This window comes from Lathyrus oleraceus, chromosome 7, assembly GCF_024323335.1.
Source record: "Lathyrus oleraceus cultivar Zhongwan6 chromosome 7, CAAS_Psat_ZW6_1.0, whole genome shotgun sequence".
Taxonomy (NCBI): domain Eukaryota; kingdom Viridiplantae; phylum Streptophyta; class Magnoliopsida; order Fabales; family Fabaceae; genus Lathyrus; species Lathyrus oleraceus.
The window spans coordinates 261816310-261888398 of NC_066585.1; the positions used below are offsets into that span (position 1 = coordinate 261816310).

At 34.2% G+C, this 72089-nt stretch overlaps 4 protein-coding genes across 6 annotated transcripts; 3 read left to right on the forward strand and 1 right to left on the reverse strand.

The window, feature by feature from the left end:
• The first annotated feature begins 8334 nt into the window (after positions 1-8334).
• On the forward strand, positions 8335-10110 carry LOC127103329 (zinc finger BED domain-containing protein RICESLEEPER 2-like). The gene is made up of 3 exons (XM_051040593.1): positions 8335-8401; positions 8651-9373; positions 9473-10110. The coding sequence occupies exons 1-3, from the start codon at positions 8335-8337 to the stop codon at positions 10108-10110; spliced, it is 1428 nt and encodes a 475-aa protein (XP_050896550.1).
• Positions 10111-12092: 1982 nt separating this feature from the next.
• Positions 12093-19771, forward strand: LOC127103330 (chaperonin CPN60-like 2, mitochondrial). The gene is made up of 13 exons (XM_051040594.1): positions 12093-12158; positions 12377-12463; positions 12556-12645; positions 12735-12746; positions 12983-13063; positions 13232-13300; positions 13387-13464; positions 13641-13736; positions 13816-13915; positions 14153-14256; positions 14372-14477; positions 14591-14669; positions 19666-19771. The coding sequence occupies exons 1-13, from the start codon at positions 12093-12095 to the stop codon at positions 19769-19771; spliced, it is 1074 nt and encodes a 357-aa protein (XP_050896551.1).
• An 8350-nt stretch (positions 19772-28121) lies between these two features.
• LOC127100740 (altered inheritance rate of mitochondria protein 25) lies at positions 28122-33775 on the forward strand. Its single transcript, XM_051038009.1, has 11 exons — positions 28122-28637; positions 29125-29211; positions 29430-29471; positions 29592-29636; positions 31397-31462; positions 31601-31657; positions 31753-31814; positions 32133-32253; positions 33026-33103; positions 33179-33285; positions 33479-33775. Exons 1-11 carry the CDS (start codon positions 28293-28295, stop codon positions 33507-33509), a joined length of 1041 nt encoding a protein of 346 aa, XP_050893966.1. The 5' UTR covers positions 28122-28292; the 3' UTR covers positions 33510-33775.
• Positions 33776-47362: 13587 nt separating this feature from the next.
• LOC127100741 (uncharacterized) lies at positions 47363-57724 on the reverse strand. Of its 3 annotated transcripts, XM_051038011.1 has the most exons (11): positions 57560-57697; positions 56849-56943; positions 56076-56517; positions 55740-55984; positions 54840-54924; positions 54547-54732; positions 54286-54453; positions 53987-54184; positions 48336-48507; positions 48069-48240; positions 47363-47798 (listed from the first exon to the last, which is right to left on the reverse strand). In XM_051038011.1, exons 3-11 carry the CDS (start codon positions 56439-56441, stop codon positions 47705-47707), a joined length of 1686 nt encoding a protein of 561 aa, XP_050893968.1. In that variant the 5' UTR covers positions 56442-56517; positions 56849-56943; positions 57560-57697; the 3' UTR covers positions 47363-47704. The 3 variants fall into 3 exon arrangements, with proteins under 3 accessions (XP_050893968.1, XP_050893967.1, XP_050893969.1); XM_051038010.1 differs by lacking the exon at positions 56849-56943 and having other exon boundaries at positions 57560-57724; XM_051038012.1 differs by lacking the exons at positions 56076-56517; positions 56849-56943; positions 57560-57697 and adding an exon at positions 55277-55415 and having other exon boundaries at positions 55740-55886.
• Positions 57725-72089: the final 14365 nt, after the last annotated feature.

Below are 72089 nucleotides of genomic sequence, written 5' to 3' on the forward strand. Positions count from 1 at the left end.
TATGAGTAGCTAAACTTCTCTATGTTAGGTTTTGTATGATGAACTTATTTAGAACCTGCTGGAACATATGTTTAATTTGTTAGTGCATGAATAATTGAAGTTATATTTCTATTTAATTGCCTCTTATGCTTAATACTTTTTTATGTGAGATACTCTTTTAATATGATTATGGATGCATATGGAGTATTGACCATTAGTCTATGCATTGGAACTGCGAAAATTATTATACTTACGTTGGTTGAATAGGGATATGAGACCTCTAGTAGTGGAATTTTAGTTAACATATTGTTGCATTGCCTAATTTCACTTACGCTGGTTGAATAGGGATAAGAGACCTCTAGTAGGAATTAGTGAGCTATACGACAAGGGATTGGATATAGTAGTTTTATTAATTCGTCGTGGAAATATAACGACTTTATCATTCATGTAATGCATTAAACATCAAAATGGGATAAATAAGGGATTCTATACAAAACCTGACTGCTATCGCATTTTCTCATAACAACTTTTATTTTTCGCATTAAAAATTGAAATCCCCCATTATTACTTTCTAAACTTGCACAAATATTGTTTGGTTAAATATTAGTCCCTGTGGATTCAATATCTTTTTATTACTATGACACTATCGGTACATTTACCGAGAAGTCATCAGAAATATAGGCATTTTCAGATTTAAATGATACTTTACCTTTGTGTTCACAATAGTATGAATGTGGGTGTCGTTTTCTACTTTCATGACTTTTATTAGTAAAACATAACATAGCAATATGACCATGTTTATTGCAAATATATCATGATAGGAGAATTGAGAGGTTACCTCATCATATTAATTATTTTCCATTATAAAATATTAGCTTTTTCTTCTTCACCATCTGAGGATTCCAGATTATTGTCTTCCCATGCAACGTAAGCTTTCTTCTTTTTGTAAGTTTTTCTGAATCTTTTATTTGCTTTCTTGAATAGAGAACAAAATAGTTTTATATTCCCTTTACTCCCACATTTGTAGCATATTGGAATGAATGGTGTTTTTTTCCTTATATTTTTCTTTCTCTTAAAGTTTTTTACTATGAGAGTCGTGTCACCATCAGAGTTGGATTCTCCAGCTTTAAATTCTAGACTCTTGCTTTTCTTTTCTCCTTCTTCATTTATGGCAAGTCTTTTGAGTTCTATTTCATGTTCCTATAATTTACCAGAGAGAGAGAGAGAGAGAGAGAGAGAGAGAGATGGATAATGTGTGTGTGTGTGTGTCAATAATCACCAAATACTTAGATTCGCATATCACAGTGAATTTGGGTTGCCAACTACGATTTAGGAATCTAATTTTTTTATGACTAATTCCTCATTAGAGAATGTTTTCCCCAAAGTTCTCATATGACTCACAGTATGGGTGAATCGTATTTGCATTTGACTTATGTTATCTCTAGGTTTAATTCTGAAGAGTTCATACTCATCGGTTAATGTGCCCAACCTTACCCTCTTAACCCTAATAATACCTTCATGGGTAATTTGGAGGAGTTCCATATTTATTTAGCAGTTTCACAGTAAGAAACTCACAAGAATTCATCAAGATTGAGAGTGGTAGTAATTATATTCTTTGCTTTCAAAATATGTTGCACTTTCTCTTTGTCCTCTTTGGACCAATCCTTTTCAGGGTTGTCTACTACAACACCACCAACATCATGTGTATGGACAAACCGTTCTTCTTTCACAGCCTTCTGAATACCACGATTTGTCCCTTCTATGAAAATTTTCATTTTCTCTTCCAAAAAATATACCCTTCTCCATTAAATATTGGAGGTTTATTTAGTGAATAACTTAAAGATATTTTTCCTCTTGAGATGATTAGTCCTTAAAAAAATTTAGGTTCAGATGTCACTTGTTAAACAAGTGACTTAAAGAACAAAAGAGGGTGAATTACGGCATTTCAAATTCGTGATTAATTTTATATTTTTCTCAACTAATATCTTATTAGTAATTTTTGTTGAGTGAATTGCAACAAAAATAAAATAATAACGATACATTACAGAATTAAAAGGATATGGTTAGAGATATTGCCCCAGAGACTTATACATGTTTGACCGAACATTGACCTAGTCCTATCCCCAATAAGTCTTCTCGAGAGTTTGAATATAAACTTTTAACTTTTGAAGATTATGCCCACAAACCTTAATACAATATGATCTTGAGATTTTTTACATGCTTATCTCTAAGAAATGACAACTTTTACTCATGCTAAGCTAACAAGTCATTTAGAGATTTATGGCTTATCTCAATAACTAAAACAAATGTTTTTCAGACAAAGCTTAAGAAACCAACCACATATATTTTATGACATGTTTATCTCACAAACCAAATTCAATCTCTTAAGAGTATCATACTCTTAAGAATTTAAACAACCAACCCAACCACTTACAAAACTTTCTTCCTCACAAGCAAAACTTCACTTACAAGCACTAAGGGAATATCAAGTGAAAGAATTTTTTTCTAGAGAGAGAGAAATAAATTAGCTAGATAAATTTCATGGAAAATGTTAAACGTTGGAAAGTGGTGTGTTGTGAAAAGGAGGTGCGACTCCCTTGTATAATAGTTGGAAAAATAAAAAATGAAAATAATCCATGGACCGAATTAATGAGCTAATTGATTGGCATAAAGCTCAAATCGATTGGCCAACTCATTTATAATTGATTAGCAAGCCTAAATAGAAAATTTCGGATATAGAGCTATTACAAGTCATTAATGTGTTGTCCTTATCACTTGATTAATAGATTATAACCCTTTCAATCGATTGGCTTAATACTCCAATTGATGGCTAGCTCAAAAACGTTTTGCCAATCAATTGGCACAACTTACCAATTGATTAGTTAGCTCAAAAATATTTTGGAAAAGTTTTGGAAAAAATTGTAGTCACTTGGCTTGGCTTAGATAACAATTTTCATTTGAAAATATTTTTTATGGGTGTTTGTGTGTGAGTTGGCTTATTACTTCTAAGCCACTTTCTTACTTTCAGAATACTCAAGTCACTTAGATAGACAAAGAGATAGACAAACATGACATAACGAGCTTTCATACTTTACTTGAGGCTTTACGATTCTTTGCTAGATTGATTTTGAATATATAAGGACTTTGATCTCGAGTCTATTTTTGTTAATGAGGCATGAAAAGTTTCTTTGGTTTAGATCATCATCATCAAGGTTAAAAGTTATTGCCACCGACTTTGATCATCATTGTCGTCATTAAAACTTCAGTTAGTTCTTTTGCATGATTTTCGTATTTACACCTACAAGCATATAAATCCACACTAAATATTATTAAACAATGACAACATAATATGCAAAATCTCTCAAACATACAACACGAATAATTAATTGAGTTCTTATCCGAATCAAAGAACATTTGCCTCTATCCCAAATCCATTTCCATGGAAATAACATAATCAATCGAGGATGTTTGTATGTTGAAATTCTTTATAGAATATGCTTCAAACAACTCATACTCATTTTGGAGTAGATAAAAAATAGTGGGATTATAAAGCTCATACATTTTTCATAAACTATCAAAATATGAATTTCAGAGTCTTTGTATCTTTTGATGTGTTTCACTTTCACACTTTTTTGATTCATTACATTTTTTTCTTCTATAACATCCTCAAAACACTTTAAAACGTGATAATATCAAAATTCACATTTATAATACTTTTAATATTTGCATTCACACGTTCACTAAGTGGGGTGCTTCACATTCCTAATGTAAAAGTCTTCTTGATGTAATAAGATAACTATTTATCTTTCATAGTGTAAACTCTTGTCAAATAAGTGTTTTTTTCAACCTTGTAGTTTATAAAGAGAGTTCTCCAACCTTATTTGAATTTCTTTTAATCGTCATATCCATACATGAACTTTTTAAAGTCACTGAGAAAATGAGATCCACATTTCATTGAATTGGCTAAATGTTTGTTATTATTTTGCATCAAGTTCCACATACATAGATCGTGATGTGTTTCCGGGATAACTTCAACAAGTGCTTTTGCCATCGTATGATATTAATCACTAAAACCAGTTTGATGCTTCTTCTACTTGTGTGCCTCTATAAATGTTTCAAAAATCCACTTATATGATTCTTTTTTTTCATCATACAATAATGTAACCCCAAAGATCACAACTTATCAATGGTGAATAAATACTGAAAAATACTGCTAGTGGTCTATGTGAACTATTTGTACAATATGTTAAATCAAGAGAAATTACATTACTAAAATACCCATAATCAATTAACAATATTGCACATTCCTATAAGACATTACTAACTTGAACTTCCATATCCATTTGACATGCATGATAGAAAGATGAATTTTCAATTGGCATTTTATGAATGTATTGTAATAAATAGTCGGTTTACCCAAGTACCAAACTTCTTTGCCTTTTTATTTATGAGGTGATTCTTTTGATCAAGGTGTGTGTGTATTGGTATATTTTTAAAGGATCCACAAGAGGCGACTCAAAATGCTCAATGAAGGAGGGTGACATAATATTTCTTCTGCGCCAGCCTCTTAGCCGCCAATTTATTAGAACGGGCGCCAATTTCTCGGTTGTGTCGCCTGTTTCCTAATTTACACATCTGTCGTACCCCAAATTTTACCCACCTTTCATATGTTTTCTAGTGTCATTTTATTTCAAATAAACGAAATGAAAAATGTCTGAGCTTTATAATGAAAAATGTGTAAGGAGTACAATCATAAGGTCTTGGGTTCAAATCCCAACTCTCATTTTTTTAATACATTTTTCTCTTTTTCTGTTATTTCTACTTTTCACAAAAAAATAAAAATGATTTACATTCTTATTTTTGATTTTTGATTTAATATTTTTAGATAAATACAATCTTTCCATTTTTATGAACTTTTATTTAAAAAGAGTAAAAAATATCCAGAAAAATATTATTAATATTACTTGTTCCATTTTATGCACTTTTATTTAAAAAGAGTAAAAAATATCCAAAAAAATATCATTAAAATTACTTTTTCGATTTTATGCATTTTTATTTAAAAAGATTAAAAAATATATAAAAAAGGTTTATGGTCATATATATTTTTGCTCCATTTTATTTCAAATAATTATAATAGCTCAGTTGATGAGAGTTTAAGTATGAAGAGTGGCAAACCTAGGGTCCTAGGTTTGAATTATGTTGGGACATTTTATAAATTTTTATTTCTTCTCATTTTTCTTAGTTTAGTTCATTTGCTCTTCTTCTTTTTATTTATTTATTTATTATTGTAACTATTATTATTATTATATTTTGATATTATTAGTAACATTAGGTATTGTTGTTATTATTATTAAAAGAAAAAATCAAACAAATCTTGGTTAGTTAATTTTACTATTAATTTCATTAGGCATAGTATTATCATTGTCTTAAATATTATTATTATTAGTATTAGGGTAATGCTAACTTGTGCCCTAGGGGCACAAGTTAAGAACCAAATAAAAAAATGTTATTTTGGAAATTGTGTATTGATTTTAATAAAAATATAAAATTAATTTTTTAATTTTTTTTCAATACAAATTTTCTATAAGTGGTTTTCTTAACTTGTACCCCCTATGACACAAGTTAGCATTACCCTCTTAGTATTAAAAGAAAAAAAAGTAAGAAAAAAGAATTATGCTATCATTATTACTATTATTAAATTGAATAATTATTTTTGATATTATTATTATCAATTTAAATTATAGTTATTTATTATTATTATTATTATGCTATTTAACCAATAAATATCCCAAATATAAAAAATAAAAGTACAAGATCTTGCAATAAAAAATACATTTTTCCTTCCTCAATCCTACAAAAACATTTCAAAATCAACCCCAAATTAAAACCAGATCAAACCTTCATTTTTCTTCCCAAGTAAAAATAGAAAAAATCAAAATCTTAATCTCGCATATCATTTTTGTAATTTATTTCTCTCTTTGTTCTTAACTTTATCATTTTTATGTATTTCTCACTCTTTTTTATTTTCATTTCCCACATTTTTCATTATTAGTTTCATTATTAGCATTGTTTAATATTTTTCAGTATTATTAGTAAGTATTAGATTATTCTATTAAGGTATTTTTCTTTATTAGAATTATTATTACTATTATTATTCATTTAATTATTTCACTATTTTCATTATTAGTATTATTGTGTTTAGTATGTTTAGTCAAATTCATTGAGTCGATAAATCACAAAAATTTAAATAAGTTGTATTTACATTTTTTATTTTCCTTAAGATTTTTTTAAATGATTATTTTATTTTATGCACTATTAGTCAAAATGATTAAAAATCACAAAAAAAAATTATTAAGAAAAAGAAAAAGTCAAAAATAGGTTATTTTAATAAAATTTAAAATCATGATCGATTTTACTATGAAAAAAAATCTAAAAGGTCTTGCTCTGGTTATATAAGTTTTATTGTAAAAATTAACACATTAATGAGATTTTTAATTGCATTTAAAAGAAAAAATAAACAGTAATAATCAAATATTATCTGTCACTTTATGAGATTGATTTTATTTAATTTTTTAATTTTTTTAAGCACTATAAAAGAGGACTATGAGATTGTGAAAAAGGGGGACATGTACAGTAAAACTAGATTACTAAAAAAAACCCAAGAAAAAGTTCCACTTTGACTCTTCTCCCCCTTCACTTACAAGACCATCCCTCACACACACAACAAAAGCCATCCCATCAAAATATCATCCCTTCACATACAATCACCCTTTAAATCAACTTTTTTTCTTGAAATCTCATCAATCACAAAGCATCCAATCACTAAAAGAAATAAGACAATTATTGTAGCAAGTTAGAAAGGAGAAATAAATGGATGGTGAGAGAACATGATCTATCAATGTATCTCTACTTCAAATAACCCTTGTTGCTGAAAAGTTCTGTCTTCTATCGCGTTTAATTGATCTCTAACGTGAAGAGTAATATAGATGCTAAGAAACAAAAGGTAAGTCATAATGAATTCAATTGTACTTATAGAATTTGTTCAACTTCATATAGCTTTTTTTTTTAATTCTTGCTTTTTTATACTCTTAATCATATCGATTATCTTGTGAGTTTTGATAATTAGAATTGAATTTGATTATTGGATATATATTGATGCATATTGCATGCTTGTTGGTAAGATTCATGGTTAGTTCAATATTTATATGTTTTTGAACCAACATGTGGAATTAATAATTTCTTTTCATAACTAGTGTATGCATTTTCTTGTTGCAAGTATTTGGAAATGATATGGTAATATTATGTTTGGAATGATCATGAGCATTATAATGGTTATTTAGAATTGTCATGAATACTACAAGTTGTTAATATACATAATTGAATTTTTGTTCTTTGAATTTTGAAATAGAATATAATTCCATTATGCCTACTTTAGATAAGGGGTAGGTTCCATAGCATGAGAGAGGGAGAGAAACACTTATCAGGAAGAGATAATACTACAATGTTGTTTCCTCTTTTCATTTTTTAGTTATTTTGGTACATGCCATATGTCAATGTCTTATTGGCTAGGCATTTCATTTGAAAAACAAAGCAAGGCAAGGAGAGATGAGTGGGTCGGCGCCGACCTCCCTCATCATGCTAATATTAGGGGTGGACAAGAAAAAACCACCCGAGAATAACCAACCGAACCGGTTGCAGGATGCTGTTTCGGGTCGGGTTAATTCGGTTGGACGGGTTGGACGGGTGTTGCAAACGGGTTCAGAGGGGTGTGTGTGGTCGGGTTCGGTTTTGTTTTTTTGGCCCAACAAAATCTGAGCCCGACCGATATTATATTCAAACATAATCCATTACTATTTTATGACACCCAGTAGAATTTTGGCCCAACAAAATCAGAGTTCTCCTTCAAAGCTTGCGCCGTCCACCCTGAACCCTAAAGCTTGCGTCGTCCACCCCTCTGAAGCTTGCGTCGTCCACCTCTCCGAACCCTAAAGCTCCATCCACCCCTCTGAACCCTAAAGCTTTAGCGCCGTCACCTTGCTTCATCTCCAAAAGTAAAACAAAATCGCTATCTATGTCTCTCCTCCGCCGTCATCATTGTCCTTTCCTCCTTCATCATCACTAAGCAGAGAATCATTTGTATCCTTATCCCTCTTAATCACGTTCTTTTGTGTTCGTATTTGCTTTCTAAACACTAAGTCTTTCTTTGTTCTTGATTTCAGATTTTGTATTTTCAGGTTTTGTAATTTCAAGAGTTCTTTGAGTTAATGGAAGGTTAGATTATTATTTATGTTTTTAAGAGCTTTAATCTTTTATATACTGTTTTAATAACTCCATTTGTTTTATTTTTATCGAGATATGGAAGAGGCTGTAGAAATGCAAGGAGCTGGAGAAATACAAGGAGCTGGAAATTTGCATAATAACAGTAAGTTTAGTTTATTTTATGTATGTTTTGTATGCCTATGTCGATATATCATGTTGAATATTTTGCATAATAACAGTAACTCCATTTGTTTTGTATGCCTTATTAAAAGTTTAAGGTAATAGGTCCTTTAAGATTAAGACATATGACTACATAAAAATAAGATTAACAAACTTTGAAACTAAGCCTATAAACACTTAACGAGTTGATGATGTTGGTTGTGTGTTGATTATAATCTTCATTATTTTTCAGTAATGGAGAATGTTACTCAAAACCAACCTTCTTCATTAACATCTGGTGTTGGTGCAACTGATGTTGTTGCCAATGAAATTCATGTTGTTGGACTTCCTCCACTTGGAAAGAAGAGAAAACAAAATGCTAATGGTCCTAGGAAATCCTCTCCTGCTTGGGACCATTTTATTAAATTGCCTAATGAAATTGAAGCAGTAGCTGCTTGCAAACACTGTCATAAGAAATATTTGTGTGATCCAAAAACCCATGGGACATCTAACATGCTTGCTCATACAAAAGTATGCACCAAGATGCCACAAAATGATCCTACTCAAACTGCCCTCTCCTTTGCCGGTGGAGAGGGTGGTGGCTTGGTTGCCGCAAGCCAACGATTTAATTTGGCAGCTTGTAGGAAGGTTATTGCTCTCTTTGTGATCCTAGATGAACATGCTTTTAGGGTAGTTGAAGGGGAAGGCTTTAAGTTGTTATGCAAACAATTACAACCCCAATTAACTATTCCATCAAGGAGAACTGTGGCGAGGGATTGTTTTCAACTTTTTGTTGATGAAAAAGCAAGATTGAAAGGTTATTTCAAATCTGATTGCAATAGGGTAGCCTTAACCACTGGTTGTTGGACATCCATTCAGAATCTTAGTTATATGACCCTAACTGCACACTTCATTAACAATGATTGGAAGTATGAAAATAGGATTCTAAGTTTTTGTTTAGTTCTTAATCATAAGGGTGAGACAATTGGTAGAAAAGTTGAAGAGATTTTAAGGGAATGAGGAATAAGGAATGTGTCCATAATCACTGTGGACAACGCAACATCTAATGATGTAGCTGCTGCTTATTTGAAGAAGAGGATTGATAATATGGGTGGTTTAATGAGTGATGGATCTTTCTTTCATCTTCGTTGTTGTGCACACATTTTAAATCTGGTGGTTCGTGATGGTTTAAAACAGAATGATTTATCCATTTCTGCCATTAGAAATGCTGTTAGATTTGTTAGGTCATCACCCCAAAGATCTACAAAGTTCAAAGAATGTATTGAGTTTGCTAGAATTAATTGCAAGAAACTTCTCTGTCTAGATGTTCCGACAAGGTGGAACTCATGTTATTTGATGCTAGATGCTGCTGAAAAGTATCAAGCAGCATTTGAGAAAATGGAAGGTGAAGATTTTAGCTATTTGGAATTTTTTGGATTAGTTGGCCCCCCTACTCTTAATGATTGGGAGAATGTTAGGTGTCTAGTAAGTTTTTTCAAAATTTTCTATGATACTATTATAGAATTTTCTTCGTCAAAACAAGTATCCCTTCATAAGTCATTCCACCAACTAGCTTCAATACATTGTGAGCTTAAAAGATCATCCATGAACTTGAACACAATTTTAGCCTCAATGGGATATGAAATGAAGAAGAAGTATGACAAATATTGGGGGAAATTGAAAACATCAACAAATTTATTTATTTTGGTGTGATTCTTGACCCTATATACAAGTTAGGATATGTAGAGTGGTGTTTTAATGATATGTATAATGGCGAGTCGGTGCCTTTTACTAATATGATTAATGTGATAAAAAAGGAGTTGTTTAAACTATTCAATTGGTACAAGGGTATACATGAAAAGCAACATGGACCCTCTACTAGTCCTAATGAGGGTGGTTCATTTGGTGATGGTGTTCCTAATGTTGAAGTTCCATCTCATTTTGCAAGGGTTGAAGCTTTTAAAGAGCACCTTAAACAAAAAGATTCAATAGATAAAAAAAATGATCTTGAGAGGTATCTAGATGATAATTATGCCGATGATTTTAACTTTGACATCCTTATGTGGTGGAAACAAAACTCTTGTAGATACCCTATTTTATCAAAAATGGTGAAGGATGTTTTAGCTAGTCCAGTATCCACTGTCGCTTCTGAAAGCACGTTTAGTACCGGGGGCAGAGTTCTAGACACATATAGAAGTTCACTAACCCCTGAAATGGCAGAGGCTTTGATTTGTGCACAGGACTGGTTGAAACCTACACTTAGTCAATTCAAGGACTTGAATATAAATGAAGAATTTGAGTTGTCTGCCACCATTGTTTCAGGTATGTAAGTATTTGAGTATGAGTATTTAGTGTATTAATGTATTGGCTTTGGTTTTGATTTAATTATTTGGTTTCTGTTTAATTTTATGCAGAATTTGGTGGTCCCTCTACTAGTGGATCAACATCTGGTGATGGATTTGATGATGTTGGAAACGGAAATGAACCAGTTGCTGGTTCATCTCAATCACATACTTGATGATGGTTGTGGTTTTTGTACTTTTTCATTTGATTTACTTATATCTATGTTTTTTTACATGTATTAATATATTTTTGTGTTTCGTTTCAGTTTGTTTTTTGGAGTCATTTGTGAAAATGACCTTATTTTGGGCTACTGATTATTTTGATGATGGTTATGGTTTTTGTATTTTTTCATTTGATTTACTTATATCTATGTTTTTTACATGTATTAATATATTTTTGTGTTTCGTTTCAGTTTGTTTTTTGGAGTCATTTGTGAAAATGATCTTATTTTGGGCTACTGATTATTATGGATAATCAGCTTATCTATCAGCTAATATCCTCAACAATTATTTTTTTTTGTGATAATATATCAACCAATATCCTCACATGAAGGTATGATGCTTTGTTGTTGAATTGATTCCTTGACATTCTTCAGGATTTGCATGGCGAAGATATCAGACAAACTGTAATTTCTGTTAAATCTTTCTTTTTATGAACTTATGGCTAAGATTTTTTTTGTGATTTAAATGATTTGATGGTTAATAGGTTCAAGATTGTTATAAGTTATCGGCAGAGTATGAAGGGGAGCATAAGCCGGAGAAGCTGGAGGAGCTTGGGAATATGTTGACTGGTCTTGATGCTGGAGATTCGATTGTTATAGCGATATCGTTTTCTCACATGCTTAATTTGGCGAATTTGGCGGAGGAAGTTCAGATTGCGTATAGGAGGAGGATTAAGTTGTTGAAGAAAGGTGATTTTGGTGATGAAAATTCTACGATAACTGAGTCTGATATTGAAGAGACTTTTAAGAGGCTTGTGACTGAGCTTAACAAGAGTCCTGAAGAGGTTTTTGATGCTTTGAAGAATCAGACTGTGGATCTGGTTTTAACTGCTCATCCTACGCAGTCGGTTCGTCGATCTTTGCTGCAAAAGCATGGAAGATTTGTACTGTTTATGGAATTGTGGATTACTGCATATTATGCTGAAAATGATCACAATGAATTTGAAAACAGGTTATCACAGAAGAGCGCGACATAGCTCTCAACAAAGTCCGACCTGAAAATGAGTTGTCTAAGATTTTAAAGTTTTCAGGATGGCAACACTTTGGAAAATGAGTTGGAAGTGGTGGAAGGAATGAAGTTAACTAGAGGCTACATATCTTCTTATTTTATTACAGACCAGAAGACCCAGAAATGTGTAAGCACGGACTTATTCTTTTGATACTAACATATATTACAAAAATTCTCAAAAATGCACTAGTATGTTAGTTATTGTATGATTGATTTACTTGGATAAGAATTTGATTGTGGCTTCATGATAAGTGGTATGATCAATCAGTTATTGTATTAGCTTAGCTTATTCAATTGTATATGACATGCATCGCATACAAATGCAAGGCTTCATTCAACTTGTTTATTTTTGTGAGGGAGTTAATTTTTATTTGTGATGTTAACAAAGGTGATTTCCATTTTGTTAGGAATTGGAGAATCTGTTTATCCTCATCCATGACAAGAAAATTTCCGACATGAATTCACTGTTGAAAGTATTGGAGCTGCCAGTAACGGTAGATAAGCTAATCTTGATTCATTGTGCTTATTTTCATTTACAATTTGAATATTCTCATGATTTACTTTTCTATTTTATTTTTTTAATCAGAATAAAAGACCACTCCTAGTTGTTGCAGAAGATGTTGATAGTGATGCATTAACTATGCTCATACTCAACAAGCATCGTGCTGGGCTTAAGGTGATTAATGAGTTCATCTTGGTTATATTTCCTGCTACATCGTGGTTCAACAAACTTGATTACTGGTTTTGTTTTCACCCTGATTTCAGATTATTGTACAAGTAACTTGGATTTCTTTATTGTTGTTCAACATTTTATGTACATATAGTTTGTGTTCTTTGTTGCTGTTACATGCAACTTGGATTTTGCTTTCTGGTTTTGTTGTTTTTTATTTTTATTTTGTCAGATTTTACAAGTCAGAAGTAATGTCAGACTTTCCCAATGTATTTTTGAGCTACTTGAAACTTGATTTTGTATATATTTGTAGTCCACCTTATTTCAAATTCTTGTATTTTAGGTTTGTGCTACAAAAGCTCCTGGTTTCGGGGATAATAGAAGAGCAACTCTAGATGATCTTGCGATTCTTACCGGAGGAGAGGTGATTCTCTATCTACATTTTATTAATCAGTTGTTGTGTTTGGGCTTGGCCTTCTTCTATAGTTGTACTGTTTTTCTGTTAAATTATTCAATGACGACCATCCCGAGGTCTAGCATTCGGGATTACTTCATATTATGCTGAAAATGATCACAATGAATTTGAAAACAGGTTATCACAGAAGAGCGCGGCATAGCTCTCAACAAAGTCCGACCTGAAATGCTCGGCACTGCAAAAAAGGCATGTGGCTTGAACCATTATAATTGTTCTTTGTTTCTTCTATTATGTTACAATGCTACAAAAACATCTAATTCAATGTGCAACAGATTACTGTCACCATTGATGATACTATTGTTCTACATGGTGGTGGGGATAAGAAGTTTATTGAAGATAGATGTGTGCAGGTATCTTTTCCCCTTTTTTTTCGGTTTATTAAAGTACTAAATTTTTACTCTTACTTTCTTTTGATCTTGAAAAAATTGCCATTAAGCCGAATGATTTTATTTCTATGTATGAATTTATCACAGAACTTTGATTTAAATAAAAATATTACCAGTTCTTAAGTTATAACTTTGTGCAGCTAAGGGAAGCAATGGAGAGAAGTTTTGCAACATTTGATAAAGAAAAGGCACAAGAACGGCTATCAAAACTCTCCGGCGGTGTTGCTGTTTTCAAAGTTTGTCATTCATTCTTAAAAACCACTAGTTTGTGATGTTTAAGTTGTAGTATTTATCTATGGGTTTAAATATCTACAGGTTGGTGGGGCTAGTGAGGCAGAAGTTGGAGAACGAAAAGATAGGGTAACTGATGCTTTAAATGCCACTAGAGCAGCTGTGGAGGAGGGTATTGTTCCAGGTAACTCAATTTCGTGCATGTTTAGAATCACGGTGAGTTTGTCAGAATCACATCGAGCCACCATGATTTTGACTAAGTTACACTTTGGAGCTTTAACAAAATCCTGGTGCCACTGAAATTTGGTCAAATTCACCATCTCACCTTGATTTTGCCTAAATCATCTGTCTCATATTCTTGTTCACATTATTTGATTCCTTATTTATCTATTAAAAGTCGGTATGTAATCGTTTTATCCAGGTGGCGGAGTTGCTCTCTTATATGCTAGCAAAGTCTTGGAGAATCTTGAAACTAAAAACGAGGATGAGAGAAGAGGAGTACAGATTATTCAGTATGCACTCAAGGTTTGTGTTGTTTACTTCACACTATTTTTTTGTCACATATAGACCCTTCTCTATTTTCACTTCTTTACCTCGAAAATTTTCCATTTTTTCCAACAATGCTTATGACTTGTCACAGGCACCTACATTTACAATAGCTGCAAATGCTGGTTTTGATGGTTCTTTAATTTACAGCAAATTGTTGGAACAAGATAATCTTAATTTGGGTTTCGATGCTGCTAAAGGTTAGTAACAATGAAGGCTGTGATGATGTATTGTTTATGATACCTTAACATTAAAAATGATTCTGTAGTAAAAAGAAGGTTGTTTAACTATGGTACTTATTCTGCTAAAATAGGAACTTATGTTGATATGGTAAAGGCTGGGATTATAGATCCTGTTAAAGTTGTTAGAACAGCTTTGGTAGATGCTGCCAGGTAAAATCATATATCTTACAATGCAATTTTTTCTCTGCTTATATTTCACACATTATTATATGTTAAACTAGTTTTTGTTGGTGCAAAGGTAGAATATATGATGAATGGAAATATTCTTATTCAGAGAATGATGGCTACAAAAAGGATTAAAAGTTACAATGATTGACACCCTATTTATAAGCCTCTAACAAACTTAAATATGAATCAAATCTAATATTTAAATCTAATATCTAACAAACTTAAATATGAATCAAATCTAATATTTAAATCTAATATCTAACAAACTTAAATATGAATTAAATCTAATAATTAAATCTAATACCATCCCTTAATTCATATTCCATCAAAACTTGTAACACCAATTCCATCCCTTAACCTGAGAAATTGATCAGTCTTGATAGCTTTCGTCAGAACATCTGCCAACTGCTTCTGAGTGCTGCAGTGTACAACTTCTAACACTCCCCTCTGAACTTGATGTCTCAGAAAATGATACTTGGTCTCAATGTGCTTGCTTCTCCCATGCAACACTGGGTTTCTGGCAAGATTGATTGCAGACTTGTTGTCAATCATCAGCTTCAGAGGTTTGTTTACTTTAATCTTCAGATCCTGCAATAGATTTAGAATCCACACAGCTTGGCATGCAGTAACAGCACCTGCAATATATTCAGCTTCACAAGTTGACAACGCCACAACAGGTTGCTTCTTGGAACACCAAGAAATGGGACCTCCCAGAAATTTGAATAAGTACCCAGACGTACTTCTTCTGTCAACTCTGTCTCCACACCAATCAGAATCTGAATAACTCAGAAGTTCTGACTCATCCCTTCTTCCAGAAGGAAATAATACTCCATACTTCAGACTTCCCTTGATATACCTCAGAATCCTGACTGCAGCTTGGTAATGGGATCACTTAGGTTTACTCATGAACCTACTAACCATCCCAACTGAATAGCAAATATCAGGTCTGGTATTGCACAAATACCTCAGAGAACCAACCAACTGTTTGAAGGTTGTAGCGTCCACATCCTTTCCATCAGAGTCAGAATCCAGTTTCTGATTTGTATCAGAAGGTGTGACAGCAATCTTACAATTCTCCAGTTCAAATCTCTTCAGAAGTTCTAATTCATACTTGAGCTGATGCAAAATAATACCTTTCTCAGAGTATCTGAATTCCATCCCTAGAAAGTATGTCATTTTGCCTAGATCAGTCATTTTGAATTCATTCATCAGAACTTTCTTGAACTTGGCTATCTCCTGTTCAGAACTTCCAGTCAGCAGTATATCATCAACATATAAACATACCAGAGTCATATTTCCTTCAGAAGTATGCTGAACATAGACACCGTACTCCATCTCACATTTCTGAAAGCCTTGCTTCTTGAAAAAAGAATCAATCTTCTTATTCCAAGCTCTGGGCGCTTGTTTCAATCCATATAGAGCTTTGTATAATCTGTACACCATCCCTTCCTGATTCTTTTTCACAAATCCAGGAGGTTGTGACACGTAAACTTCTTCTTCTAATGGACCGTTCAGAAATGCAGATTTTACATCTAAATGCATCAGAGGCCAATTCCTGTTAGCAGCTATTGCAATCACCATTCTGATTGTTTCATGTCTTGCTACAGGTGCAAACACTTCAGAGTAGTCCAGCCCAGGTTTCTGTAGAAATCCTCTGGCTACCAACCTTGCTTTATGTTTGCCAATTGAACCATCTGGCTTTAACTTCTGCTTGAAAACCCATCTGACGCTGATGGCTTTCTTGTCTTTTGGAAGTTCTGTCAGCTTCCAAGTCTTGTTTCTCTCTATAGCATCAAGTTCTTCTTTCATGGCCTTCAGCCAGAGCTTCTGCTTAAGAGCCTCTTCTGTACTTATGGGTTCAGAGTCTACTAACATGGCACACTGAATAACTTCTCCTTCAGAGTCTACTTCAGTGTCTTGCAGCATGTCAAATTCTGCATATCTTCTGGGGATGTTTCTGACTCTTTGTGGTCTCTGAACTTGTTCAGAGTCTTCAGCTTCAGAGTTTCTACCTTCAGATGGTTGACTTCCTCCAGAGCTTTGACCATCTGAAGGTTCTGGCATATTTCCAAAGTCTGAATTGCCACCAGAATCTGGATTACCATCAGAGTCTGGGTCATCAGAGTCTGGATCATCAGAGTCTGGATCATCAGAGTCTGAAACATCAAAGTCTGGAACATCAGAGTCTGGAACATCAGATTCTGGATCACTATCAGAGTCAGAATCAACGTCAGAGTTTACTCCAACCTCAGAAATTCTGAACTCTAACCTTTCTTCAGAAGTTCTAACATCAGAATCAGATTGAGACTTATCCCAATTCCAAACTTCTGATTCCTTCACAATCACATCTCTGCTGAATTCAATTTTATTGGTTTCTGGACAATAGAGCTTGTATGCACCTGTACTGTGGTACCCTATCAGAATCATCACTTTGCTTCTATCATCCAGCTTCTGTCTTCTGGCTTCTGGAACATGTTTATAGCAAACAGAACCAAACACCTTCAGATGACTAACACTTTGCTTATCTCCAGTCCACTTCTGTATTGGAACTATTTCCTTCAACTTCTTCGTAGGACATCGGTTGAGTACATACGTTGCAGTGGCAACAGCTTCTCCCCAGAGCTTCTGAGGAAGTTTCTTCTCCTTTAGCATGCTTCTCACCATATCAAGCAAAGTGCGGTTTCTTCTTTCAGCAAGACCATTGTGTTGAGGGGTATAAGGAGCAGTAACCTCATGCTCAATTCCATTCTCCTCACAGAACTTCTGGAACTCTTTGGAGTTATACTCACCTCCACCGTCAGTTCTAAGAATCTTCAACTTCTGACCACTCTGATTCTCAGCCTTCATTCTGAACTTCTTGAATTCATCAAACACCTCGTGTTTAAACTTAATAAGGGATACCCATGTCATTCTTGTGAATTCATCAACAAATAACACAAAGTATTTATTCCCTCCAATCGATGCTACTGGAAATGGACCACACACATCAGAATGTACAACTCCCAAGGCATGTTTTGCTCTTGGAGCAGTTTCTGACGCAAATGGCAATCGTGGTTGTTTTCCTTCCATGCAAACTTTGCATGATTTTTCAGGCTTCTTAATTGCAGGAATTCCATGTACCAACTTCTTTGAATTCAGATGTTTTAAGCTTCTGAAATTCAAATGACCAAATCTTCTGTGCCACAGCTCACTCTCCTTCTCAGCACTTGTTGCACTAAGACATTCTGAGTCTGCAGTTCTGACATTCACCTTGAATGTTCTATTCCTTCCCTGTTCTGACTCCATAATCAACTTCTGATTACAGTCGTACAGCTTCAGAAGATTGTCCTTCATGGTAACTGAGAAACCTTTCTCAATTAATTGTCCCACACTCATCAAATTGCTTCTGATGTCAGGTACATACCACACGTTCTGAATCAATACTGTTTTCCCATTGTTCAGAGTCACTCTGACATTTCCCATACCTTCTGCATTAAGATATTTGTCATCAGCACATCTGATCTTTGTCCTCTTTTCAGAGTCAAAGTCAACCAGCCATTTCTTGTTTCCAGTAAGATGATTTGAACAACCAGTGTCCATATACCACCAGTCTATCAGATCCATATCATCAGATTCAGAGGCCATCAATAGCACAGATTCGTCATCAGAACTTCTGGCTATATTTGCTTCTTCTGATTTTCTCTCCTTGTTTGACCAACAGTCTCTAGCAAAGTGACCAAACTTCTTACAGCAGTAACATTGGATTTTCTTCTTGTCATACTTCTCTTTTCCCTTCTGAGCATTTTTTTGTCTATCAGAGGTTGAGCTTTCTGACTTCTGACCACCATCAGATCTTCTCCTGGCTTCTGACTGCTTCTGATACCTCCTATCAGAAGTTGCTTTCAGAGCCTGCTGCTCTACTTCCCTTTCAGAAGTTCTCTCAGTCAAACGCAACTCTTGCGCTTCTAGACTGCTCTGCAGCTCTTCAATTCTCATGGTGCTCAGATCTTTGGAATGTTCTATTGCTACCACAATGTAATCAAATTGAGAGGTAAGGGATCTCAATACCTTCTCCATGATTGTTTCTTCAGAAAGAGTTTCTCCACACGCTTTCATCTCATTAGTGATCAGAATCACTCTGGAGATGTATTCAGAAACTTTCTCATTATTCTTCATGTTGAGATTCTCATATTGCTTTCTCAAGGACTGAAGCTTCACCTTCTTCACTGATGCGTCACCACCATAACATCTAACCAGTGTGTCCCACGCAGCCTTTGCTGTCGTTGAATCTGCAATCTTCTCAAACACATTTACATCAACACATTGATGAATGAAGAACAATGCTTTCTGATCCTTCTTCCTTACTTCCTTCTGCGTGTTTTTCTGTTCATCGGTCGCATCTGCTGCTACCGGAACATAACCATCAGTGACAAGATCTAGAACATCTTGAGCACCGAACAGTACACGCATTTGGATCATCCAACGATTCCAGTTTTTACCGTCAAATACTGGAAGTTTGGTGTTCATGTTGCCGTTTCCGTTCATCTTTCTACCTTGCACAATACACTCAGATTTCTCACACAGTGTTTCCCAACCCACAGAATTAAAATTCTGATCAGATTTTGTTCAAGATTCAACACGAATCTAAGAATCAAAATCAAACACACAAGACCTCACGTTCACTCGTGTTTCCCGTGTTTCCCAATGAATCTGAACCGGAGCTCTAGATACCAATTGTTGGTGCAAAGGTAGAATATATGATGAATGGAAATATTCTTATTCAGAGAATGATGGCTACAAAAAGGATTAAAAGTTACAATGATTGACACCCTATTTATAAGCCTCTAACAAACTTAAATATGAATCAAATCTAATATTTAAATCTAATATCTAACAAACTTAAATATGAATCAAATCTAATATTTAAATCTAATATCTAACAAACTTAAATATGAATTAAATCTAATAATTAAATCTAATAGTTTTTGCTCTATTGCAGTGTATCGTTGTTACTGATGACAACCGAGGCATCTATTGTAGAAAATATGAGTGATAAAAACAAACCTCCTCAAAGGGTGGCAGATATGGATGATTTGGACTACTAACTTTTCTTAAATATGTTGAGAATATTTTGGCTTATAATGAACTTGTATATCAGGTTATTACTTGAATGATAATGTAATTGTAATATAATGCTAATACTTTATCACTTAGATGATGATGAAAATGTAATATAATGAAAATAGTTTATGGTTTATTAATTCTTTTAATTATATAGAATGAAGTTTAATGAGTATTCATGTGATTAGTGTTATAGGAATGATAGAATTCAGGTTAGAATTTATTGGTCCAAACCGATTCAACCCAACCGAATGAACCGTATAAACCGATAATCCATCAACCGATAAAACCGAACTTAGTTTTGGGTGAAACTGGATTTAACTTTTTCAACCGTGGATTAGCTCGGGTTAGCTATTTCGGGCCCGAACCCACCCATAACCGACCGCCGTTCACCCCTAACTAATATTTTTTTTATAACTATTGGATATCTCTTATTATTTGTTATTTAATTAATTTATTTAACTTTTAGAATTATGTCTAATTGATAATGGGCCTTAAGGGACCCTTAGATCTACACCCCCTATTTTATTTAATTATTTTAGTTAATTAAGCTAATAACTATTAATTTTATTATTACTTCATTTAACAAAGGGATTAATTCATTCAAGTTAGGATTTTCTAAATGTTAATCATTTATTTTCTGGTTTGATTTATTTTATTTATGGTTTAATTAATTAATTTTTGAATAATTTTATTAATTAATTATAATATTCAATTGAACTAAATTAGGGGTTTTGAATTAGGATAATTAAATCAAGAAATATGGGATAAAATTAGAGATAATTTCTAAGACTTTATGGGATAAAAATCAGGGATAGAAAATGAGATAAATAGATACATTATATTACATCTTATTTAATTTATTTTCTTAATAAAATTAAATTAAATTTTTGTAATAAAATATTATAATAATCAATTGGGATAAAGACATGGGATATAATATGTGATAAAATTTTAAGGGGTTTCAAAGGATAAAAATCAGGGATAAAATCAGGGACAAGTTATATCTAACATTCTAATATTTTTTTCTTAAAATAAATTAAATATCATCTTTACAAATAATCAAGGGATAAAATCAAATTCGACGCACTTCAAACTATAAGTCCTCTACCTTAGTGTATTGAGGCATTTTCTTAAAATCAATCACTTCTCCGCCCTCGATGCATGAGAATTTTTAAGGGATAAAAACAATCAACAAACAATTTTTTTCTACCAGAACTACGAGACTTTGATCCTTCAATGAACTTGGAGGTACGTAGGCATATAGTTGTAAACTCTAGCGAGTACAATAATCAAAAACATTTTTAAGTTTTCCTTTCTCAGTTAATCAAATTTATTTTAAATGATAAAATAATTTTCAATAAAAAAGATAAATAATTAATCAATAATAATTAATAAAACAAACATCTCAAGGACACATTAATCCTAAAATTAGAGGAGGATCCCATTGAGTATAATGGAGGTAAGGGGTGCCTAACACTTTCCCCTTATTTAACCGACTCCCGGACCTAGCATCTTACCCTTAGTTCATAGGTTTTATCATTATTTCCCTGTTCCTTAGGAACGAATCAAGGATGGTGGCGACTCTGTCATTTTTCCAGCCGCGACAACATCCATTCATGGAAATGTCAAGAAATGTGTATCACTCCATAACAATATGAGAGAAGGGGTCAAAGGGAACATGACATCCTTCTAAATAATAGAGGGGTTGATTACCCACTCCCCCTCTTCTATAAGCGATTACTACTTATTAAGAGCTTGAAGTCCACACCTAGATATTTCTATAAATACCTCAATTTTAAGGTTGAGGAGGGATACAATTCATGACACAAATATACCACATACAAAGCTTATTACCTTACTACTTGAGCTAGATTTATCCTCTTAACAAACCCTAAAAATTTATGACAACTTTAATTACTAGGGGTTGGCATGTATTATACTTATAATAAATACAATAGGTGCCCATCGTGGGCCCCTAGTAAAACTGACATGGGCCAAAAATTACAATATTTAATTAGATTGTTGTCCTCACGTTCAACCCCTATGTACATCATGGTGAATAACAAGGCACCAACTTTGGCCGACAATGATTCTGATGACGAGAAAAATGCCATGGCAAAGATGTGCGCTGCAATGGACGACTTACGCCTATAAAACCAAAATTTAGAGGAAAACATGATCCATATCAAACTACATCAGAAAGAGGTTGAACCTACAAAATAGGTTGACATATTAGACCCTAACCTCTATCATATGAAATATGAGAGACGCTAGTGCAAGAAAACTTCAAGTCACCTTCGTTGGCTAAGTTTGATGGATGCAACGACCCGTATGAGTATGCATCTGCCATTAACATGCATAAGGAAATCACTGGAGCTTTGAATTCCTTGAAATGAAAGCTCATCTTTGGAACCTTTAGATATGTAACCTAAGGTGGTACATGGGCCTGTCCCCCGTTATATGTCACTAATTATTAGTACTTGGTGAAGAAACTAGTCCACCAGTTTGCAGCAAGCAGACACAAAAAGATGGTTGCCACCAACCTTTTCAACATTCTTCAAGGGTCCTCTCAATCCTTGAGGGAGTACCTCACTTGCTCCAATAAGACAAAGATCAAGGTCGTCCCCCAACCATGAAATGCTTGTTGGAGCATTTCAAAATGGGCTAAAGGAGAGACATTTTAATGAATGCCTCAGCCAAAGCCCAATGACTTCCTTGGTTGAGGAGGTGGCACATGCATAATGTTTATAAAGGACGAATAAATAAATTCATAAAATAAGGAAAGAGATGTCAAAGAGCATACCCTAGTAGTCCTGACAATTCACAACAGTCACATAAGAATCACTACACCTTGTCCATCAGAGAAAACACATGTGTTGAAGCAAAGTAGAAAACTTGTAGAGAGTTTCACGCCTCTAAACACTCACTGTGAGCATATATGGCAATAAGTCATCCACATGCACGACATTCCATAATCTCCAACTCAAAAGTTAAATGTCATGGGGCCTGAGCATAATAGATGATGCAAGTTTAAAAAAGTCAATGAACATCATACTAAAGATTGTTATTGGCTAAAGAAGGATATCAAGCTTCTGATCCAAGAATGTCACCTAAAGAAATATGTCGAGGGAGACTCTGCCCAAAGTCCATGCAAATGCAGCTCTTAGAGGCGAGATGCTTCTAAGATTCCCGAGTCCAAAAATGGAAAATAACTAAGTAAATGGGAGGGGGATGAGGAAAGAACCGTACGCCACACCCTTAATACCATCATAAGAGGATTCTCCGGAGGCGGAAAGACCAATTATGCTCATCGAAGATACGTTTACCAAATTCTAACCATCGAAGGCTTGCCTGCCAACTTTGATTTGGGTAAGTTTAAAGTTCTAGAATATGAGATTATGTTTTTTAGAAGGGTGTTGCAAGTATCGACCTGCATGATAATGACCCTATGGTAATAACCGTATGGTGTGACGATTGAGAGATTAAGAGGGTGTTTATCCATCAAGGAAGATCCACATACATCCTATATTGGGACGCTTTTGAAAGACTTCACCTAGACCTGAACAACCTCAAAGCTTTGCAAGGATCATCGGTGGGGTTCTCAGGCAAAAAAGTGCAGGTAAAGAGTTACATTACATTGAATACTATGTTTGAAGTAAAAGAAAACACTTGATAAATCAAGGAAATATACCTTGTTATATAAGCATCTTCCTCATATAATATGATTATATGTCGGTCTATTTTCAACCAGCTAGGAGCCACCTTGTCTATATTGTATCTTTGCATGAAGTATCCAGTCATAGATGAGAGAGTTAGGATCATATATATGATCCAAATATCACCAAGAAGTGTCATATAAAAACTGAAGCTGAAGAATACTAAGGTCGTATGAGTGAATGTTGTAGGCATAAAATGGGGAGCCAAGTCACATGAGGTAACTCTCGAGGATGAAAGTCTACTCACTCCACTCTAGGAAAGCACGAAGGGGACAAGAGAAGACAATTCTTTAAAAAAATGAATTTTTAGGCATTAAGCCATATATTGTTTAGTTTCATTTATTCATTTTATTTGTTTAAGGTGACATGTTATCTTTGTTGCTTATATGGCTAAATTCGTGACATTCTTTGTTCTATGGGGAGCCTTTTTTCTCTATATTTGCAATAAGGTTAAATGTTTTTTAAATTAGACCATCACATTATTATATAAATTGGGAATATTATTGCCTTGTTTTTCATAAGCTAAAAAATTGGAAAGAAGCCCCCACTGAAACCAACCTTAGAGGAGACAACACACGCTAGATTCTCATGGAGGAATCCTTGCTTCCCTTTGAGGCAATTATATATCTTGGATCCTCACAAAAGAGTCCTTGCCGCCTTTTGAGGTGATCACACATGTTGGATCCTCGTGAAATAATGCTTTCAGCCCTTCGAGGTGATCACACATGTTGGATCCTCGTGCAGAAATCTTTGTCACCCTCGAGGCACCAATGTTACCCTCATGCATGAGTCCTTGTTCTCCAAGACGGTAGCAAGGCCAAAACTTGTTCAAAGAATAATCAAATACAACTTACACAAAAAGAAAATAATAATTAAGGCATGCAATCAAGTCCCTAGGTATGAAAATAAAATTGGATCCCTCGAGAGCAATATTCTTAGTTACATAAAAAAGCCCATGAGGCATAGTCGAATAAGCTGCAAAGGGCGTGATTTCAAAATTAAGCCTAAAAGAGACAAACATAAACATAAATAACTCATGCTTATTGTCCCTTCTCAGGGGAATGCCTTTCCTCAAGAGGTGATGGATGCTCGCAAACCCATCAACTTTAGGGATCTGAATCACCTTGTCTTTTGGAGCAACAAAGGAGATCACTTCCTATTTCTGGGTTTTAGGGGAATAGGATTCAGAAGGTGAATCACTCTTAACTTTCATCTTGGTCCCTTAGTATTCAAGCCATCCATGCGACTATGAGGATTGTTGATTCCCGAGCGCTCAATCTTTTTCTTTGCCAAGTGTCCATTCCTTTCGTTTAAGGAGACTTTCGACATCTTATCTGCAAAAAAAGAAGAATAACACATATGAGCCATATGGCCAGTAAAAAATACCAAGCAAGAGAAATCATGATATTGAACCTACTTAGATATTTATCCATGTCTTTATCATCCCCTTAACCCAAGGCGATTATGGTACGAGAACCCCGACCTTAAACACATCCAAAAGTTGGACCACCTTCATCTCATCAGGTGCGAGGTATTCAAATATGTACCCATTGATCACCATTGGATTGTTTGTCCCAGCTAGAGGAAAGCGACGAGTGCCATCCACCTTAGTAGTCACTATGGAGGATCCATCTCGTCCTATCACCTTCAAAAACGTATCCTTCCAATTCTTGTAGTGATTGGACTATTAGTTGAACAAAGTTCTCCTAAACAAGGCACCTAGGGTCATCCCAACCTCTTTTAATGGCAACCTTAGTGCAATAGAAGAAGAAAGACATCTATATGGTAAGATGAACCCCCAACCCCCAACATATGATCCCAACCGCCTAGGTCAAACTCCAGCCATTGGGCATGATCTGAGATGGGGTGACGTCAATCGCCTTTAAAACCCCCGCCTTAAATAAGGATAGGTCACAAACAACAAGAAGGTGAAGGTATAAGTATGGATTGGGATAATCGTCTAAAACGACCATATTGGCTATCTCCGTCGTATAACACGTCTTTAGTATGACTTATTCCTCGTCATCTGAGGATGAGAGGTTAACATGCTGCCCAAAAGAGGCTATTCTTTCCTCAATAATGTAATGGGACCCAAAATCCTCTACGTACTTGTGCTTAGTGCAGAGGTGGCCATTATCTTCTTGTGTGTTGATAAAACATAGGGAAAAAGTCATTATTGCTACCACCACTATTAACAATATCAGAGCTCCCAAACATGCAATAGCTTCATCAATTTGTAGTAAATTAACGCGTAATTTACTGGTCTCGCCAAAATACCTAATCATCACCATAAACGGGTAAAGGAAGAAGAAAGAGTATCAAATATGTATCTGTAAACATGGATTTGAACTTGAGAAGATTGAAAGACTCATGAAAGATTGAGAGAAAACTTTCAAAGACTTTTGAGATAAAAATATGCGAAAGAGTATAAGAGTTATGGTTGAACCCCTTTAATAGAGGTTTAGAGACTATGAATGATCAAATGTCTCCAAGATTTCCCATGATATGCAAAAGGATTTGCACGCTTTTGACACATGTGAAGGATAAAATCCAATTTGGCAGCCCAAGGCTAAAATCATCATTGATCATATCTAATGCCTCACATGTTTTTCACCTCAACCATCATTTAGGGGATTTTCCTAAATTGATGTTTGAGGATTTACCTCATTGACACCTAGGGGAATATCCCATTCCATTCTTGAGGGATTCTCCTTAGACTTGAGGGACTTATCTAGATAAGAAAGGGAAGGAAAACTAAATGACTTCGCCCTTTCCAAGCTCTCGTGTTTGAGGGATTGTGTATTGCTATATTTGTAAAGGGCCCATAAAAGGTTCATTGAAGGAGGGCAATATAATATGTCACCCACAACGGCCTCTTAGTCGCTTATTTATCAGAGCAGACGCCCATTTCTTGGTTGTGTTGTTCGTTTCCTAGTTTACACACTCGTTTGTGGGAATGTGAAATAGAGTGTCCTAATCCAAAACGGTACAAGAGAGGGAGTCAAAGGGAATATCACGTACTTCTGGATAATAGGGGAGTTGATTGCCCACTCCCCCGCTCCTATAAGCAATTGCTACTTCCTGGGAGCCTGAGGTTCATGCTTAGAGATTTCTATAAATACCCAACCTTGAAGAGCGATCTGATTCATGACACAACAACACCACCTAGAAAGCTTCCCACCCCATATGCGAGCTAACTTTAACATCGACAAATCCTAAAAATCTGTGACAACCTTTAATGATCAGGGGTTGTCACATATTATATTTATAACAAGTACAACATGTAAATCATAATTCTACCTCCCACTTCCTCACCCATCAAATAAATTGAATTCCTTTGTTGAAAACCATCATTGTATGATAATTCAATTTGTTGACATTGATTTTTTTAAACTTTTCGTTGAGATGACAACATATATGTTGGTTCTTTCCAATATGAAATATGGTTCTGTTCCTCTAGAAAATCACATATTATCCAAACTTCACCGATGTTTTTAAGTCTTATCCTTGCCTGATAGTCAGTTATAGTCCTAACTCTTGGTTTGATTGTCTTATAATCTCGTTTATCTAGTTTTCGCAAACCTTCTTTGCAACAAAAAATCTACAAGAAGTAGTTGAACTGTCTTTACTCATGTGTATGTATAATTTTCTCACTCCAAGTCCAACTCTCCCACCAAAATCAATCCAAAATTTTTAAACATCATTCATGCTATAAAAAATAATGTGGTATTCTTTTGGATTATTTATATATGTTTTTTACTCTTAAAAATAAGGTGTTGGATTAATAAATGGTTGAGTTTTGGGGAAAAAGAAAAAAATAGACAATTTTTAAGGAGAGACTTAATTGTAACTTTAGTCCTTTTATTTTTTATTTTTTTGTTTTGATCCCCCATTTTAAAAACTATGTTTTTGGTCCTTTTTAAGTTTTTGTATTGAATTTTAGTCCAAAAAAGGGGGTCAAAATCCAACACAAAACTTAAAAAAGAATAAAAATCGTGGTTTTTAAAATAGAGGTACCAAAATCCAAAAATTAAAATAAAACAGGGAGACCAAAATTGCAATTAAGTTTTTTTACAATTGTGTGTTTGTGAATTTTTAATAGCTAATATAATAAAATTATAAATAAAATACAAAATATAAAATAATTTAAAAATAAATTTATGACAAATTAAATGAATATAAAAATGATGTGATTTTTTTTTTAATAATTTAGTACTTGAAATTCATTTTTTAAAGATGAATAAATGATGTCTAACGTGAATTAGAACTCACGCCTCTATCTTACATAATTATCGGAAATGAGATAGTAGAATTTTATTATTGACTCAAAATTAAATTAAGATAACTTAATAAAAGTTTTATAATTTTCATGTTGACTTCAACTCTATGTTGCAAAATTTCAATAACACAAATCATTTAACTGGAATGAATTGCAAGACTTCAAAACTAAAAATAAATAAAAATAGAGAAAATGAATAATGTATCGAAGATATAAATTTATTTTACAATTTCAAATGAATAATACATCATATTAAATTAAAATCGAAAATTTTAAATTACTTGATAAAATAATATATCATATTAAATGACCGTGTAAAAATATTGAAGATAATTTCCCCCTAGTGAGTAAAACCATGTGTAGTGACCATATTCCATGAACCAATAGCATTAATTACATTTTCTTCCTACCATCATTTTATTCATATCACAATCACTACTTCACATGTTCATGTGATACTGTATCTGATTCATCAACCTGCGATTTCCGCTTAATCAAAAAAGCGCGATGATGAATCGCTTAAAGGATGGTTCGCGCTACATATCCAAATCCAACATCAAAAAGCTTTTCGATTTTCATTTTCACTCAAACGTTGTTCATAACCAGCGATTTGGAACCCTGGTGGATCATCAATTGAGCAGGGACTTTTTCGTCAAACTTTGGGTTTCTGATAGCAGAATGCGAAACCCTAGAGGTAAGAAATTGATCAAATCTCGAGGTGTTGATTTTGATCCTAGATGGTTTTCTGCTTCTTCTGTTGGTGCTGGCACGAGTAGGCCTAAACGAGTCTTGAAGCAACCTCCTATAAGTCAATCTGTTTCTGAATTTTCACAACCGGAATCTCCAGAAGAGGTCAAATTTGTGTTTTTTGTTGCTTTCATATGGAATTTTATCTTAGACTTGAGTAATGTGTTTAGGGATTTCAGAAAAGATAAAGGAAATATGGTTGGTGTGGTAGCTGTAGTTTCAGGATAATTATTGTGCATATGCATTTATGATGCTAGTTTAGAGATTAATTGTAGCATGGTTATGGTGTTAGAGTAGAGGCTATCTTGATCTTTGGTAGGGTTTAGGCTATGATTAGAGAGAGCTTAATGGTAGGATGATTAAGACTAGCTTAGCTTTGATTAATTTATAGAAGATTGCGGGAGTTATTTTCGGATAAATTAAGTTTATGATTCTTCACTTGAGAAAAATCCTTCTAATCTTATGAGTGTTTATATATATAAAAGTTAAAGAAGAGAGCTTTTGAAAAATTGAGATATAGAAACTAAATTTCAATATTTATGTAGTTATTTTAACATGGAGAGTTCTGCTTTCCACTTCTTGATCTTGTTAGGCCAAGGTAGCACCTCTGCTTGCCAGGTCCAACTTGCTAATTACCAGAGATATCGAGTGGGCGAATCTTGTGTTGGGATTTGAACAGGTGACCCTCTTTATTTTGGATGGTTGGTTCCTTTAGTTATATTTGTCACAAAAGCAACTTCTTTATTCTTGTTAATTTATCATTTTCATTTCATGTGATGGAAAGTTTCTAAACATTTATTCTTGTATTTTTAGAAGATATTGCTCCAATGTCTTCTAAAAAGTTTATTATTCTTGACTTCATGTCTAATTTGGTGACTTTGTATGGCCGTATTGTAGGAAAATCGTTATGCCATTGTAGATGCATGCTACCCACAGTCGGTCAGTGATAATCCTCATCTCCTGCTCACTTCACTACTCACTAATACCGTCTACTTATAGTTTCCTTGCATAGCTCATAGTAATGATGGTCGACCTTGTTTGCTTCATGTTATGATGCAGCCAGTAGGTTTAATTCGTGAACAGAGCAACATCATTACCAGACAGGTAGATAATTCAATAATTTAATCTTCACTCCCTTTGATTGCTTAATCTATACAATTTTTCATTTATGTTCCTCATGGAAATAAGTTAATAATATTGTCCATTTCATCATCATTTTACATCAACAAGAACTTAGATGCTTGCATATTTGATAGGTAGAAAAGTTTTCATTATATTACTCATTTTGTATCACTCCCTCCATACATGTAGGCTGTTCTTTTTCCTAGAATAGTATGGAGTAGCTAATACTTTAAAAGTTGAGGAGACACACCGAGTTTAACATCTTAATATAGAAAAGTGACAACATGGATAGGGATACAATATTTTCAATTAATCATTTGGTAATTTATCTATCAATAGTCAGTATTAAGGCCCTTATTGTTAGTGTCATAAGGATGCAGAACAGGCAATTGATAAACTTGTACAAAAATTTCCCAAGATAATGGTCAGTCCTTCAATTGTACTACTGTAGGAATATGTATTCTATTATGAGTCTGATTCAATGACATTTCCTAATCACCTCCCAGTCTAGATCTTATGTCACTCCCCAATTAGATTTGACTAGCAATGTGATTCATTATTAAATTATTTACTTCTCTAGATTATATGGGAGAATAGACACACCTTATTTGAATTGAAATTTAATATAAGGCCAAACACCACTAAGCTTCCCTAAGGTCTTCTTAAGAATACAAAATAGCCCCTCTTGTTTAAAGCAAACACCAACATCCCTTGACACCATTTGTGCTCCATTAAGGCTCTTTCATCTCTTTCTCATGGCTACCCCCCACTTTCATCTGAAGGCTCTTCATTTTGCAGATCTAATTTTCAAAACAACTTTATTGTTTTGGAGTTTTTGTGCCTTTTGCATGAGAGGTTAAACTCAAATATCAACCATGAAGTTTGATCAGAGCTTCAAGAATGATGCGTAGAGATATATCTCTCAACTTTAGGAACAATGTTTGGAAATGAACTCTGTTCACGAACTCAGCTCAGGAAAAATGAGCGAGGGGGTTAGCCACTTTATTTATTTGGGGAATTGATAGAGAAGATTACAAAATAACTCTAGAGCTTTTTATTATTTTTTTTCTTTCTGTAACCTGAGTTTCAGTGTCCAAATGAGAGTGGGCAAGTGTTTTTCTGAAACTAGAAGTGGGGTAAGGGGCATTTGAATATACATCAGGGGTGGTGAGTATAATTTGTCCCTAATATAATACCCCAAAGTAAAAAAAAAATCATTACGACAAACAGTTATGAACACCCACTCTAAATTTTGACATATGATTAGAACCATGTCTTATAATCATGTAGAACGGAAATATTTTTTTGACTTGTCTAGGTTTTGGGTTATCGCAGGGTCATCGTATTTTCTAACTTTTACATGGGTGTCGCAAACTTGGTGTCTATTAATAATCCCTCTTCTATCTATTCTAAAAAATATCTTCCACCTGACAGAATTTCACACATCTATTTCCTGCCATTTTTCCTCGTACCCGTGCAATCTTGCACCAGTTGCATGGGATCTTGCCATTTTTTTATAAAGAGGGAAATAAATTAAAGTGGGATAACAGCTGTTTAGATTTGGGCACTTTGCACAATGGCCAAGGCCTGGTGTATGTTATTCAGTGATGAATTCAATAATGGGTTCTTGATTTATATATTTTGTTTGATTGATTTGATCTTTTTCCTTTTTCTGTAATATTCATCTTTGTATTATGAATTTTTAAAAATGTTTTATTTTATTTCATCCTTTCTTGCTGCAGTTACTTCGTCTAAGGAGACCTTTTGTTGCACACATAACTGATGCTATGGGGAATGAGCTCTTTAGGGTGAGAAACATATATTTTTTGTACTGCTTTTTTAGTACACATAATTTTTTAGGATTCACACTAGTGTCTTAAGTAGAGCATCTGTATTTAATTAATTTCTCCTTAATTTGAGTTAAGAATATTCTTTTCTATTGTTAGGTTCGTAGACCCTTTTGGTGGATAACAAGCTCAATTTATGCGGAAATTGATGGTAAGGTATGCCATTTTTGTTAACTGCTGTACACTGCTGCTGCATCATTCAGTTATTTACGAGCAATTTCGCTGTTAGTTATGTCAAATCCTCTTTTCAGGAAATTGGAGTAGTTCACAGGCGGTGGCATCTGTGGAGGAGACTCTATGATTTGTACCTTGGGTAATATCAAAATAACATGTTTTGAGTTGTAGCTATTTTAATTTATTATAGATATAATATGTTTGCAGTCTGTGCAAAATATATTTTTTTTTGCTGTAGTCCCTAATCTTAAAAGTTCAAACCAAGACATTATGTTAATCTTTGCCACGTTAAAACTACTATAGTTGTGTTATAAACTTATAATATTTTTCTTGAATAGATGATGATTCTATGTTCTCTTGACCTATTTTATTGGTTTTATTTGGATTACTCTTAGTGAAAAGTTTGAATAAGTTTTGTATATTGCATGAAATAAATCTCATAGAAGAAGATTTGCAGGAATAAGCAATTTGCGGTGGTTGAAAATCCTGGCTTGTGGAATTGGACATTCACCTTGAAAGATATTGATGGTGAGGTACTTGCTCAAGTAGATCGAGATTGGAGGGGCTTTGGCTTTGAGGTTGAATCTTCACATTCACTTTTCTTTTTTATGCATAAAAACTTTTATTACTGTTTTCTTTGTTCAACATACTTGCTAGATGTTCATTACTGTTATTCTCTTTTGCCATGGTTATTTTTTTCTAAATATATTACAGAAAAATTCTTTTTCTAAATTTGTATTGCATTATCGGAATTTCCATTAGTTTTGTTCTACAGTGTGTGGATTAAGTTCTTTTTCTAACAGTGTGTTGATTAAGTACTTTTAATACTTAAAATACCTTATGGGGGATTGGTCTAATCAATTGTTTTCATTAGGATTCAAGGTTCGGTTTACATTGTTTCAGATAGGTCTGTACCACTGCTCTTATGATATGGGGGTAAAAAGAGAGAAAGAGAAGTCATTCATGCCATGTTCTAAAATATTGCAGCAACCTTGTTTCATTTTGTCATGTCTGTACAGTTAGTCTCATTCAAACTGCCTTATAGCGTATTCGGATGAGTGATGGTAGCATCTGGAATCACGTTTGAAAATGTAGATATTTATTAGAGGTTTTGCATGTTTGGCTGGTGTACCAGATATTCTCGCCTCTTGTTTTCTTTTATTTCGTCAGTGCTACAACTTTAACTGTGTCTCTTATCATATCATATAGCAGTACTACTTGTGTAACTGTTGTCAGCTGAGTCATTTTACTGATCTGAACTGAAGGATTTCATGTTCAGTTATTCAGACATTTTATCTTATGCATTGAAGTTCAAGCTTGCTGATACACATAATTTTTTGATATGTGCAGATTCTAACTGATGCTGGTCAGTATGTGATTCGATTTGGAGGTTCTGATCCCAGCTCCAAGATTGGTCTTGCTAATGCGGTCAGAATCCCCTATTTTTTTGAAGAAAACAAACTCCATTTTTCTTAACTAATTGATAGGTTCTTCTCTCTGCAGATTCAAGACCTTGATGTCAGACGTCCACTGACCCTCGCAGAGAGAGCTGTTGCAGTAGCTCTTGCAATATCACTAGATAATGACTACTTCTCAAGACATGGAGGCTGGTAAGTTATTTGGATCTTTAGCCTGACAGTGTTTTATGTAAATAGTCTCGAGAAACTTTTGACTAGGACTTCATGTACATTCTTTCTTTCCTACTTTTTAATCCAATTCTCTTGTTCTGACTTGCCCAATAGTCAGAAAACTGGAAACGGTATTGATATTTTTTTTTTCTTAATTTTTTTTTTGGGTTGCTAGGGGATTACCCTTCTTTGACGTGGGCGAGTAAATTTGATTTGACAGACAGTATCATCTAATTTTATAGTGGCATTGTAATCCCTGAGGTCCAATCCTTACCATGTAGTTTTTAAATTTGTGTTTCAAGCTACCACAGAAGATGACTCCATTCACGTACACATGATAGGTGGTACTTGGTACTGGGTCTATTGATTCATGTAACAAAATAAGAATTTTGACTGATATTAACTTTTGTCTGTTGATTACTTTTTTGTCGGATGGCAAAGTCATGAGATAATCCTGATTATTGCTTTGTTAGTTGGTTAAAAGTACACTAAAATGCCTTATTAATCCTTGTACTTTCAACCCGTTTTCATTTTGGTCTCTACCAAACTAACACAGCTTCTAGGACCTTGGGAGGTTGAAAACAACAATCATAATTAGGATTTTTTAGGGTTCAAACAATTAGGATTTTGTATACATGTTGTAGAAATTAGTATTAAATCACTCAAGAACCGGAGTTTTACCTTGATTCTTGTTTTTAGATCTATTATTTCATTTCCCAAAAAACTGTTCAAAAAATAACATTCGTTCCTTAAAAAACAATCATAACCATTATCCTTTTAACTGTCTTCTATTTTCTTTATCTAAACCATGTTTTGCATATACGTCCGTGTGTTATTTTAAAAAGAAAAAATGCGGCAGTGAAGAACAATGAATCGAAGAACTAGGTTACAAGTCTGTCTATGGTAGGAGATTTTTTTAATGCAAAGAAAAAATGCGGCAGTGAAGAACAATGAATTGAAGAACTAGGTTACAAGTCTGTCTATGGTAGGAGATTTTTTTAATGCATTCTATATATTACTAGGATATCATGTGAAAAATACAAAAATATCTTTTTGATTTTGGAGATGCATCTCTGGACGCATTCCAAACACACAATCTTGGTTAATTCAGAGTTATGTCCTAGATGTGTGATTTTTTTAATTCAGAGATGCATCTTCAGAATATGTCTGTAGGTGCATTTTCGTAGCATACTGAAATATAAAGAAAAGCAGAAAATTAGAAATTTGTATTTTGATAATAAAATTATCATTCATAACATAAAATCAATATTACATAGGTGATATCCCGACATTACATTTTAATATCTAGGTTGGCGCTTCAACATGTTCACAATATCTTTTGACCGATCTTAAAATTTTCGCTTTCACCTTGGTCGAAATTTTTGTTTCGAAACAGAAAATTATATTTCATATAGTCCTTACATTTGCATCCGTCTTGAGCTCATAGTCGTTGAATTCAATCTTGTCTGGGTTGTTAATTGATGGTGTACGGTACTCGAATTTCACAATTTTTTTATTATCTCTGTAAGGCATGGGTTGTTAATTGACGGTGTACGGTACTCGAATTTTGTAATTTTTTGATTATCTCCATAAGGCAGGAGATACTACACTTTGTATTGTAGATCTGCAAAAAAAAATGTTCTCATTGATCTTAAATTTTTTGTCGGGTGTCATGCGGGAAAAGGAGACATTTGGGACATACTAGATGATGTTCATTTGTGAAATTTTCTGTTTGTATGAAATAAAAAAACATGAGCATATATTTATAGAAGTTGTAGACAAATATGAACCTAATTTTTTTTATCTTATATTAGTGAAGATTTTAGAGATGCATCTTCGGTACCACCCTATTGCCTTATTATGGAGATGCATCTCCGAAACCTATCATGATCCAGACTGAAAATAGAACCTATGTGTTTTGTTTGACAAATGGACAAATTTTTTGGCAAACATCAAAATGTATTAAAACATTTGAAATTGTATATATTACACTTCATTAATATTAATATACAATTACATACAATTAATTGATGACGAAAAACTAAAACGAATCGAAAGATTTGTTGTTGGCTAAATTTATATGTATGAGTGATCCTCCTTTTGACTTTTGTGCATTTGATTCTCTTTCAATGTCGTTCAATTTAGTAAACTCTTGCATCCTTTCCACAAATTGGTTCGGCCAAGTCTCAGTTTTGTTGTTGAATGAGCCGTCCAGCCCACTGATGTAAGTGGTATAGGACATCTTAGTTTCAAATAAGTTTGAACAAATTGTCGTGATTTTGAAAGCCATACAATACACATAATACAATCATTTGAATTTTGAGGTGGAGCAGTGCGCAATGGGAAGAAAGTTTCTGAAAAACTGTATCTTGTAATATCAATACACACTTTATCATATGCATTTGCTATGAGATGACATATTTTGGGGGATCACATTCATTTTTCTTTTGATGTCGATCCACTAATGCAAGGAATAAGAGACTCATAAATTGCATCAAAATTTTCTTTCTTTTCGTAAAATCGTGCGTATGATTCTTTATGGATCCTCAACTCATGAATAAGTTGATGGCAGACAAGTATGTGATTATCTTCTCCTTTACCGAGTATAGTCGAAACAGTTCAAAAATCGCAATTATCGTCACCCTTAACATTGATGTTTCGTTCGATGTATTTGTGCATAAAAATCGACATCTCGTCAATGAATGGAATTTTTTGTGGAGGTGGTTTGCTAATGCGAGCTCCTTTAAATTTTTTTTTTTAGATTTTGGAGTTGGTGAGTCTGGAAAAACTTTGTCAATATGTTCAAAATATGAAGGAGACCGCACGGTTGAATTGTCACTCGATGTAGACTTGGCCTTCTTCGTAGCACCTTTTGTTTTTATTGGTTGAGAGGGTGGTTTCAAGTCAGTGGTTTCCGAATAAGAAATCTTACTCAGTTATTCTTTCATGTGGAGTTTCATATTGTCACTGATTTTCAAAAATCTCTCTTGTATCACTTTTCATTTGGTCAATATAGAGATATTCAATTTACCATCTTTCATGACACCATGATCATCAAACCTAAGTCTTTTCCAGTGACTGCAAACTTCATCTATTTTTAACGGACTACCAAATTTCACATTCTTTGCTATAAGGTAAGCACATGGAGACCATGGGTTTTCACATTTGTACAACCACACTTTGCGCTACCAGAGCCTACATTATCAACTTGTTTTGCTTCGTGAAAAATAGAATTCAAACCTGCTCGAGATATGTTGCCGACCAACTGAGAATAAAGATTATTGTCTTTAAATCTGTGTTTCAAAACCGTGATGCTCCGACCAAATGATGTTTGTATCTCATTATACTAGTTCTGGATCATTTGGTTCACAGTGTCTCAATCTCCACACAGATCACTCTTACTATTTACTAACCAATTCTTCAATGTAGCATGGGCAGACTCAATTCGATTTGTTGTTGTATTCTCAAGGTGTTTAACCTGATCGTTTCATGCACAAATAACTTTCTCCTTCACATGGTCCAAAATTGTGCTTTCAACACATTTTAACAAATCTGGATATTTTTTGCATACATTTCTAAAATGTATAACGGAATCGACATATAACTTTTTAGTAGAAGAATTTACTATAATATTCCATGTATCCATTATCTTTTCCACTATCACATCCGCCTTCACCTTTTTTCTATTTTTGATCTTTATTTATTTCGTCCCTACTACAAATTCAATCCGACTTCTCACCTTCTTTGCTACGTGAAACCTACATTATATAATAAAGTATTTTGTTGATGAAACATAAGGCCATTTTGTGTTCATTTCGTATAATGCAAAATAAAGAGTATGCATTGCGGAAGATGATTGATGTGAGCGTGTCGAAATATCAATTAACTTGATGTCTACCCCGTTTTAAAGCTTTTATTTAAATTTTATTTTTCAAACATATTTTTAAAAGAAAAGGGTGTTTCCATAAACTATTTTGTTTTTAAGGGTATTTTGGAGAGTGTAATGAAATGTAGTGGAGTTTACAAAGTAGCAATGTGGTGTCTATTTCAGAGAGGCGACAAATTCAAATTCATTGGTATTGTAAAATTCATTTATTAAATTAAATGTGTTTGTGCAAAGAGAAGGAAAACAATTGATTTGATGTGCATTGCTCCTTACTAATCGCCATTTTCGATATAATAAATAGGGATGGATAAAAATTTGAATCATCCAATCAATCCATTATTTTTTGTTTTTATGCTAATGAATTGGGTGGATTGATTCAATTACTTAATTTTGATAGTATATAATTGTTTTGATCGGATTCAGATTATTATTTTAGATTCGTCGTAAATCGAAACGGACCAGACCTAATTAATATTTGTTATATTTATTTTTATTAATATAAAGTTAATTGATAATAAAAATTTGTTAAATTATTATTATTTTTATAATTTAACGGTGTACTCATAAGAATACAAGACATACAATATGAAATTTTAAGTATTATTTAATTTGTAGTAAAATTTTGATATATTTTAAAATTAAATAAAATAATAAATGTTTTTTTTATAAAAGATGAGTCATTTTTCTAGATTTATTCTAATAAATATTAAACCGATCCAATTTACCTTACCATCCTACGAGGCAATTGTATGATGGATCTTCATTGAAAGATCGGTGCTTTCCTAACGAGACAATTGTATATTGAACTTTCACTAAAGGATTCTTACCGCCTTATGAGACAATTGTATGTTGGAACTTTACTGGAGGATCTTTGAAGTGCTACGAGGGAATTGTATGTTGGCATTCACCGGAGGATCATTGCCTTCCTACGAAACAATTACATGTTGCACCTTCACAAAAGGATCCTCGCCAAGAGAAACTCAAGCATCGCTTGAGAGACTCACCCTAACAAAAAAAATTATTTAGTTAAGGCGGCATGACAGAAAAAAGTCACAAAAAGAACGGCGAAAAAATCCAAATAAAATAAAATGGAATCATTGAAACGTTTTCATTAGTTAACCCCGAAGGGCGTGGTTAGAAGAGATCCCTACAAATTGGTAATACAATTGTTAAAAAGTAAACGAAAAACATCAAAAAAAAATCTAAGAGCATGATGAGGATGATTCCTTGTCTTCTTGAACTCGTCCCAAGAAATGCTTGAGGGACTCGACTATCTAAGTCTCGTCTGAGACATTCAACTATTTAAGTCTTGCTAGAGGAAATTCACTATCTAAGTCTTGCCTGAGGGACTCAAATATCTAAGTCTTGATTGAAAGACTCTATCATCTAAGTTTCGTCTAAGGGACTCGAATATCGTCTCGCCCCGAAATAAATTATTTCTTGCCTGGTTTAACTTATCCCGCCATTTCCAAAGCTCGTGTTAGAGGGACTATGAACTGAGATAATTTGATTGGGTCTAAAAAGGATGGTCCAGGATACAACAACCCATAGCAAGGGAGAATTAAGTGGAGAAAGGTTGGGCAAATGCTCAACGTAGTTTATTAGTTTCCTGAAGAGGTCTTAGTAGTTCGAAATAGGCTCAGTCACCTGAAGAGGTCTTGGTTTTCCGATTATGGGCATCTTGTCCATTTGGGATCTTGACATGTACCACTTATCACATGTGGACTATGTGGTGTCGAATGGATAGTCGTCAAAGGAAAACCGCTCCCCCCACGATTTTAGGGAGAATGAGTCTTCTGCTACTCTCATATTTCTCATCCTGGAATAAGGGAGACCACTTCTTGATTTTCTAACTCAGGCCTAAGGGATCTTCTATAAATGTCTCATTTTTAAAATTAAAAAAGATCATTTAGTAATCTCACTGAAAATATATTTCTCATCCTGGAATAAGGGAGACCACTTCTTGATTTTCTAACTCAGGTCTAAGGGATTTTCTATAAACGTCTCATTTTTAAAATTAAAAAAGATCATTTAGTAATCTCACTGAAAGTACACATACAAAGTCTCATATATATATATATATATATATATATATATATATATATATATATATATATATATATATATATATATAGGGTCGGTCCAATCATATCGGACGCCCTGTTCTAATTACAAAAATAGGCCCAAACTTTTTTCAAAATACAATTATAATAATTAAAAAAATATATCAAAAATACAATTATGTATTAATTAAAAATAAATTTAATTATAGTTATTTTGAGTTTTGATCAATCTTGATTTTTGTATGTATTAATTTTTTTATCATAATATTTATTTAATTATTGAGTTTTTTTAATAACATTTTATTTATTTTTTAATATTTATGAAAAAAAATAAATTTTTTAAAATTTGGGACCCTATAATATTTGGGGCCCTGTGCTGCTGCACATGTTGCACTTGCACAGGGCCGACCCTATATATATATATATATATATATATATATATATATATATATATATATATATATATATATATATATATATATATATATATATATATATATATATATATATATATATATATATAATTACTACACTGTCAGTGTAAAAAGTTTTACACTGACGAGTCATCATCATCACCTGTTTGCATTACTTTATAGATTTTACAAATAAAAGTCAAACTTATCCCAATATCCAACGGTTATAATTAACTGACGTAGTAAAATTCTTTTACATTATCAGTGTATTTTAATTAATATATATATAGGGAGAGTCTCTTAGAGCCCTACGCAAGTATACTAGCAACTTCTATTATACTTTTAGATAGTATAAAAATGATAATATATGAATACAAAAATATAGAAGGGGTATATTTTGATGGGAAATTCAACAACAAATAACAATAACAACTCTAACAGAGCAATATGCAGCGAATAATCAATTTCCCAAACTTTCAAGAATCTGTGAGGAGTAACAACAAATAATCAAGGCAACTAAAATCACCACCACAAGGGACACAATAATTTTTAACGTGGAAAAACCTTCTCAATGTGAGAAGTAAACAACCACGGGACCAAGCCAGTAATAGAACTCCACTATGATCATAATATGGGTACAAGAGAGTTTTAAATATGGCACAAATTCGTGCTCAGTAACCAGCCAAAAACAGCAAGGTAACCAGCATAACAATCAGCCAAAACAATGAGAAAACAAACATGAAATTGAGAATAAAATTCAGCAGAAAAACCAGAAAATACTAATATTGTCTGAGCTCGATTTCTCCCACCTCAGACCTCTGATCGATGATCCAACCGGTCAGATTGAAGTACCACGAGTCACAAACCTGCTGTCCAAATTTCAGCCCGATCCGACGGTGAACAAAGGAGAAATCGCGAATCTAGTGCAGCTGCTCCATTTTATGCGAAAATGGGTTTTGCTCTTCCTCTCTCACTTTTCTCTTGCCTCACTATTTGAATTCAGCTCTCTCACAGATTCTTGCAAGTTTGGGAAATTGATTATCCGCTGCATATTGCTCTGTTAGAGTTGTTATTGTTATTTGTTGTTGAATTTCCCATCAGAGTGACATCAGAGCTCTTTGGTTAAGGGGTTGTTTGACTTGTTTGAATGATGGAGGCAAATACAAATAGAATGATCTGTTTGAATGGCTCTAATTATCACTTGTGGAAGGGAAAAATGAAGGATCTGTTATTTGTGAAGAATTTGCATCTTCCTGTGTTTGCTAATGAGAAGCTAGAATCCAAGACTGATGAGGATTGGAGTTTTGAACATCAGCAGGTTTGTGGTTTTATTCGGCAATATGTAGAAGACAACGGAAGCAAGTCCAAGTCCAGATACAAGAATGTGAGTGCAATTATTGTCACAAAATGGGGCACATACAGAGGAACTGTTTCATATGGAAAAGGGAGAGTAAAAACAATAACAGTAAGCAGAGAGATAAGAATCATGATGATGATGACCGTGTTACTACTGCTACTTGTGATGATCTGATTATTCTCCGTGACTATGATTCAGTAAATCTTATATCAGATGAGAGCATGTGGATTATTGATAGTGGTGCTACACTGCATGTTACACCAAGGAAGGAGTTCTTCACATCTTACACTTCTGGTGACTTTGGAGTGTTGAAGATGGGTAATAATGGTGTGTCCAAGGTAGTTGGTATTGGTGATGTTTGTTTGCAGACCAACATGGGAGTGCAGTTGTTGCTTAGAGGAGTCAAACATGCTCCAGATGTTCACTTTAATTTGATATCTATGCAGATGCTTGATGATGGTGGTTATGATAATCACTTTGGTTCAGGAAAATGAAAACTCATCAGAGGTAACTTAGTTGTGGCCAGAGGGGAGAAAATTAATAAACTATATTGGACTAAAGCATTGGTTGCTAAAGACAGTGTGAATGTCATGGATATGGAGGCTTCTTTGTGGCACCGCAGGCTTAGTCATATCAGTGAAAAGGGGCTGAATTGTTTAGCTAAAAAGGATGTACTTCCGGGATTAAAGAGTGCAGAGTTGGAGAAATGTTCTCATTGCATGACTAGTAAGCAGACTAGAGTATCCTTCAAGAAACATCCTCCCTCAAGGAAGTCAGAGTTGCTTGAATTGATGCATTATGATGTTTGTGGCCCGTTGAAGGTAAAGTCATTTAGTGGTGCACTTTATTTTGTTACTTTTATTGATGATTGTTCCAGGAAGCTTTGGGTTTATGCTTTGAAGACAAAAGACCAAGTTCTGGAGAAATTCAAAGAGTTCCATGTTATGGTGGAGAGACAGTCAGGCAAGAAGCTGAAATGCATTCGTACTGACAATGGTGGTGAGTATTGTGGACCATTTGGTGTTTATTGCAAGCAGCACGGTATCAGACATGAAAAGACTCATCCGCTGAATGGTTTAGCAGAGAGAATGAACATGACATTGATTGAAAGAGTTAGGTGTATGCTTTCTGAAGCAAAGTTGCCTAAGCATTTCTGGGGTGAAGCGTTGTACACGACAGTGCATGTTATTAATCTGAGTCATGCAGTTGCTTTGAATGCTGAGGTGCCAGACAAGATTTGGTTTGGCAAGAATGTCGGGTATGATCATTTGCGTGTCTTCGGTTGCAAAGCATATGTGCATGTTCCAAAGGATGAGAGATCCAAGTTGGATGCGAAGACAAGACAGTGCATCTTTATCGGTTATGGTCAGGATGAATTTGGCTACAAGCTGTATGATCCAGTTGAGAAGAAAGTTGTTAGAAGCCGTGATGTGAAGTTCATGGAAGACCAAACCATTGAAGACATTGATAAGATGGAGAAGACTACACCTGAGATTGATAATGGTTTGTCTAATGTTGATCCCGTTCGGATGCCTATACATGATCTGGATACTGCTAAAAATAATGTTCAGAATGATGAGCAACATGATGATGTTGGTGATCAGCAACTTGGAGATAATTTTGATGTTCCTAATGATGATGCTGAAGAGGAACATGAAATGTCACAAGATGAGGATCTTGGTGATGCTCCTGAACTCCCTCAAGCTCAAGTTTGGAGGTCTACTAGGCAGAGGAAACCATCCACCAGGTATCCTTCTGATGACTATGTTACCTTGACTGATGGAGGAGAACCTTAATGTTATGATGAAGCCATGGAGAGTGATGAAAAGAAGAAGTGGATGGATGCTATGCAAGATGAAATGAAGTTTTTGCATGATAATCACACTTTTGATTTGGTGAAATTGCCTAAGGGCAAGAAGGCTTTGGAAAACAGGTGGATCTTCAGGGTGAAGCAAGAAAGCACTTCTACATCTCCAAGGTATAAAGTCAGATTGGTTGTGAAAGGTTTCAGACAGAGAAAGGGTGTTGATTTCAATGAGATTTTTTCTCCTGTGGTGAAGATGTCATCCATTAGAATCATGTTGAGTTTGGCTGCTACTCTTAATTTGGAGGTAGAGCAAATGGATGTCAAAATCGCTTTCCTTCATGGTGACTTGGAGGAAGAGATTTACATGAAGCAACCTGATGGCTTTCTGGTTAAAGGCAAGGAAGACTATGTGTGTAGGCTGAGAAAGAGTCTATATGGTTTGAAGCAGGCCCCGTCGCGTCAGTGGTACAAGAAGTTTGAGTCAGTTATGTGTGAGCAAGGCTACAAGAAGACTACTTCTGATCACTGTGTCTTTGTTAAAAAGTTTGTTGATGATGATTTCATTATCCTGTTATTGTATGTTGATGACATGCTTATTGTTGGGAAAAATATTTCCATGATTGACAGGTTGAAGAAGCAATTGGGCGAGTCATTTGCCATGAAAGACATGGGAGCTGCTAAGCAGATTCTTGGTATAAGAATCATGCATGACAGGAACAACAAGAAACTTTGGTTGTCACAAGAACACTATGTTGAAAGAGTGTTACAGAGGTTCCAGATGGAAAATGCTAAGGTTGTAAGTACTCCTCTTGCTACTCATTTTAAATTGAGTACTAGTCAGAGTCCTTCCAATGAAGCTGAAAAACCAAATATGCAACGGGTTCCTTATGCATCTGTTGTGGGTAGTTTAATGTATGCAATGGTGTGTACAAGGCCTGATATTGCACATGCTGTTGGTACAGTTAGTAGATTTCTGTCTAATCCAGGTAGAGAGCATTGGAATGCTGTGAAATGGATTTTGAGGTATCTCCGTGGTACTACCAGTTTGAGGCTTTGTTTTAGAGGTGATAAACTTACTCCTGTGGGATATACTGATTCTGATATGGCTGGAGACATTGATTCCAGAAAGTCTACTTCAGGCTACTTGATTAAGTTTGTAGGGGGAGCTGTGGCATGGCAATCCAGATTGCAAAGGTGTGTTGCATTGTCCACTACTGAGGCAGAGTTCATTGCCATTACAGAAGCATGCAAGGAATTGTTATGGTTGAAGAAATTCTTGCAGGAGCTTGGTTTTGTTCAAGATAAGTACTTGCTATTTTGTGATAGTCAAGGTGCAATTCATCTTGGTAAGAATTCAACTTTTCATTCTAGGTCTAAGCACATTGATGTTAGGTATCATTGAATACGTGATGCTTTGGATGCTGGGTTGTTGGAATTGGCCAAGGTTCATACAAATGATAATGGTGCCGATATAATGACCAAGGCATTACCGAGAAACAAGTTTGAAACTTGTTGTGAGATCGTCGGTTTGGCGGTCACCTCCACATAGTTGTGAGGGGGAGATATGTTGGGTTTTGGGCTCCCTTCCTATATGGAGAAATGCCCAATATGTGCAAGCTCATGTGTCTCACTTAACCAAGTGGAGAGAGGTCAGATTAGTGAGGGTGAGAGAGCTGAATTCAAATAGTGAGGCAAGAGAAAAGTGAGAGAGGAAGAGCAAAACCCATTTTCGCATAAAACAGAGCAGCTGCACTAGATTCGCGATTTCTCCTTCGTTCACCGTCGGATCGGGCTGAAATTTGGACAGCAGGTTCGTGACTCGTGGTACTTCAATCTGACCGATTGGATAGTCGATCAGAGGTCTGAGGTGGGAGAAATCGAGCTCGGACAGTAGCAGTATTTTCTGGTTTTTCTGCTGAATTTTGTTCTCAATTTCATGCTTGTTTTCTCATTGTTTTGGCTGATTGTTATGCTGGTTACCTTGATGTTTTTGGCTGGTTACTGAGCACGAATTTGTGCCATATTTAAAACTCTCTTGTACCCATATTTTGATCATAGTGGAGCTCTATTACTGGCTTGGTCCCGTGGTTGTTTACTTCTCACATTGAGAAGGTTTTTCCACGTTAAAATTATTGTGTCCCTTGTGGTGGTGATTTTAGTTGCCTTGATTATTTGTTGTTGCTCCTCACAGATTCTTGCAAGTTTGGAAAATTGATTATCCGCTGCATATTGCTCTGTTAGAGTTGTTATTGTTATTTGTTGTTGAATTTCCCATCAAATTATACTATAAAGATATGGATGAAAATAACCTAGAGGATGTGAGAGTAAATTTAAAAATAATTTGATTTTATTAATTTTAATGACAATGATAGAATTTAATATTTATTATTACGTAGAAGTTTATTTTTCTTTTAATTTATTATCAATTATAATGTTTCGTATTTTGTAAATTATCAATAAATAAAAATATTTCAGTACTTCGTATATACTAAAAGTGTAATAAATTTGTATTTAGATATAAAAAGTAATTATGTTTTGATACACATAATAAATATGTATAATTTTTAAAAGTGTATATTTTTTTATTAGGAATATGTTTATTAATATTTTAGTATATATTATATTTAATATATAAAAAACATTTATTTAGTATTTAATAATATTAATGAAATAATAATATACAACATATTTTATATTATTAAATTATATAATAAATTAATATTATTAAATATATAACTTATATAATAAATATGTTATATACAATTTGATTACTATTTAATTTGAATTAAATACGATTTATTTGATTAATATATTTTTTTTAAGGAGGGCCGAGGCCAAGTTAACCTCAAAATAACAAATTTAATCCTGATTTCTTAAACTGCTCTTCGCAAGAGCATCTGATCATATGTCTCACTCTAACATCCACAAATTGCTCCACATGAAATTTGATTTTTGAAATCAAATTTCTTCCCATAGCTTTGCTAGAGTCCCTTTGACTGATACCTTTAGCCACTTGAAGAGAATCCACGTGAAAGTAAAATTCATTCTAGAAATAAGCTTCAAATCTTCGAGAACTCCCCACAATTCCTACATATTGCATATTTTCTTTGCAAAGCCTCTAACCATTGCCCTTCATTTCCTCCAGTTAAATCCCACAATCGGTCGGCATCATCCTTAGTACCATTCTCGTTCATTTCCTCTATTTAAATTCCACATTCGGCATTACCTACCCATCATCCTTAGTACCATCTGAATTAATCTTTTGACCCAACCTTTCCGAAGGGCAAATAAAACTATTTAGTTTGATTAATACTTAATTGAATTAAAAAAGATTATTTAATTTATTAATATTTAATTGAATTAAAATAACTATTTAATTTATTAAATTATGAATTAATTTAAATTAATTTAAATTAATTTAATATATTTATTTAATTAATTAATATTTAAATATTTTAATTATTAATTACGTATTAAAAGAAATTAAAATTGTACCAAAATATATTTATTATGTATCAAAAAGTGTAATAAATATTTGTGGTCTAGTGAGATAAAAATGTAAAGCAAGTATATTTTTATTTGAGTATATTTTATTACACTTTTAAAGTATAATCAAACAAGTATACAATATGTATATTTAAATTGGATAAAAATGCAAAGTAATATGACCTGGTGGTAAGAGTGCTGGGAAGGAGAGGACTTGTTCAAATTTTTCTTGTTGCAAAATTTTGATTTTTTAGGTATTAAAATTTTCAATTTTATAAAAATAAAAAATAAAAACAAAAACAAATATTTATTGACAATGCACATCATAAACAAAAAAAATCAGCTACATCATTATTTTTTATGATTGCATTATTGCATTATTCTCTTTTCTTCGACATAATTGAGTTAATTGGTTTGCAAAATATGGAAGATTTTCCAGTGAACATTTGAAGATTTAAAATTGGTTTGTCTTTTCATTTCATCCTTATAAAAGAAACATTTTTTATTGAAATGTCGTTATCTTAATTCACAGAAATCTTAAGTTTTATTTTGCAGTGTACGATGTTATGTACAAAACTTACATGTTACTCTAATGGAAGTAAAATGTAATTGCTAGTATAACGAGGGTAAATATAACTTATAATCGTTTTTTTATTGACTCGTGTAACTTGGAATGCTTGCTTAAAATTTATAACATGTAGGTACTTCTACAGTTCAGAGCAAAACAGAATATACCAAAATAAAATAGAGGTAGTAATTGCTTGATATATTGTTACCATGCTCTTGGTGAGTACAAAGTTATCAGAAAAACTATAGCAGAGTTAGCACAACAAGTTATTCTCACTGAGATCATTAGTATAGCTAGAATGATTTGCAAATTTATAAATAACACAGGTAAGACATTACTATGATAAAAAGCTACGAGACAAATCCTGGCTACACACACACACAAACACATAATCCACTAGGACAAGAACATCAAATTTTTTCTGCAGTTTTACATAGTGTTGTCTACCAACAAAATTTGTGTAATTAACTTGTAGATGGTTGAAAGAAACATTATGCATCATGTAACTTAAAGACATTCAACGACTAAACAGGGTTATAAGTGTTGAGCAATGTTTAAGCTCACATTCCACAAGTTACACCGGTAACCTATCATATCAGGTACAACAAAAAATTCAAGAGTTCCTCAAGGCTATGAGATACATTTGAATGTTATAAGCCACTTGGCTACAATAATCACGCATTATAATTTCCCCAAAAGCATCTAAACTGTTGCCTATTAACCAATTGTGTGGTAACCATGAATCATTTCTCATTCTAAATCCTTCAGAACACAAGCTGCCAGGTTGCAGTGCTCTCAGAAAAGGATTTGAACTCGGCCTTTCACTGCTGCTGCTCGTATATTTGCATGTAAGTTTCTGAAAGCGCAACCAAGTGAGGGAGTGTTTCTGACACATGCAAATCCTGCATCTCATACCTGAAAAATCAAAGAGTTAGACCTTAAAATTGTTATGTGAGGAGTGCTTTGAACACTCACTTTAAAAATCTTTCAAACACCACACTATCTTAATCGGGTAAAATCATGTGGGTTCCACCACTTTATTAGGGACCTATTTCTAAAGTGGTGAAATCCACATGAATTTCACACAATGAATTTCACCGAATAAAAGAGTGAGTGTTGAAAATATAGTATTCTTAACACCTAACCAGATTTGTACATTTTAATACTACTAAAAAAATATATTACCATAGTTCTTCTGATTTTCGTTGCACAAACGCCCTATAGGATCCTTCACCTGGTTTGCCATCATGAACAATATTTGCAATCAAATCATATTTAGTGCGCAATTTCTCATTTTCTCTTGGTGTTGGCAAGGGAATGTAATCCTTCAACTCCAAGTTCTTCACAGGAAAGTTGACTGAAACAAACATTCACTGAATTAGGGTGAACTTAGAAATAAGTAGGCTGATATTAACTTGAATACATTACAGTTTTTTCAACATAAGTTCTCACCTAAAGTAGGATTCTTTTCCACAAAAAAATTGTTCTTGGTAAATCGCCGCATGTGAAGAATCATATACTTAGGCAGTCTGGTAACACGATATTGCATCCTTGCTATATGAGGACGGACCACCTCGGTGATAGTCTCACCGTCAAACTTCTTTAGTATGTTGAAAAGTGGAACCTAGAAACCAAGCCTTATCAGCACTGATTATAGGTAAAGAAATTACAGACATTGACTTTTATTTAAATGAATACATCAAAACAAACCATATAAGTGATGACTATGTTCAAGCTCAAGTCTATTTCATTTGGTTTCAATAAAATAAAGTTGTTTTAACAACTTCATTGTCTAAAGGGAAGCAAAGAGCTATGCAGATCCATATGAAGTGTCTTGTTATATATATTAAGTGCTTATAGAAAAGATGGTAAATAGCAGACATGACGCATTCCATCTAGCATGCAAAATAAACCATAAAAAAACATCTACTTTACTTGAAAAGTAAAAAAGTAAGAGATGGTTAGAAATCAAGAGAAAAATTCACTAGAAACTAGAAAGGATGCAGCATGACAGTGGACACTTAATTTGTCAAGCAAATATCACAAAGTAAGCTTTTTTTAAATGATCGGAAAGTGATATTAAGTTACCAATCTTGGTTTTACAACATCCTTCTTGGTTTTCATATCCAAACTATTTCAATTTATATATGTATGATGTACCGATTGGATATAACAGACAAAATAACAAGAATCAAGCTTCAATTTAGGGTCATTTCAATCCAAAATACATTGACTATAATACTTCAAAATGGGGCAAGAGCAAGTTTTTCCTCCCCGTCCGGATTAGAAAATGAATATCCATCCCCATCCCGCCCATATATTTAGAAAAATAAAATTGAAAAATCTTGTTTTAATTAATACTAATAAAATTAGAACTACTACACCATGATAAAATAATATTGAAATACAATTGTCTATTGAAAAGAGATTAAATTTTAACATAAGTAAAGAGCATTAATATGAATCATAAGAGGCAATAGAAGAATCAATAGAGCGGTGAGTATGGAGTATATCCCACCCACGATTGTCGATGGCGAAGTGGAAGTAAAAATTGAAGAATCTGATGTTGAAGACGAGCTCGAGTTTTGGTCGAATTCGATTATATTGTTTGCCCTAGGAGATTCTCTGTCAATGAATGCAGTCAAGAAGTTCATGGAGAAGAATTGGAACTCGGTTTCGCTACCAGAGCTGTATTACAATGATGAAGGATATTTTATTGTGCGATTCAGGAACCAAGAGGATAGAGAACATGTGCTAGCTCAGGGCCCGTATTTCATTTATGGGAAGCCATTGTTCTTAAGACAGTGGAGCTCAGATTTTGAGATGAAAGAGGACATATTGCGGGTTATGCCGTTGTGGGTCACATTTCCCCAATTGCCCCTTCACCTGTGGGGAGAGAAATGCTTGGCTAAGATAGCAAGCTCCATTGGAAAACCAATTACAATGGATGAATGTACAACAAAGAAGCTAAGGGTCTCATATGCCCGAATGTTGGTGGAGGTAGATGTTACACAAAAACTTCGAAACAGCATCAACATCAGGGATCATAACAACAAGCTTGTCCAACAATGTATTGAGTATGAATGGGTACCCAAATATTGCCATAAATGCCTGAAAATAGGGCATGACTGTGCACTGAAGAAGCCAATGAACCACCAAGTCAAGAAGATATGGCAACCAGTTGGGAATTTACAGAAGTCAGAGCCTTCCCAAGGGGACCAAACTCAAAGGGGAGAGGTTCAGCCAGTCATAATGGTAGCAGAGAAACCAATAGAAGAAGAGGGTACTAGCACAGACTGGACTATGGTGGCAGAAAAGGACAGAGGTAAAAGAGTAATGAATTATTCACCAAAGAGTTCATCCATGGAATACCAAAACACTTTCACACCTCTAAGGATTGGAGAAGGTCCTGTAGGGGATGATAGAAGGCTACGATGCTAGTGACCTGGAATGTGAGAGGAATTAATAAAGGAGCTAGACACAGGGAGGTATTTTCTTATATTGCTTCTTTTAAGTCTCCTATTGTTGGCTTGTTAGAGACTAGAGTTAAAGAAGATAAGGCTGCTGGAATAAGAAGATATTATGAAAATAAGTGGTGTTTTGAAGATAACTATGACAAACACTATAATGGTAGGATCTGGCTTCTGTGGAATAAAGCTGAAGTGATTATTAGGATGATTCAAGTCCATGAACAATTTCTGCACTTTGAGGTTTATGGAATAGATAACTCCTTTCGATATGTTGCTACAATGATTTATGCCTTCAATCAAGTGGAACATAGGAAAACATTGTGGAGCAAGTTGGAAAGTCTGGGAAGCAGTATGGATAGGCCCTGGGTTGTCATTGGGGACTTTAATAATGTCTTGAAGGAGGAGGATAGAATTGGTGGGCAACCAGTTAGTTATGCAGAATATAGAGATCTAGATGAGATGATGCACAATGTTAGCTTGTTTGAAAATGTTTCCAAAGGAAGCTACTTCACCTGGTCCAACAAACACACCCAAGGAATCATCCACTCAAGAATTGATAGAATGGTGTCTAACATCCAGTGGTTGCAGAAGTATCCTGATGCTGTAGTGGAAAACTTGGCACCTAATATTTCTGATCATACCCCTGTCAAAGTTAGTGTTAGCCAACAGCAGATAAGGAAGGGATCGATGTTTAAATTCCTGAATTGTAGTGTTAAAGAGCCTACCTATATGCAGATTGTGAAGAACAGTTGGCAAGAAGAGGTGATAGGTAATAACATGTACAGATTATGGAGGAAATTATTGAGACTGCAACCGATTCTGAAGAAGCTGAATTCCCAATACTCAGACATTCAGGACCAAATCCAGAAAGCCAGACAATTGCTTCTAGACGAACAGAAGGATCTCCAAAATAATTTGTTTGATGTGCAAAGTATTGAGAGAGTGAAGCAGTGTACTGAGAACCTCATCCATTTGAACCAAACAGAGGAAAATATATTGAAGCAGAAAGCCAAGGTGAATTGGTTACAACTAGGAGATCGTAATAATGCTTTTTATCATGCCTATGTGAGGGACAGAAACAAGCAAAAGGGGATGTATTCTTTGGAGTCTGTAAATGGAGGTAGCCTAAGCAAACCAGAAGATATAGAAGAAGAAGTTTTGCAATTCTATGACAAACTGGTAGGTACTAAATCCCTGAACCTGAGATGTATCGATATTACCACCGTAAGGAATGGTAAAACTCTTGATAGAGAGAGTGCTTGTCAGCTGATAAGACCTGTTGAGGAAGGGGAAGTGTGGAGTGCTCTGAAAAGTATAGGCCAGAATAAGGCACCGGGGGTGGATGGATTCAACGCTTACTTCTTCACAGCTACATGGCAAATTGTGAAAAATGATGTGACAGCTGCAGTTAAAGAATTTTTTCATAATGGAAAGATGCTGAAGGTTTTTAACTGCTCCTTGGTAACTCTTATCCCCAAAAATCCTGATGCTAAAACTGTTAAGGATATGAGGCCTATAGCTTGCTGTAGTACAATTTACAAGATTATATCAAAAATCCTAACAACTAGACTGGGTAAGGTGATCAGTAAGCTGGTGGATGAATCACAATCTGCTTTTGTTCCAGGTAGACACATACAGGACAACATCATCTTGGCTCAAGAACTGATCAAAGGGTATAACAGGAAGAATATTTCTCCGAGGTGCAAGGTTCAGATGGATATTCAAAAGGCGTATGATACGGTTGACTGGAATGCTTTAGCTCAGATTATGCAAGAGATGGGAATACCTCAGATGTTCAGAAATTGGGTAATGGAATGTGTAACCACTACTTCTTATCGGTTCAATATCAATGGGAGTCCCTCAAAAGTTCTGGAAGCAAAAAGGGGATTGAGACAGGGAGATCCCATCTCCCCCCTCTTATTTGTGCTGGTGATGGAATACCTTCATAGGATGTTCCAAAACTTGAATAATAATCCAAACTTCAATTTTCACCAAAATGTGAAAAATTGAAGCTTATCGACATGTGTTTTGCTGATGATATTGTGATTTTTGCGAGAGGGGATGTTGGTTCTCTTCAACTCATTATGCAGGTGGTGGAAAAATTCACTAACTCAACTGGCTTGCAAATGAGCATTCCTAAAAGCAAGCTATTTGTGGAAGGGGTAGATGGCATAACTAAAGGAAACTTGCAGCAAGCAACTGGATTCTCTTTGGGGCAGCTTCCAGTCAAGTATCTTGGAGTGCCTCTGAACAGTAGAAAGCTCACCATCAACAATTGTCAAGGGCTGCTAGATAGAATGACTGTTAGAATTAACCATTGGTGTAGCCGTCTTTTGTCGTATGCAGGTAAATTACAGTTGGTGAGAAGTGTGATGTTTGCTATAACCAATTATTGGATGCAAATTTTTCTTCTACCCAAAAGGATCATTAGGCTCATTGAAAGCATGTGTAGAAGATTCATTTGGGCTGGAAATGACGAGAAGAGTAAAAGAGCGCCGGTGGCCTGGGACCACGTTTGTGATTCGATTGCAAATGGTGGAAGGAACATCATAGCCTTAGGGGAGTGGAATAAAGCCACCATTGGCAAGCTTCTCTGGAATTTGAGCGAGAAGAAGGATAAAATGTGGGTTAAATGGATGCATATTTACTACTTGAAGAATGGAGTGATTGAGGAATACCAGCCCAACAACAACAGTTCATGGTTGATGAAGTCCATGTGTAAACATAAAGCTGAATTGATGTCTAATGATATTTGGGTTGAATTCCAGGCTAATAATATGTATAGCACTCGAAGAATGTATCGGCATCTGCGTGGGGACAAGCCAAGAGTTGATTGGAGGAGGTTAATGTACATAAACATGGCTAGACCAAGGGCTGTTTTTACTCTTTGGCTGGTCTGTCAGGACAGATTGCAAACCAAAGACAGATTGATGAAACACGGGACTTATACTGATGGGAATTGTCTGTTTTGTGATGTGCAGGAAAATAGATGCCATTTATTCTTTGAGTGTGCAATCACAAAGAAGATTTGGAAGGAGATTCTTAATAGGCTTGGGCTTGGTTATATCCATATTGATTGGAATGAGCATACTGCTTGGCAACAAGCCAAAGGGAAGGGCAACAAAATGCGTATTTTCAAAGCTGCGCTGGCTGAAACGGTATACCACATTTGGTGGGTGAGAAACAGGATTTGTTTCCAACAGGGGAGGAAGGAAGAGCTTCAAAGCCAACATATTCATGACATACTTATGGATAGATTTAGAATGAATAGAAAATTGACAGCGTATTGTAATAGCCTTTAGTGGTCGTTGTTTGTATCCGTGTCGGTTGGGGTCTGGATCTGAGGATCGGCGTATATTTCTTTGTTTTTGGCAATAAAGATTATTATTATTCCAAAAAAAAAAATGTAAATAAAAATAATATAAAATAGTAATTTTAATTAGTGGACGGGTTCAGGAGCGGGTCTTTACACCCCATCCCTGCCCCTAACTTTGGATATCGGGGAAAACCCAAACCCGGTCGAAGCAAATTTTCCCAGTCAAATCGGGGAAGGTTTGAGTGTGTATCCATGGGTTCAGGTCTCGCTGTGAAGTCTATATGTAACAAGCAAAATAACAATTAGTGAAGAAGTACCTGGGGTATTATATTTTTCTCCATCACATCCTTGAAAAGAGGAGGCGGCGGCAAGTCCAACCCTAACATTAGAAATGGCATTTTCAAAGTTTCTTTGAAGGATGCATATTGCCTAGCTGCGCCATCCAATTGGTCCTCATTTTCTCTCTTATCACCGATCCTTTTGTTAGGAATCTCTTTAACAACCTCAAGCTCACCCTGCGAGAACAGTAAACTTAATTAAAAAACATGGAGTAAGTGACTAGTTGCAACCAGCTAGAATATATCAACAAAAGAAAAACTAGCGTGAAAAGATGAACCTGAAAACACTCGTAAATTATGCTCGTATTCTTCTTTGAAGTTTTAAGATCAGCATGCAGCGTATTAAGAAGCCATGACACGAACTCAACTGGGTCAGACTGCGCACCAATTCGAAATCGTTTTTTACTAGCTTTCATCACTGCTTGAAGAAATTCATGGGGACTAACCTGTTGATATGCATAAAGAAAGCATAAAAAAGTTAAATACACGTGCACACAAACACACACACACAAACAAACAATGACAGCATCGAAACAAACCTGTCCTTTAAAGTTTCGCGCATGCCAGATCTTCCTAGTGAGTTCACCAAATCGATGAACAAGTGGAGATTTGCAGTGTTGATAGTTTTCAGGGATAAGAAAAAAATTCCTCAATGGGGTAATTCTCATTAAGGATTGAATTGTTACATTCACAAAATCAGTCTCCTTAATATTATTAAGCCCAACCTGAAATTTTTTCATATGATGGATAAAGATAAGCCATAAGGCATCAAACTTGAAACTACAAGTCAACTAAAAGCAAAAAAAAATTCCATATGAAAGAACAAATTTACCATTCCCGGAAGGTAACTAGAACCATCTAGTGCCCTGGACCACTGCTTATTTTTGTCAAGTTGTTCAACATCTTTTGCAGTAAACCTGCAGATTGATATATATCCTAGTAGTTAATCTTTAGAAAAAGCCAACATAAACAAACATAAACAATGGCCCAAAAAGATAACTTAATTAATGGTAGAACTTTAAAGGTTTCTATGTAATTCTGAATTAAGGGGAAAACAAATCTACTGAAAGAGATCAAATGCATAACATAACCAAGTGGGTAACTGAATTCATTGAGCAAAAAATTATGACACATTTGACGCAATGACCATAACCTATAAAAACAAATGCTATTAACTAAGTATATAATTAAGAGAAAATTTAATACTACTGACGACTTAAGAAACAAGTATAAAATAATTATTCCTCACGAAAAACATTTTTTCAGTACCTAAAATGGGATTCCATGGTGGCCGAAACATCAATGATGATCCTCAACTACCCAATCCAAGGAGTTGTCCAAGGTTCTGCCCAGCCCATTATGGAGCAAATCGTATACACATAACACCACTAAGAATTTAATTTCCCACCTATCCAAAATGTGTGTCCAAACCATTAACCAAAGGCTTAAATCCAATATTCTAACAGACTTTGTGTACGCAAGTGACCATAACTACAACCCTGGGTGGAAATACTCTATTTTGGAAGGTTCGTAACTTGAATTTTGAAAATAATGGATACAAATTATTTGTTTTTTCAGGGGAAGTAGGGGTACAAAGGACAAAACTGTCTGGGCCAATAGCAGAAGCAACTACACATACATTGGACAAAAGATGAAAAATATAATAGTCACCAGCCAAACCATTTTTGCAAAATCATGTGCAGCAAACAAAACCAATGAAAATTGGACGAACCTTGGGTTCAGGACATGCCGAATGTCGTCTAGTGAAGGATCATTAATTTCATAGCCATCGGGAAGACAATATACTTTTTCAGTCTGGAGATTGATATAAACATGGTGTCCGGCTTCCAGACTATGCGTATAGGCATGAGATTTTTTCCCTCTCCCTTGGTAATACTTGCCACAAACCAAACACGCATATACATTTAAATTTGACAAAGAGACAGAACAGAACTTCTCAAAGTCAAAATCCAAAACCTACACACAACATGATATAAAAGTCAAGTACACACCATATGCAAACTAGCAAAACACATATCTACCGAATAGGACCAAATGAATAAAATACCTGTCTATTTACAGTGTCAAGATAAGGACAGTCCTTCCGAACCTCCACCTGGCGACTTCTTCCACCAAATAGTTGTTCCTGTGAATCTTCTTCTTCATCACTATAATCATCCCCTTCATATTTATGTCCATTCTGCTGAGATGCGCCATTCCTATTGTCGCTAACAGTACCCTTATCCCTTTGATAATAATCTTCCTCCTCATCGATGTCAGCATAGTTATTAGCCAACCCAGAAAGAGGATTTGCAATGGAGACAGGAGGAGGAGAGGGGGAAGAGTCCTTATCCACTCTTTTCCTTTTCGATTCAAAATCAAGCCCTTCCTTCTCTACCCTATCATCAGTTGCCCTTTCCCTTTTTGATGTCATGTTCTTTGCTAAAACACTTCGATATCAGCAACAAATACAACAAGCAAAGAGATGCTCCAGCAAAAACACTGTTGTGCTGTCAAAGCAAGCCAATAAATTTAATATATAGACAAGTTTTAATATGAAAGAGGCAAAAATAAAATAAAAGAACAGGCAACAAAAAGAGGAACATGTTCAGTAGCCGTAGCAGGAAGTGGCAGTGACGGAAAAGGCATGTTTCAAAGAATTCAAATTCTAATGTTATGAGTACATACTGCACAAAGGATTCAGTGAACTGAGAATGATAATAAAACACTTACATACAATGCAAAGAATTCAGTTCAGTGAACTGAGAATGATAATAAAACACTTACATACAATGCAAAGAATTCAGTTCAGTGAACTGAGAAAGATAATAAAACACTTACATACAACGCAACGGATTCATGAGAAAGATAATAAAACACTTTGTTCTGATTTGGGGAAGAAATGGTTAACCTGAAGCACAAAGTCAAAATCGATGCTGTGGAAGAAATGAATGAAAATTAATTGAAGTAAAACCAAATCCAGAAGCATCTTATGTGTTTTCTGGTGGATTTTTTATGGGTTTATGGTTGCACTGCTATTATAATACATAAAAGAAAAGGAATGCAGATGGAAAATACGCAGAGATTATCCTTTTGCTTATGAACCTAGTCCTAAGGAATATGTGAAAAAATAGTATATATCATTATTACTTTTGACTTTAATCATAACTACTTCTAAAGTCACGCATATGAATTATTGTGATCGGTGTATCAAAATTAAACTCTATTATGATTTAACATTTTACTTAGTGAAGTAAAATGTTGTTATGGTCGTAAAAATTCCACAGAGACAAAGGTGAATTTAGGTCTCAAGTCTCAACTTCGTTAAGATGCAACAAAGCCGCGTTACGGCTTCATTCATGAACATGTTCAACACTTGAGCATTGATGTTAAAACAATCTATCTTGATTTCATAAATTAGGTATATAACTAATTCATCATCTACCGCTGATTCACGGCATGAGAGGGAACAAATAGCATACGAAATCAGTGTGCAAGGAAGATGAAAACGAAACCTAATTAATGAATGCATAAAAATCAAAGAAAACTTACAGAGGAGAAGCAGAGAACGGTATGCGTGCGAGAAATGAGAAGCAGAAATAGCGGGAGGACGAGGAGCGACTGTATGGTGACTGAGGGATTGATTGATGCCTGATGCCGACTCCCAAAAAAATTCCAGGTTGTGTGGGCTTTTTTGTTACATTCGGCCCATTTATGCTCTCTAAGTTTAAAACCAGATAAAAACCATTATAACGGTTTAGGTTTAAAACCAAATTACCAAAACCGGATACAGAGAAATTAATCCAATTTTAAAAAACCGGTTTAGTAATCGAAAAGCGGTTATAGTACTAGTCAGAAAAAAACGTAGTGCAGTTGAACCGGGAAACAAGAGAAAAATTAGGATATGAAGTTTTCTTTTCTAACACCACCTGCATAGTCTGGTATCGCCACCGTGAGTACAACTTTAATCGTTGTCGCCGCCGCGGGTATAGATTCTATCGACGTTGCGTGCTTGGAGCTTATGTCTCAGTAATGTGATAGTTATCGTCGTGTGTAGGTATTATCGTCGTCGCCATGTGAATATGGATGCTAGATCTGGATCATGTGCGATCTACCTCTTCCGACGTTTACATCTCCGTCCGGTGAACAACCGCTGTTAACTCGATTATTTTCAGCCACGACGACGGAGTGAAACTCACATACTCAAGCAGTGTAGCCTTGTAAACTCCTTTTTACTCAATTTCCTTATGCATTAGCGTCAAAATGTTTTTGACCATAAAAAAAATGAAATTTTTACTCAATTAACCCGTTTTTTTTTTCATTTTCAAAATAATCCATTTTATAAATTAATTCTCAAACTACCTCATTTTTAAGATTTGGAGTCAGATGAATTAGCGTATGTTTTCTAAATTAAAGAGGTGACATCAATTAAACTGACTTATGCACATGGTACTGTCAATCCAATTGGCGTCTGTGTGTTAGCTTTTAAAGGAGACGTCAATTAATAATATGTGCTTACATACAAATACCATAAAGACTAATGTCGTTTACCGGGATGACCTAACCGACCTCTAGTACCACATCCCCTAGCTACCCGAACGGTGGCTCTAATCCACGTTGATGATTCACCCAAGGTGTTTGAGGATTTGAGGGGCCAGGAACATCACTGCCACCCGTAATGAAGCGCTACCGCCATACCTGAGTTCGTGACTCAGCTAGAGTAGTTGGGTTGTGTTTGAGTTATTGGAGGGCGATCAGGACAATTGAAGGGAGACATTGGTGTGAATGATGTGTCGAGGAAATGTTGAAATGATTGTTGGGGTATTTGATAGTCATATGGTTGTTGCATCATCCATTATGTATGCTTCACTTGCCTAGTAAAGATCCATTCAAGGCCCACTTGTTCATGGTCTATTATGGAGGTTTCTTTGGTCTGTTTAGCATTCACTTAATGGCTTTACATGTTCATCTTTTACTTGTCTAGTCCATGCCTAACCTATTTCATATCCTCATGCCTAGTCCATGCCTAACCTATTTCATCTGGCCAATATCATTCATGTCATTTGCATTGTCATTGTTGTTTGGTCCATGAATCTTTTATTATGACCTAGTTCATTGTACGTCTTGGACCTTGCTAAAGTTTTTGTTTCATGATTGACATTGTGCATCCAAGTTATGGTCATGTTCATTGATCCATGATTAGGTATTCATCAAGTTCATCACTTAGTCTATTCCATGACATTTTCATTGGTGTTTGGTTCATGAATCGTTTGATAGGTCCTAATCATTGTCCATTTTGGTCCTTAGGTCTTGATTCATTCAAAATTCGAGTCCATTAATTCATGTTATCATGTTCATGCATTTCAATATCTTTCATATCCTTACAATTCATTTCAAACAGTCAATGCATTCAAATATCAAATGTCATTTCATACAATCACATTCAAAGTTCATACATATACAAAGGTTACAAAATTGACCATTTATACAATAGTTGACTTTTGGTCAACATTTGACTTTTTGCGCGACAACCACAACATTTGAAAACAACATTTCTAACGGATTACAACAATCAAACTGATATCATTTGGTCCAAACATCACTTTCCTAGCATCCTTGTCATTTTTACTCGCACCAATCCACGTAAGGCATCGAGTCTCTCAATACTTCTAATTTTTTTGTCTTCAGGTATGTTTCCGTCTAACCAACTCGCTCTGTAGTTGCTCGAAACGACATATGTTCCAAAAGAGCATCTTCATCGGAGGCTTGTCTCTCGAATAAATCATTTTTCCATAGCGGCGACGAAGACGAACCATATTTGCAATATAATGAAAAGAGATGTGATAAAATAAATCACACAACACCTCATACAAAATAAATTATGCAATACACAAAGGCGTCAGACCAATTGGCGCCTCCTCTCTTTTTTTTACATATGGGCACCAGTTGGATTGGCAGCATCATGTGCATAAGTCAATCCAATTGGCGCCACCTCTTTAATTTAGAGAGCATTCGCCAATTCATCTGGTGTCACCTCTTAAAGGGGAGTAGTTTGAAAATTAATCTGAAAGTGAGTTATTTTGGATTTTTTTTTGAAAAAGTGGGTTAATTGAGTAAAAATTTCAAAATAATATCTACATCCATTTTGTAACAGGTTGTAAAAAATTGGATTTATCTATATCTAATCTTTAACATAAAAAAACCTGATGCACGGGTTTCATAAGTTTAGGTAAAAGATTAATTGAGATTATAGAAAAAATTATAATAAAAGAAATGCTTAAATATGTTTTTCTGTCTTATAAATAATTCAACATTCAATCTTAGTGTTTATAAAATTTTTTTGAATAATTGTCCTTTTTAAATTTTCCGTCACTATTTTCTATTTATTTTAACGGAAGTTGATGTGGTATGTCACGTGTCATGACACATCACTTAAAATTAATTTTTTAAAAATTAATTAGATTGTGGGAGTTACAAATCTCCCCTAAATACTTAAATTCTACTAGATGTTTTGGTTCTCAAGTTTCATCATATACATGTGTTGCATCTTTTACATTTGATAATTTCGCGTATAAATTAACCTGGGCACTACATACAAACACATTAGCAGACTGACTTGAGTTTCTCGTTGACATGTAGTTGTTTCCTAAAATAAACAACTTTAACTTTTATAATGCCACCAAAGTTGAAAAGAACTCAAGTGTTGGAATAGTCAATAGTGGTGATGTGTCTATTATTGTTGTTTACTTAATACTTGCTTTGTAATTGCTCTCTATGTTTGTGTATAGTCAAGTTTTATGTATTTAGTAGTTTGAGATCTAGATCATTCTGGTTATAGACAGTTGTAAGCTAAGAATGTAGTTCTAACTTCTAATTGTATTGTAGTTACAGGCATAACGACTACAAATTAAAGGTTTAAGACCAATATAAATAATTAACCATGAACTATTCATATCAATGTAATGAAAAATACAACAACATATTTTGAATCCCACTTTCTGAAATTTTCTCTTTCAAAAATTCTCATTTTCTATAGCCTGTCCTCACATTCTCATCAATCTACCTTTTCTAATATGGTATAAATGTCTTATATGACATGTTACCTTGAAAACTATAGATTGAGGGTGTGATGTGAGGATACAAACTCTAAAATTTTGCAGTTAAATCTTCCAACATGCTACATTTCCTTTCTGAGCAGTATTGTGATCTTAGTCGCGTAATTCCAATATATTTTGAGTGAGAGCACATGATTTCTTATTGTTTTGTGTGACTTCATGCATCCCTTTTAGATTCAAATAAATTGCTTTTATAGCTGCACAAAGTCTCTCCAAGGATTCATAGTCCATGTTTGCTTATCTAAATTCAAATCACTAACAAATCTAAAGTCTAACTCAAACCTTCAAAATTCTACATCTTCCATCAAAGTTTAAACTGATACAAATATTTCCCGTTAACTTTTGGACAAGCACATACTCGTAATAAAGCTCAACTTTTCATACATATCAAGTTTTAATCGCTTGATTATTATGTCTACAATTTTGTTATAATTTTGTCACAATCTTCTTACAATTTTGTATACAAAGCCATTATAGTTCTCATATTCTTTGTTATTCTTCCACTTTTTCCTTCTCAAGCTAAAAAAACTCTTGATTTCATCAACCAAAATCTTCTCACAAGAAATTGGGAACTCCTACATCTTCTTTTCGTTAGTATTGCTATCTTTTACGGTTTGTTCGGTCATAGGAACCAAAAACATGACAAAGACAACAAACATAATATGATGGGAAAATCTATAGAAGAAGGAATCAATGAAAAAAGAAGATGAAGATAAAGAACAAAAAGAATATTCTTCATCAATGCAGGAGCCAACATATAAAGAAAGGTTTATTGAAAAGGGTAATAATGGAAACAGAGGATGAATAAATGAAAAGTGAAAAATATGAAGATGTTGAGAAACTAAAATAGAGTGAAGAAAGTTGTTCAACAACGGAGGTACCTTCTTCTTCTTATTTTATTGGTGACAAACATTATAGGTTTTTGTAATTTCAGTAAGAAAATTGCTCAGAAATTGTTTGATGAAATGTCGGAGAGAATTAAGGCATTTATGGGAGATTTATAAGCCCCGCAATTTAACTAATATAAAACAAATAACTAATTTAATAAAAATCATATGTGTCAAAATAAAAACATATTTAACAATACCACGTAAGCCTCCGTTAGTGGAAACTAATGGGAGGGACCAATTTTAGGAACGAAAAAGTTTGCAAGGACCATTGTTTGAAGGGAAATTTTAGAGGGACTAAAATTGAATGTTGGTATATTTATGAGGACCCTTGGCATATTTAACCCTAAATGGAATATGACACGAAATATAAAAATATTAAATATTATCATATAATATCAAATTGAATAAACGTACATAAATTTTTCATTAAAAATTATACATTACGAAAACTTATCTTCAAACCACATTTGAAGTTATAGGAGTATCTTTGTATTTTTCATCAATGATTAATATCTTTAAACCTTCTCTTGATGAAACTCTTGATATTGCAACGTATAATTGACCGTGTGAAAGTACAAGCGTTGAAAGATATATTCCAACATGTTTAAGAGATTGTCTTTGACTTTTATTAATTGTCATTGCAAATAAAACCATTAATGGAAATTGTTTGAGCTGAAACTTGAATGAAATTCTTACATCAGATGGCGTAAGAGACAATCTTGGGATAAACACTTTGTCATTGATATTGCTTCCTGTAATAATTTTTCCTTTACGTACGTATTTTCCCACCTTGTTATCATCAACCTAGTTCCATTACATAATCTGAATTTCTGATCTATATTTCGTAGTAACATAACTAGAACTCCCACTTTCAATTTAAACTTGTGATTTGGAAGTTCTGATGCACTAATTGTGTTTAAAATTTTTGGAGCGTGTACATCATCTACTGCATCATCGTCGATGTTGCGTGAATAAGGAGTATCATAATTCAAATATTTTTTTCTTCGTCTTGTATTAAATCCAACTATAATCATTAATATTGTCTATAATTGAATTTTTAGAAGCTAATATTGCTCTATTTTGGAAATATGATATGTCATTCATGTTTTCTAAAATATTTAGATATGGGTAGTCAACAATAGCTGCAAGAGGATCACCAGTGCTTCAAATTAGCAAATCATCAAGGATATCAAGAATTATGTCCACATCATTACTTTCCCCAATAATTCCATCACCAACTCCCAACACCCATTCATATAACAATTTTCTTTATTCAAATTTTGAACTTGAAACACCAGATAAACGCCTCATATTTTTAGTTAGCATAAGAACCTCATAAAAATTCTAAAGAGGAAATGAATTAATGGTAGCATACACGACTTCATGTACCTTTGGGTATTACTAGTATAATTTGTCTAAAATCTCCACCAAAAACAACAAGTTTTCCACCAAACTAAAGGAATTTATTTTCTTTCTTATCAGATGATAAGATATCTCCAAGAGTTCGATCCACAACTTCAAAGCAATGTTTATGCATCATAGGTGCTTCGTCCCATATGATTAACTTTGCCTTTTATATTAAATATTCCAATTGAGTTTTTGGTTTTATAGAACATGTTGAAAATGCGTCAACATTTAGAGGAATTTAAAACCTTGGATGTGTTGTTCGACCTCCAAGTATTAATAGTGCAGCAATCACACTTGACGCAACTTGTATAATTATCTCACCCTTGATCTTAAAGCAATCGACATTACCCTCAAAGTAAATGTCTTGCGTGTTCCCACATGATTAAAAAGAAAAAACACCATTCTTGTTTTCATTTACTCTCGTCATTATAGTCTCGTACACTTTACATTGATCAGAAGTCATAGTTGGCATCATTCAAACATATTCCTCAGCTAATGATTGTCTGTCATAATTCAATTCGTCATGTATCAATCTATTTTGTATATCCAGAATTAAAGACGGGTCTGATTGAGGTATTGGTGGATAATCAGATAAGATTTTGCCACAACTTTGTAACATTATCTCAATATCGGCTAGTGTGTATAGTAGCAATTGTTCATCAGTTAGTATTAAATTTTCACAAATAAAATTATTCAATGTGATCAGGATATTTATCATAATAAATTGTTGAAAACAATTTAATAACCATATAAAATAATATATAAAAATAAATATCTACATAATATTATATTTTTATAATGTGATATACCTTGAGCACCAAACAATTGTCTTTGTATCTATAATATGTCGTCAACAAAATCATCTGAAGTAGATTTCCAAACAATCTTTGGCCTGGTGAGCTAACCTGAAACCATTAATGTTGTAAGCATTCTCCTTAAGTAAGTTCATGAACCCCTGAGACTTGTTTCTTTTATTGCTTCTATATATTATTTGTCGTCATCTAGAAGACTCATTTCAAAGCAAGCTTCCTTGAAACTATTACGTTTGATATTATCAACTTTTTTTAATTCATCAAAAGATGTATGGCCTTTTACATGATTTATATGTGTTCTTAAATAAAATATTTCACCTGAACATGGCGGCTCAATGTGAACTCTTCCCATTGAAAAACCTATTTTTTGGGGCTCCTACTGATGCAAATATTCTTTCCACACAAATTTCATTGGGAACTGACTATATGTTAAATCTCTTGCTTTTGAAAAAAATTATTTGTAGCCATCCATGCCAAGAATTTTGTCATGTGAAAATATTAGGTTTGTTGATAACATTTTGAATAAGCTTGTGATCTTTAAATAGAATAGTATGCTCATCTTCTAGATGATAGTTACGACGCTCAACAGAAAGTTCTCTATAATGGATATCAAAAGAGAAAATTCTCCAGGCAGCTTCACACGCCGAGAAATATCTACAATCATAATACAACTTGATTTCGTCAAAATATACTGAATTGTTGCTTCCATTTCAACATGTATACATTTTTTTTGTAACACGGTCATGTCCTTTGTTTACGTACTTAAAGAGATATTTTATCGATCTTGGTTGATTACACCATTCAACATTAATGTGTGCATTGAATTTCAAAATTAGTTGTCTATTGTATGGTACGACAAATATATTGTCCATAAAACATTCACATGTTTTTTTATAGATAATATGTCATCTCTCCTTCAGTAAATTGGATATCCATCTTGATCAATAATAGTATTGTCAACAAACTTCTCTAGAAAATGTTCTATACATCTATTGTTCTGCATGCATGGCGAGTTTTTATTTTGTTGACCACACGGACTATGAATCATTTGTGAACTAACTATATCAAACAATTCAGGATCTCTATCTTTATATGGAATCTCGACATATATTATTTTATATATATCATTAGGTCGCATACAATGAAAACTTGGCTCGAGAAAAACTAAAATATGAGCAAGTGGTAGTCCACACTTTTGAAATTCAATAGTGCATATATATAAATATGTGCACGGTTAATTTGATGTATATAAAACTATCAGATTAATCCACTTGAACTCAAAAGAATTCTCAACCTTTAGTAGCGAAAGATTGGCCCACTAGCATGAAACAAGTCTTATAAGTAATTCCATACAGTGAGGAAGGAAAAGTAGTTTTTCCACTCGTGTGCTATAAGTCTCATCTTCGGACATAATCTATCAACTTTGATCCAACTATGATCCATAACAAAAACTCATTTCTCATACATCAGACATAATCTATCAACTTTCATCCGACTATGACCCATAACAAATTCTGAAATTTATATCAAAAGACTAATGTGAATGACACATGACAACATCACATAACCTTATAACAATATAACAGAAAATCCATCATGACAATATAACAGAAAATCCTAAAGCATATTCATAACCAGCCTCTACAATTCATGACATCAATCAACAACCCAACAATTTCATTTCGAACACCAAAATCTAAAACATATTCATAGCCACATTTCTTTCATCATTTACAATAGAGTTATAACAATAAAACAAAAACAAAAACATAGCCTTATAACAACAAAAACATCAGAGCGCGAGAACATGACACATTACAACATCACATAGCCTTATAACAACAAAAACATCACAAAATATGAATAAAACAAAAACACAAAATAATCCAATTACAACAAAATGAAAATCCACACTGCATAAAGGAAAACCTCACCACAGCGCGAGAGAAACCGAGAAATGAACAATTAACATAGAAAGGAAACGTACCGTACTTCGAAGAGGAGGAAGAAACCAAAAAATAACTTTCGTTCTAAGAAATCAATGAAGATGGTGAAGATTGGACATTTCAATAAATGAATGAAGATGGTGAATATGAAGATTTGGATGTCGTCGTCTAGTTCACTAGGGCATGTGTTATGAAGGAAATAAAGAACATGTTATGTTTTAATTTTTTAGGAAAGAACTTCACCGCGGTTGCAAACGTAACACCCTACTTCCCTACACAACAATTAATTAAATAAAACATGTGAAACACATATATCATCCAAGTAGGATGTTACTCAATAATAAACAACTCATATTGAACCACATAATTTAAAAGTTTTAAACATTTGATAAACAGCAAAATTATAAAACACTCGGCATAAAAGCTTCAACAACATTATTAGTTTGAAAAGTGGTTCGTCATAAAATAAAATCAAAGGAAAAGACATGTAGCATAAAAAAATAAAGAATAACTCCTTTCTCTCATGTTATATATCAGAGTGACTCTAACCGTAAGACTCAATCGATAATCAACTAAAGAGGCACAACACCGTCCTCAACCTCAAGCTCCTACTTAGGTACCTGATTATCTGTATTCCAGACGAGCATAGATTCAACAACACAAAAAGTGATGAGAATACATTCAAATAATAAATGGTGCATAAAATAATCAGGATAGATTCATATACTACGAAGTCATACATGTATCAAATATGCACCTCAAACATCACGTACTTACATCTCACCTGCCTCACAATCAAACTCACATAATCATACAAGATTATTCATCAATACACAATCATCTCATTTGCATACTCATTATACAATGCAATGCAACAATCTAATATACTCATGCTCATCATGGTCCCCACTATGAACTAGACTCACAACTCAACTATATGTGCATGCAGTACCGACTCAACATTTGGTTCTTTATACGAACCGAGTTCTAATCAACTGCGAACTCCGAGACCCCAACACGAGCTCCAAGCCCCCATTTTGACCTAGGGTAAATCCATTAGTCCCAACTCTGGAGTAGCGAACATGCCTATTTCACAACAACGACAACACATGATGCATGGCATATCACAATGCAATGACAACAACGTAACAACGAATACAACACCACTCTGAGTGTAAATGATCACACCATAACATAGCAAAGACTATAACCCCACTCTGACTATAATTAATCACGCATTCAACACAATATGAGTAGTTCTCACTCTGAACCACTCGCCTTATCAATCATCAATTAAGCATGTACAATTATCACACATTTATACATAAAATACATAACATGTATTCCCATATTGAGCATATATTTATACATCAATTATCTCACAATGCACTACCATAAGGTAACTCTGTATGTTAGCTTTCTAATGCTTCAAACAGTGTTTCATTTGGACTCACAGAACCAAAGTTACGGCCAAAGTCGTCGGGGAATAAATCATGGTTTAGTTTTAGAAATTTTTCCAAAATTACACAACATCAATCAATTGGCATGGGATGTCAATCGACTGAAATTAAGTCTCTTTGCTCATCGACTTCTCAAAACACGCATGCAATTGATTAACATCATGTGTCAATCGATTGATATAGCTAAAATTTCTAACAAAAAAAAACAAGCATGCAATCGATTGACATATGGTGTCAATTGATTAACATCATACAATTTTCCAAAAAAATCAAGTTTTCACAGCAACGTTCATCTCCCTCATCATCTACCTCTCATACCTCAAACTAGTCTCCATAACATACAAAACACAACAAATTCACATTCTAACATGATCAACACATAAATTACCCCTAGTTTATCATTAATTCACCGCTTTTATCAATAATTGATCAATTATAATCATTTCCTAAAATCCCAAACTTCAACACAAATTCATCATACAATTAAATGATTCATGAACACATAGTAACACATCAGTAAACATGATTTATCACATCAATTCATGGTGGAAACAAAACCATAACAGCATATATCATACTCATAATTAATCAATAGATAAATACAAAACTTTTAGGTTATTTGTTTTGTGACTGGCACCATTTTGTTAGAACAAGTGAAATAGCAAGATGTTGGACAAGATGTCTTGATATGCTTGTATGACATTGTGGCATGTTGTTGTTTCAGTTTCTTGGAACATTTATTTTTCAGCGTGTGTTTAGTGAAGATTCTTTGATGATTTATTTCATGCATTATGTAGTTCAAAGGTCCTATTTTAGAAGCTTAAAGATCGGTTCCAGTTGTGTAATGTTTCCTAAGTATGGATGTCAAAATATTTAAGTAAACATTAGATTTGATTTGATTTGATTTGATTCTGCAGAAGATTGTGCAGCAGTCTGATATGATTTGATCTGCTGATTATTTATCCCTAAGCTCATGCTATTATAGGGATATTTAAAAAGGATTATTCTAAACCTAAGAAGATAATGAAGATGTGTATGAGATAGTCTATGTTAGGGTTTAGTTTGTTCATTGTTATTTGTGAGCCATTCTTGTATCACTTAGATGCTTGAATTGGAATGAGTCTTTGAGTTGTAATTGTGAATCACTCATGAGCTTTTAAGCAAGAGTGTATTATGTTTCATTGGAAGTGTTTATTCTGTTTATTTTAAGAAGTTTTTATCATTGTTGTGTGATTGAAGGGAAATGAGAAGGGTTTCATATCTAGGAGAGTCTTAGATAGAAATTCCAAGAGTAGTGATTAAGTGAGAAGTTAGTAAAACCAAAGGTTATTTAGAACTTCAAATTAATAATATTATAGTGGATTTCCTTCCTGGATTTGATTCCCCCGGGATGTAGGTGACGTTGTACCGAAATGGGTTAACAATTAACCTATGTTATTTACTTCCTGCTATTTACTTTAAAACGGTAGTCGTTTGTGTTGTGACAATGTCATGATCCTGATGTCATGACATTGTATACGACATTTGTCATCTGTGTACCAAAATTTCAATTGGTATTAGAGCAGGCACCATGTTCTGTTTTGGGTGAGACCCGGGAAGATATTTTATGGTACTATGGACAAGGAAAGAGGATTTGTCAACATACCACATATTCTGTATGGCACCAACTATGATTACTGGAAGGCGCGTATGATGGCTTTTCTAAAATCTATGGATAACAAAACTTGGAAAGCAGTTATCAAAGGTTGGGAACATCTTGTGGTGCAAGACAAAGATAGGAAGGACACAACAAATTTGAAGCCTGAAGAGGACTGGTCTAAGGAAGAAGATGAACTTGCTCTTGGAAGATCCAAAGCCTTGAATGCCTTGTTCAATGGAGTTGACAAAGTTATGTTCAGGTTAATAAATACTTGTACTGTGGCCAAAGATGCATGGGAAATCCTCAAAACCACTCATGAAGGCACATAAAAAGTAAAAATTTCAAGACTTCAACTTCTCACCACCAAATTTAAGAATCTCATGATGAAAGATGATTAGTGTATTCATGATTTTCACATGAATATTCTTTATATTGCTAATTCATATAGTGTCTTGGGAGAGAAGATGTCATGGGAGAAGCTTGTTATAAAAATTCGTAGGTTTTTGCCTAAGAAGTTTGACATGAAGGTTACAACTATTGAAGAAGCATAAGACATCTGCAACGTGAAGGTGGAGGAGCTTATTGGGTCACTTTAAACTTTTGAATTGACTGCCAGCGATAGATCTGAAAAGAAGAACAAAAGCATATCTTTTATCTCCAACACTGATGATGAATAAGCTTAATGTGACATGGAGACCGATGAAGGGATTTCTAATGCTATTTTTATTCTTGGGAGGCAATTCAATAAGGTGTTAAAGAGAATGGATAGGAAGCCAATAACTAATGTCAGGAACATGTTATTTGACATCAGTAAGAATAATGACTTTCAGATAAAAGCATGAGAAGAGGAGAATCCCAATCAAGGAAAAAGGGATTTAGTGTCATGTATGTGAGGGTTTGGGTCACATTAGATTAAAATGTATCACGTATCTCAAGAAACAAAAGAAAGACTTGTCTGTTTCTTGGTCTGAAGGTGAAATTGATGATGAAACTGTTAAGCATGTTACAACTTTCACTGGTAGATATGAATCTGATGAAGATTCCTGTGATGAGGTTATTTCTTATGAAGAATTGGCTATTCCATACAGAGAGTTATGTGTCATAAGTGAAGGAGTGTGTAAGATATGAGAAAAGCAGAAGAGAATCATAGCTCATGTGCAGGCTAAAAAAGAGAAACTTTTATCTACTATCTCTGACCTTCAAAATAAAGTAACCCTATTGAATTCTAAACTTTAAAACATGATCAAATCACTAAGAATGTTAAACAATGGGTCTGATATGTTAGATGGAATTCTTCAAGTTGGAAAAGGGGATGGAAACTTAAAAGGTATAGGTTTTGAGTACCAATCTCTGAAAGGAAATACTCATGTGACAAAATTTATTCCTCCAGAAAGGAAGTATGAGCCCACGATGTCCGAACAAATGTTACAACATCCTGCCAGACATCAGGAAACTCAAACTAAAGTCAAGTTTTTGCCTTGGAAATGTCATTACTGTGGTAAATATGGACATATAAAGCCTTTATGTTATAGATTGTATGGTTATCCAAAACATATAACATATCATAAGGTTAATCATGTTATGATTAAAACTAGATAGGAGTGGAAACCTAAGGATGTTGATACTTGTATTATATCCCATACTTCTTTAAGAGCTTCGTCTAGAGAAGACTGGTACTTTGACAGTGGATGTTCTAGACATATGATATGAGTCAAGAAGTATTTAGTGGATATTAAATCTTCTTCCACCAGCTTTGTCACTTTTGGAGATGGAGGTAAAAGTGAAATTAAAGGGATAAGAAACTTAGTGTGTATTGGACTTCCTAAACTTGATGATATTCTTCTTATAAAAGGATTGAATGTTAATCTGATCAGCATTAGTCAGTTATGTGATCAAGGTTTAAAAGTTAATTTTACCAAGTCAGAATGTTTAGTTAGAAATGATAAGAATGATGTTTTATTGAGAGGAGTTAGGTCTAAAGACAATTGTTATTTATGGATACCACAAGAAACTACTTGTTCTTCCACATGCTTAATGTCCAAGGAAGATGTAGTCAAGTTGTGGCACCAAAAGCTTGGACATTTGAATCTCAAAGGTATGAAGAAGATTATGTCTGAAGAAGCTATTATAGGTCTACCAAAACTCAAAATTAAGGAGTGTAAAGTCGGTGGTGAGTGTCAAATTGGGAAGCAAATCAAGATGTCACACCCGAAGTTGCAACATCAGACTACTTCAAAAAATTTAGAACTTCTTCATATGGACTTAATGGGGTTTATGAAAGTTGAAAGCCTTGGTGGAAAGAGGTATGTCTATATGGTTTTTGATGATTTTTCAAGGTTTACTTGGGTGAATTTTATCAGAGAAAAATTAGACACTTTTGAGGTATTCAAAGACCTTTGTTAATGCCTTCAAAGAGAGAAGGAAAATGTGATTGTCATAATCATAAGTGACCGTGGCAAGGAGTTTGAAAATGCAAAATTTTCTGAATTTTGTTCTTCTAAAGGTATTGGTCATGAGTTCTCATCTCCCATCACCCATCAGCAAAATGAAGTTGTTGAATGTAAGAACAAAATATTATAAGAATCAACTAGAGTCATGATTCATGCAAAAAAATCTTCCTTATCATTTTTGGGCTGAAGCAATGAACATTGCTTGCTATATCCACAATTTTGTTACTCTAAGAGCTGGTACCTCATATAATCTCTATTAATTGTGGAAAGGAGGGAAACCTATTGTAAAATATTTTCATGTGTTTAGGAGTAAATGCTACATTATGATTGGTCGTGAATAGAGGAGAAAGATGGATCCCAAAA

Bases quoted from the DNA above. Each gene is read 5' to 3' on its own strand.
- LOC127103329 (XM_051040593.1), top strand. From the start codon at position 8,335: ATGGAAGAGGCTGTAGAAATGCAAGGAGCTGGAGAAATACAAGGAGCT. The intron at 8,402-8,650 runs GTAAGTTTAGTT...ATTATTTTTCAG, and splicing joins TGGAAATTTGCATAATAACA to TAATGGAGAATGTTACTCAA. The intron at 9,374-9,472 runs GTGAGACAATTG...CTAATGATGTAG, and splicing joins TTTAGTTCTTAATCATAAGG to CTGCTGCTTATTTGAAGAAG.
- LOC127103330 (XM_051040594.1), top strand. From the start codon at position 12,093: ATGTGTAAGCACGGACTTATTCTTTTGATACTAACATATATTACAAAA. The intron at 13,737-13,815 runs GTTTGTCATTCA...AAATATCTACAG, and splicing joins GCGGTGTTGCTGTTTTCAAA to GTTGGTGGGGCTAGTGAGGC. The intron at 14,670-19,665 runs GTAAAATCATAT...GCTCTATTGCAG, and splicing joins GCTTTGGTAGATGCTGCCAG to TGTATCGTTGTTACTGATGA.
- LOC127100740 (XM_051038009.1), top strand. From the start codon at position 28,293: ATGATGAATCGCTTAAAGGATGGTTCGCGCTACATATCCAAATCCAAC. The intron at 28,638-29,124 runs GTCAAATTTGTG...TGATCTTGTTAG, and splicing joins AACCGGAATCTCCAGAAGAG to GCCAAGGTAGCACCTCTGCT. The intron at 29,637-31,396 runs GTAGATAATTCA...TTCTTGCTGCAG, and splicing joins GCAACATCATTACCAGACAG to TTACTTCGTCTAAGGAGACC.
- LOC127100741 (XM_051038010.1), bottom strand. From the start codon at position 56,441: ATGACATCAAAAAGGGAAAGGGCAACTGATGATAGGGTAGAGAAGGAA. The intron at 54,185-54,285 runs GTTCATCTTTTC...CTGTTCTCGCAG, and splicing joins TAATTTACGAGTGTTTTCAG to GGTGAGCTTGAGGTTGTTAA. The intron at 48,241-48,335 runs GTGAGAACTTAT...TGTTTGTTTCAG, and splicing joins GGAAAAGAATCCTACTTTAG to TCAACTTTCCTGTGAAGAAC.